The 57,213-nt window shown below is 45.7% G+C and overlaps 2 protein-coding genes across 5 annotated transcripts; one reads left to right on the top strand and one right to left on the bottom strand.

The window, feature by feature from the left end:
• Positions 1 to 40,865: 40,865 nt before the first annotated feature.
• On the top strand, positions 40,866 to 43,997 carry LOC111845714 (small EDRK-rich factor 2-like). The gene is made up of 3 exons (XM_023815318.2): positions 40,866 to 41,024; positions 41,691 to 41,799; positions 41,912 to 43,997. The coding sequence occupies exons 1-3, from the start codon at positions 41,018 to 41,020 to the stop codon at positions 41,976 to 41,978; spliced, it is 183 nt and encodes a 60-aa protein (XP_023671086.1). The 5' UTR covers positions 40,866 to 41,017; the 3' UTR covers positions 41,979 to 43,997.
• A 1,233-nt stretch (positions 43,998 to 45,230) lies between these two features.
• On the bottom strand, positions 45,231 to 55,880 carry rasef2 (RAS and EF-hand domain containing 2). Of its 4 annotated transcripts, none has more exons than XM_023815328.2 (17): positions 55,239 to 55,880; positions 52,750 to 52,899; positions 51,841 to 51,931; positions 50,668 to 50,763; positions 49,685 to 49,762; positions 49,469 to 49,584; positions 49,291 to 49,359; positions 49,085 to 49,166; positions 48,661 to 49,008; positions 48,478 to 48,579; positions 47,269 to 47,413; positions 47,107 to 47,188; positions 46,570 to 46,684; positions 46,169 to 46,282; positions 46,009 to 46,085; positions 45,798 to 45,912; positions 45,231 to 45,627 (listed from the first exon to the last, which is right to left on the bottom strand). In XM_023815328.2, exons 1-16 carry the CDS (start codon positions 55,562 to 55,564, stop codon positions 45,810 to 45,812), a joined length of 2,094 nt encoding a protein of 697 aa, XP_023671096.2. In that variant the 5' UTR covers positions 55,565 to 55,880; the 3' UTR covers positions 45,231 to 45,627; positions 45,798 to 45,809. The 4 variants fall into 4 exon arrangements, with proteins under 4 accessions (XP_023671096.2, XP_023671099.2, XP_023671095.2 ...); XM_023815331.2 differs by having other exon boundaries at positions 45,231 to 45,912; positions 48,661 to 48,856; positions 48,941 to 49,008; positions 55,239 to 55,879; XM_023815327.2 differs by having other exon boundaries at positions 45,231 to 45,912; positions 55,239 to 55,879.
• Between the last annotated feature and the right edge of the window lie 1,333 nt (positions 55,881 to 57,213).

Here is a 57,213-nt window from a genome sequence, read left to right as displayed (position 1 = left end):
TCATGATTCATAACTGATAACTTAGATAGCTGCTTGGGATTATAATGACTTCTCAATTTGCCAAGCTAACTAATGTAAATAGCTAATGTTCTAGCATTTGCATCTAGATAAAAAAAAAGCTATGTGAATGTGGTCAAGTTAAAAACAAAGGCATGATGCTTTTTTAATTTCAGTTCCTCGGAACATTCCCTTTTATTCTGGCCATCGGTTTATTCTTCAGCATTGTGGAAGGAAGACGCACAGCCTGGTATGCATTGTGATTTCCCGTAAGCAGCCCATCTCCGCGAGAGTTGGCCGTCCATCTCAGCGGCCGCCAGTGAGGCTCCGCCTCTGGCTGGGGCTCCAGCCACCTGGGCGGCCTTGGCAGTGATGGCCAAGCGACAGGGGGGTGCCGGGGATACAGATTCACTGGAAAACCACTGCACTACATTTTCCTGAATGTCACCACTGACACCTTTGATAATTTAACCCAATAAAAACTGCTAATTTAAAACCCCGCTGATATGTACTGTAAACCCCATGGTCTCCATTAAACGTCGCAATCAAATGAGATGCAGAAAGACTTTATCATCATCAAGACTGAACAAAGTACTTTTTGATCATTCTTTTTTGGTCACTGTCAGAATACTTAATTTCGTCTTGATAGGCGACTGCTGTTTACAGCATCAAGATGTCTTACATGAAGTGAAAATGTATGTCAACACAAACGCTAAGATGCTAATTTAACGTAATGTCGTCAGGGGTGGTGGGGCCTTGCCGTCACCGTCCCGGGTTGGGGGCTGGGTTGTTGGGGTCCTCTGGTGTTTCTCTTGGCTGAGGGCGCGTGGTCAGTGTCTCTGGGTGGCCGCTGGCCTGGCCTGGTGGGGGCGGTGCGGGGGGTGGGGGGGTTCTGCCCCCGCGGGGTGGGTGGCGCGCTGGGGGGGGATCGGGGGGTGGGGCCTCTGGGTTCCGCCTGGGCCGCTGCGCTGGGGTGCGTGGGTTTGGGGGCGTGGGCTCTATCTGCTGGGGCCGCTGCTCCGGCTCCCGGGCGGGTGGTCGCCCGCATGCTGGGGGGCCTGGTCTGCCCGGGCCCGTTGCCTGGTGGGGACGGGTCGTTGTCTGCCGTTGGCGATTCCGGCGCGGGGCCCTCGGGCGCTGTGGGGTGGTTTGGGGGGGGCGGTGGGGGGAGCCTCTGCCTCGCCTGGGGGGGGGCCTGGGGTGGCCGGGGGGTGGGGGTCACCCCGCCTGGCTGGTCCGGCTCCCCGTTTGCCGGGGGGGTCTGGGGTTGTCCCGTCCTTGGCCGCTAGCTGGGGTCTCATCGGGCGTGGTGGGGTGGGTCTCTCCCGGTCTGCGCCTGGGGGGGGGGGGGCGTTCCCTGCTGCTGGGCTGCCTGTGCCGCCCCTGAACACCTCGGTTGGCCGTCCCTGCCGGCTGTGCGGGGTCAGGGATGGGGACTAATCGGGGCCAGTCGGGGATCTGGCCCCGGTGCCGGGGGGGGCCCACTCCTGGCACGCCCTTATTGCTCCCCTGGGTCCAACACCACATTTCACACAACACTAGGGCCTTGAGGGGCGGTGGGGAGGTGCGCCGAGACACTGCCCCTCAATTTTTACTTACATGTTAGACACCACATGACACTAGGGCTGAGGAGGTGGGTTGAGGCAGGTGGGGCTCTGCCGTCTGCCAGCGGTGGGGTGCCCATGCCTCAACTGCTCGCCCACTTTTTGCACCTTAGTCATATACGCAGTCCATATTACATTAGGGCCTTGGGGGTGCGGGGAGGGGGATGGGGGACTCTGCCATCTGCCAGTGGTGGGGCCCTCATACCCGAACTGCACCCACTAATTTTAATGCATAGTAGACATAAACACACAACTCTCTCACACATGTACATGCACACTTCACACCAACATGGGTCAGGGAGGGGATGGGGGCTGAGGGGCCCCCCCTAACTCTCTGTCTCTGGCCCTGTGCTGGTGGGGTGGCCCGCCGGGGGGAAGACCCATCATGGGGGGGTTCGGGTGGCCCTGGCGGGTACGGGCGGCCTCCTCTCTTGGGCCGCGGGCCGGGTGGTGCTTGGCTCTGCTGCGCCGTGGTGGGGCCCTGGCGGGCGGTCCGGGGAATCTTGGGACGCTCTGGGCCCTGCTAGGCGGATTGGGGGGTTCGGTCTGGGCTGGGCGGGGTGTCTGCCGCTCCCCGGTCGCCGCGGGTCCGCTCCTGGGTGGGGGGGGGGCTCTTTGTATGGGCCCCCCTTGGATCATCCTGCAGTGTTGGGGGGGAGGCGTGCCGGGTCGCTGCGGTGGGCGGCGGCCCGTCCTCCCGGGGGACGGGCTGGGGGGGCTGGGGCTCCCCCGGTGTGTGGGGGGCCGTCCGCCGGGGGGTGGGGGGGGTGGTCCCGGTGGGTGGGGCCCTTCGGCCCTGGACCCGCCTGCCCCGGTGGGGTGGTTGCGGGTGGGGCTGGGGGGCTCGCCGCCCGTCCTCCCTCTGCGGGCCTCCCTGTGCGGGGGTTGGCGCCCCCTTAGTCCCTCGCGGGCTCCCTCTCGGGTTGGGCGGGTGGTTGTCTCTGGGATGCGTGGCTGTGGGCCCTTGTGCCGGGGGGGCAGTAGGGTGGCTTCGGTTGCCTGGTTCTCCTGCCTTCGCCTTGGGCCTGGGGGGGGGGGGGGTGCTGCCGCCTCCCCTGACGGCATTAAATGCCAGCACATCCAATGACAAATCAGGTCACACCTACACTTGCACATGCATACAAGACTGGTTGAGCGATCAATATCATTATTATTATTACTTTTTAGGGTATGTTATAGATTTAGGAATTGAAATATACATATATAACGGTACGATTACGTGTGTGTATGCTACATATATATAATACCGATTTGTATTAATTATTATTAGTATCACTGATGTTGTTATAATTCTTGTTGTTTGATGAGTGTTATGTTTCTTATGGTTGTTTGTATTCTGTATTCCCCTATACTTCATCTTTTTTCCATCCCGCCTACATTATTAGTGTTATTATTTCTGTATACCTTTTTTTTTTTTTTTTTTTCTTTTCTCTCTCCCCCTCTCCCCATGGTGATTGATGTCTGTTATTGTTACGCTGTTGTTTTTGTACCCCCCCTGTTTTTCTCCTTTTCCACGGTACTGGTGAGTTCGGAGCGGCCACAATCTTTACTCTTGAATGTAATGTAAAATAAAGTTGTCCTCCGAAGAGGGGGGGTGGTGGTGGGCAATAAAAAAAAAAAAAAAAAAAAAAAAAGATGCTAATTGAAGCAGGCAGCTCCCCGACAGGCCAAGAGGCAGCATGGGAAACCGGGCAGGAGCCGCAGCCATCCACAGACTCCTGGGAAAGAAGGTTCCGGCAGACACTCGACGTCACGCCACACCCGCTGCACTCGCTGCCGCTGAGGCCGCCTCTCTCATGCTCTCACCTGCTCTGCGGTCGTTTCCGCCGGTCTCAACCATTAACCGAGGCAGAGGTGGACAAACGCAGCGGCCCCGAAAAAGCCTTGTGGTACGTTCCTGGTAAAGAACAAAGCCCTTTGTACCTGGGGGGAGACAGGGGGCTGTGCAGCTAATGAAGCATACTCGAAGCATATGGCCGCCCCACCGGTTACTTAGCGATGGACAAATGCACAGGAGCGCGGCCCGGCGGTTTGTTTTTACAGATCGATCAAACGGACACTCGGCACAATGGCCTGAAAGGGACACGGCGAGTCTTTCCAGGCTGGCCCTTTAACACTCCCTTTTTGGTCTCAGAGGAGCCTGTGACTTCAACCACATTTCCCTTCAGTTTAATGATTCACCAAAACGATTGAGAATTGCTGCTTCAGTACGGCTCCTGGACAACCTGCAACCTTTCCACTACAGGCACACGTCTTCAACGCTACAATGCTACTATGCATTTCACCTAGTACAGCTTAGTTTTGTGTCACTCTTAGCCAGTGTGTGGTAGCAGTATCTTATACACAGTTGTTTTGAACTGACAGAATCCCCCTCCCCCCCAGCTGTGATGTCACAAACACAGGGTCAATATTAGCAGCACAGTCAGTAAAAACGTCCAGCACACCTTTCACTCAAAACTAATGGACAGTGTAATGTGATTTTTATGTCTGGAGCGTCATAGCACAGCTGGAAAGGTCACTGACTGTTTGACTTTCCATGGAGTCGGTTCCTCATATCGGAATGATGTTTTCCAGTCTTGTGCTATGACTTGTCACTGGATTGCCAGTTGTTTCAGCAGTGCACACTAGAAATTAAACCGCTGACAATCTCGGCCTGCTTTTCCCGCAGTGAAAAACAGCTATGAAAACATGCAGCTTGCCACGGATGAGAGAGCAGACAGTTGCTGGGGTCTATTTATCATTTCGGGTTTGTTTTGGCAAAGTGAGCTCCTACTAGAGACAGGAGTAGTTGGCACTTATGCTAATAAGCCGCCTCTGACTCATTCAGGCCAAAACGAATCAAATAATCCGAATGCGTCACTCAGCCCCCATCGCCGGCAGTGTTTTTTAGTCTCCCTTTGTTCTGGGCCGACGCTGGCAGGCTTAACGCCGTCCTCCATGCAGGCGGGAGCCTTGCACTGTTACCTCCCTGGGATTGTGGTCTCTGTTCCCCTGCTGCCAGGCCACGGCTGGTGCCTCTCTGCCTCTGCATTCGGGGTGGCTGTGCTTCTTTATAGTAGAAGTTAATCAGAGCCTCAGTCAGTGTTTAATTCACGCACAGCTACACCCAGTTAGAACATGACTTTATTGTGGGTCATTTTGAAAATGAAGCTTCAGCCTCCAGAGTGCCACAGGCAAAAATTCTTAAGAGGAAGCACGAGCCATACAGGACCCACTGCCAGTCCCTGTCACTCCCTATCTGTGGTATACTGTTAGAAGTAAGACACTCCCTGCCAGCAGTATGGCAGTCCCTGTCAGTAGTACACTGTGTCCTGTCAGCAGTATGGCAGTCCCTGTCAGTAGTACACTGTGTCCTGTCAGCAGAATGGCAGTCCCTGTCAGTAGTACACTGTGTCCTGCCAGCAGTATGGCAGTCCCTGTCAGTAGTACACTGTGTCCTGCCAGCAGTATGGCAGTCCCTGTCAGTAGTACACTGTGTCCTGCCAGCAGTATGGCAGTCCCTGTCAGTAGTACACTGTGTCCTGCCAGCAGTATGGCAGTCCCTGTCAGTAGTACACTGTGTCCTGTCAGCAGTATGGCAGTCCCTGTCAGTAGTACACTGTGTCCTGTCAGCAGAATGGCAGTCCCTGTCAGTAGTACACTGTGTCCTATCAGCAGTATGGCAGTCCCTGTCAGTAGTACACTGTGTCCTGTCAGCAGTATGGCAGTCCCTGTCAGTAGTACACTGTGTCCTGCCAGCAGTATGGCAGTCCCTGTCAGTAGTGCACTGTGTCCTGCCAGCAGTATGGCAGTCCCTGTCAGTAGTACACTGTGTCCTGTCAGCAGTATGGCAGTCCCTGTCAGTAGTACACTGTGTCCTGTCAGCAGTATGGCAGTCCCTGTCAGTAGTACACTGTGTCCTGCCAGCAGTATGGCAGTCCCTGTCAGTAGTACACTGCATCCAGTTTATACCAGCATGAGTATGTACATGCCCAGGACTACAGAGTGTGAGTCCAGGCACTGTTTATTTTTACCGCTATACTGCTATGTCACTGACCTAAATTTGCGCCCTTAGGGACAGCATTGTCCACAGTCTTTGACGGGAACTGGGAGCGTGCGGTAGCGTCGAGGGAGAACGCAGCCGGGTGTGTGTGGGGCTTTGCCCTGCCTTAATGCTCCCCCAGGAGGGAAGGCAGCTCACAGAAACACACAGGTGCTGGGCTAATGACTCTTTTGTTATAGCTGATTAGGGCCATGCAAGGTACAACCCAATATAGACCTTCACACAAGGGAATTCAGCCCTGAGGATGCTCAGCTCTGAGCCCTAGGATGGGCAACCTACTCTGCCCCCCCCCCCCTTCTAACATTGCGATAGTGGAACAGAACCTGACTGTCCAGCTCGGTTTCACTGAGTCTTTCCACTGAGTCATGTTCTGCCGCCATCCAAAACATGGGCCAAATTACTTGTCCAAGATTAACAACAAGTGCTCCAACTTCAGACTAGAAATCAAATCAAGCTGAAGTGAAACAAATCATTTGCAACCATGTTTTAGTCCTCCTTGTGGCATCCCTTTTGCCAAAACCTAGTCACTAAAAAGCGCAGAATTATGCTAAAAGAAAGGCTGTGAGTCATGCACAGCCCTTAGATGTTAGCCTGCTTATTGTGGCCCAGAGCAATGTCACCCTGTGACAGCGTTACCCATATCAGAAGCTCTCATTATATCCTGTCTCTCACTTTTGTATTCAGATCATTATTTGCCAGGTGGTAACAGAGCAAGTGGTGAAACGTCCCGTGTGCGAAACTCCCATGATTCTCTGGGTCTGTACCCCAGAACAGGGTGGCTTACCAAAGACGTAATTACAGAATGTCAGACTGTCAGGTTAAACAATTCAATGATCGCTATTTCATTTCAGGTGAATAGGCCATGTTGATTCCAAATAATTTTATGTTTTTATAGCATTTTTCTGCTTTTGAAAGCTCTTTTTGTTACTTTTCTGGTTCCCTGTCATCAACTATGCGTACTACAGGTGGAACACTCATTTTGAGAGATTTTAATATTCGCATTTACTGTCCTAACCCAGTGGTCTGCGATTTCACAGATTCTGGACTCTTTTAATCTAACTTTGTCTGTCAATAGTTCTACTCATTAAAACGAACATACACTAGATCTTATTCTATCATATGGTGTAGCAGTCAGCAATACTAACATTTTAGATGCTAACTTTTCATATCATAAGCCCATTATCTTCAGTTAATACCCGTTCACACTCCTGTCCCCCCATGCCCTCCCATTACACTCCAGTACCACGGATCTTTGTAGGGACGCCTTTTAAAACACCGTTTATACCATGAATGACTCGTATCAGCCATCTGTTGAAGAATTAGTAGCTCCTTTCAATCCCTCTTGCGAAGACTTTCTCGATACTACCAAAACTGATCTTGAGTTAAATCTCAGCCACGGTTAAATGATTTCATTAGGGCCCTTAGACGTGACTGCAAGAAAGCTGAATGGAAAACTATAAATTTCCTACAACATTGTAAAGAATTATCTGATTACTCTTCAAAGACCTGTAAAAACTGCCAAGTCGAAATATTTTTCTGTTGTATCTCCACCAGAATATTTTAATCTTAACTTCTCCGCTGAAATGTGAAGATTTTTTTTATTTTATTTTTACAAGATTGATGCTATTAGATCACACATTACTCCCACAGTTGGTCATATCTCGTGCAATGGCCGGCATAACATCCTTAACAGTTTGAACTCCTTTCCTTTTCTCTACTGAAGGAAATAATATCTAACACGAAGTCCTCAAACTCTCCTTTAGCTGTCATTCCCAATAGCCTTTTTAAATGTGTCTTTGATACCATTGGCCCTAGTGTGCTATCCAGTGTTAATGTCTGTCTTTTGTCAGGTACCGTACTCTCCTGATTCAAACATGCCGTTCTGCCCCTGTTCAAAAAGCCCAGTCTAGACTCGCTTGTTTTCCAGTTTTTAACCTATTCCAAGGTTGTCTATCCTTTCTAAAGCCCTAAATTGCATTGGAGGCTAAGCATGACAGTAAAGGTTTCTTCCAATATTTTAACTCCAAGAGAGCACTAAAAGCTGAAATCACTAATTTACAGGATAGTAAGGGCCTTATAATTGATAACGAAATTGATATGGTAAATGAGTTTAATGATTATTTTTCAAGGGTGTTCACAATAGAGAACACAAGTAACTTACCACCAATTAATACGAATACAGCATCGTCTATGACCAATATATGTATAACTGAGGTTGATGTGATACTAAGCCTAGCTAAACTCAAAATAAATAAATCACAGGGGCCTGATGGCATCTTACCTTTAGTCTTGAAAGAGATGAGGGATATTATTAGCCAACCTTTGACTTTAATATTCCAGAAATCGTTATCTGCGGGTGTGGTACCATCAGATTGGAAGCATGCTAATATAACACCCATATTCAAAAAAGGGGATAGAAGTAATCCGGCAAACTATAGGCCAATCAGTTTAACTAGCATTACTGGAAAAATAATGGAAGCTATAATTCAAGTGAAAATGGTAGATTACCTAGATGCAAATAACATTATAAAGGATAGCCAACATGGATTTAGGAGAGGTAGATCCTGCTTAACGAATCTGCTTGAGTTCTTTGAGGAAGCTACAAGTGAAATTGATCACAAAAAGGCCTATGATGTGATTTACTTAGATTTCCAGAAAGCCTTTGATGTTGTCCCCCACAAACGGCTCTTGTTAAAGCTTAAAGCTGCAGGAATTTTAGGAACTGTGGCAGCTTGGATCAAAAACTGGCTAACTGATAGGAAGCAGCGAGTAGTTATTAGAGGCACTATGTCACAGTGGGCCTCCGTTTATAGTGGGGTACCGCAGGGTTCAATTTTAGGACCACTATTGTTCCTAATTTACATTAATGATATTGACACGAATACATACAGTAAACTGGTTAAATTTGCAGACGACACTAAGGTGGGCGGGGTAGCAGATACTAATCTAGCAGCAGAGAGGCTCCAACGGGATCTGGATTTAATTAGCGAATGGGCTGATACTTGGCAGATGAAATTTAACACAGATAAATGTAAGGTAATCCATGCAGGGAGCAGAAATATACAGTACAGATATTTTATGGGTTCCACTGAAATAAAGGTAGCTGATTACGAGAAAGATCTCGGTATGTATGTTGATGCTTCCATGTCCCACTCTCGCCAATGTGGGGAAGCAATAAAAAAGGCGAACAGAATGTTGGGTTATATCTCTAGATGTGTGGAGTTTAAGTCAAGGGAGGTGATGTTACACTTATATAATTCCTTGGTAAGACCCCACCTAGAATACTGTGTGCAGGTTTGGTCACCATACCTCAAGAAGGACATTGCTGCCTTAGAAAAGGTGCAACGAAGAGCTACGAGAATGATTCCTGGTCTTAGAGGAATGTCTTACGAGGAGAGGTTAGCGGAACTGAATCTGTTCAGCCTTGAGCAAAGGAGGCTAAGGGGGGATATGATTCAGGTCTATAAGATTCTAACGGGTCTGGATGCCGTTCAGCCAAATGACTATTTCAATATTAGTCTAAATACTAGAACTCGTGGCCATAAGTGGAAATTAGCGGGAGAACATTTTAAAACAAATTTGAGGAAGCACTTCTTTACACAGCGTGTAGTCAGAGTATGGAATAGTCTTCCTGCTATTGTAGTGGAAGCTAAAACCATGGGTTCCTTTAAATCAGAGCTAGATAAGATTTTAACAACTCTGAGCTATTAGCTAAGTTCTCCCCAAACGAGCTTGATGGGCCGAATGGCCTCCTCTCGTTTGTAAATTTCTTATGTTCTTATGTTCTTAAAAACAGCAAATCCTCTCACAGCTTCTTCTTCTCTTCCTGCTAAGCAACAGCATCTTAGAAATATTTCAGTCGGGTTGTAATTCACTCCACAGCACCAAGTTTTGATTATTAAAGGTATTGAATGAGCTCCTACTTATTGTTGATGCTGGGGATTGTGCGATTTTAGTCCTGCTCAACTCGACTGCCACCTTTGACACAATTGACCACAGTAAACCCAGCGAGCGTTTGGTTAGCTTTGGCCTCTAAGGCGCAGTATTAGATTGGTTTACCTCTTACCTTAGCCAGTCAACCTTCTCCGTAAATATTGGAAATTTTCATTCCTCTGCCGCTCCTATCACATGTGGAATTCCTAAGAGCATCGCAGGGCACACTCACACACACACACACACACACATTCACACACTGTTGTGCAACACACCACACTGACAGGGGTTTCAGGGCAACCAGGTTTATTCCGTGAGACTACAGGGGAAGTCGAAAGCCGGGCAGGGGTCGATGTCGAGAGCCATCCAATCCGTGCGTCTAATGCCTTGCCGTATTCCGTGAGATAGGTCGAGAATCCAAGAGCCAGGGGTCTAGAAGCCGAGAGATCCGTCCGAGGACACAGACGAGCAACACTAGGGAACACACAAGGAACTTCACGGGAGGGATGGGTGGGCAGGAGGGCAGGCAGGAGGCGCGGGAGGCTCAGGGAGGGCAAGGAAGACCGAACGTAACTGTGGGGAGAACACAGACGTAAAGTATGTGCATAGCGAACGATACCTCACACCGACTGACTGCCGGTGCGAGGCTTAAATACCGTTCCTGCCAATTATCTGCCGGCGTTCCTGTGGTGGGCGTGACACACACACACACACCCAGAAAATTTCCATCCACTATAATTCTCTTTACATCAGTAAGTCATTGCAATCAAGCCTCCAGTTAGTACAGAACACGACAGTGAGGTTACTGACCAGGACGGAAAAGAGGGACGATATTACACTGTCCTGACTTCATTACACTGGCTTCCAATCCAATACAGGAAATACTTTTTGAAGCATTAAACAGGCCGGCTCCTTCCAAGCCACTGACTTGCTCCATCACCATTCTGTTCCCGGGCAGCTGAGGCCATCAGATAAACTCATACTATTTGTTCCAGGAGCCTCAGTAAAGCTGAAGCGTGACCGTGCTTTATCAGCAGACTGTACGCAGCTACTCTGTGGAACAACCACCCTGAAACATCAGATCCTCCCCTTCAGTTTCTGTTCATAAATCTCGACTGAAAACCCACTAGTTCAGACTGGCATTCAGTCCACATTCACGGTATTTTTCATTGTCTGTTGTCTTCATCTCTCTCATAGTTGTCATTGGACTGGCACTATTATGGTATGGCTCCGTCTTACGTTTGTGTTGTATTACTTATTATCTGTAAATATTGTGCAGCACTTTGGTTGATAAATAAAAATGACTTCTTGTTGGAATTGCTGATATCCGGGGCGGCCCAGTGGGCAGAGCCGGGGTCTCACTTCCTGTCGTGTGTTTGTGAGAGAGCAGACCGCATCTTCTCACACTTTCCTCCTGATGTCCAAAGACAGGGAGTTATAGGGACTGGTGTCTCTGTATTGACTGTAGTGTTTGACTCTGGGCTGTCGTCCTCTGCCGTGTGGCCCATGTTTCCCAGGATGGACTCCAGACTGCGTAAGGATTGGTAAAATGACCATTTATGTGCATCTATAAATAATATGTATGTATGTATTTATTTCCGACTGACATGCTTCATATACACTAGTGGCCAAAATTGGGGAACCACCTACACTAAAATATTTACCCTTTTCTCTAAGAGTGTAGCATTTCTGGCATTATACTTTAAAAATCAGTACACGATATTGGCGGTATTGTTTATAAACTGCAATCAGAAATTGTTAGAATTATCATACATTGATTGAAATAAATATTGGATCAAATAAATAACTAGAGTAACTGGAATAAAGTTCTATAATCTCAAAAAATTTGAAGCAAATTTTGGCCACTAGTGTAAATAAATAGTCATTAAAATGAAACACTGCTAAATAACAAGTCACTGTACATGCATCGGTCCAAAACGGAAGCGTGCAACCGCTAAGACTGCAGATACAGATGCGTCTGCAGACAGTGCGGCGCAACTCTCAGGAGCATGTGCTCCGCTATGACACAGGAACGCGTGTAGTATGCAAATATGTGGAGTAGCGTGCTTTAAACGCTACTTCTGGGTTATCTCTGGGGCCATCAAGGCGTGCAGGGAGCAGACAAGACCGGCTGACATTGCTAGTGCTTCCCATCTGGATAGCTGGCTGATTGTGGTGTTTTTGCGGATCTTCAGCTTAATGCTACGGTACATATAGCTGAGGTAGTGCCTTTAGCACAGTACGTAGCTGTTATTTACCAACACAGACGAAGCAGAAAAATCACAGTGTGCAAGAACAGCCAGCTTCAGCATGACAGTCATCCCATCCCTATAAGAGGAAGGGCTGTAATTACCCAGACATATAAAAGTCCAATATCACTTTTGATGTGTGTAGGATGGACAAACAGCCTCACAGAACTGCTGTGAGAAAACTGCTCAGAGAAAATCATTCAGACCCACATTAATCATGTATGTATCAGAATGAACTATCTGGGGGAGTTAAAACTTCAAACCAGCTTGATTAATATAGGAAGGGGTGTGTGAGGGTTTGCTCTGTGACAGACTGGCATCCTACCCAGCATGCCCCCTACCTTGTGCCCGCTGCTGCCTGGAATAGGCCCCATTGCACGGCCCAAGCGGCACCACAAGGCAGCGCATCGGAATACACTTCTCCTACCTACATCATGTGCCACATCAGCACCAGCAATGGGCCGGGCAGCCAGGCTCATTTGCCACCAAACCACGCTCTTCATCAACCAGACTCAAAAGAACCTGCCCACTGGGTCGAGATCAGTCCCGCACGGTGACTTCTAACCTTTCAGTTTTTTCTTTTGTATCACAAATGCATCATACTTACAAAAAAAGAAGCATGCACTAGCCCTTTAATGCAGCCCCCCCCCCCAACTTCAGCCCTCTCCCCTCTTCTGATTGGCCCTTTAACCAGCAGCACCAGTACTTAAGGTCCGGGCCACTATGAATCTTTTGAAATGACATGCATGAAAAACAAAGCAAAGAAACTGTGGCTGGTATCCATCGAAACATTCAAAATAAAAAAATGTAACCGCTACATACTGTAAGAATAATAATAATTGATACTTTTATTGATCCCCGTGGGAAATTGTCTTTACGCCTCCCTCAACTTGGTCTCTGTAGAGTAAGCTGTCCGCGAAGGGCAGCCGCCTGTAGCGGCGCCCAGGGAGCTGGGGGTTAAGGGCCTTGCTCAAGGACCCGCAGACGTGCTGAAGCTGGGTTTCAACTGCTGACCTTCTGATTACAGGCACACAGGCTTAGCCCACTGATGAAGGGATGTTCACACATGGACAGAGGCATCCCCGACACCCGCCAGTGAGGCACAACATCTGCCGTCCCCTTATTCAGAAGTCTCACCGTCGCAGGCCCACCACGTCTGGTCGGCGTGTTTTACCACCAGCCAGCACTAGAGTACATACAGGTATTGTAAAATGGAAAAAGGGTAGAATAATTTGTTCACTTTTTCACCCACAGTCCAGGCCTCTGAAAAATTGAATGGCAGTGAACTGGCCCTTTTGGGTAAGAAGTTTGAGGGACCCCCTCCCCTGCTCTAATGGCACTTTTAAATAAAGGGCGATTTATTCATCATTGTGATGATTATCTGGTTGTTTTTAGCCTTGGCGTCCTGCTGAAGCCGGCCCTGGGACAGCAGGAAAGTTGCAGCATCTCTAATTGACGCAGATAGACGGAAACACAAATCACAAAGGTGCACAATTCTCTGCTCCCCTGGAATGGGCTGAAGCAGTCATTTCAGGTCATAGCCCTGCCTAAGCTTCCGTGCCTCAACGTCTCAGCGAACAGCACATTTATTCTTCGACGCGTTAAGACCCTGCTGGATTATTTAAGTAGAGAAAGCTAAAAAATGGGTTTTCTTGAGGCGAAACCTTTCTCCGCGAGCAGCTGTTAGTAACTCCTGTGATTAGCGGTAATCGGTAACGCAAACAGACGTCAGAGCGCGATAACGAGCATAGAACAGCTGCGTGGAACAGGACTGCAGCGGTGAGGGGGATGCGAGATCGTGAGGGGAGCCCGATCTTCAGGTGGGCCACATCCACCATGGCCAATCGAATACACAACCCTCACATGTTCCCCGACCGGAACCAGCCCCCAAAATGGGCGTCTTGAAGGTCACTCAGTGTGAGTAAACAGACTGAGGGCGTTGCAGTGCGGTAAACCAGCACACTTTCTGCCAAAACCTACAGTCATGTGACACTGCAGTCATGTGACACTGCAGTCAGTGAAACATATCTCTCAAATAAAGAGAATCAACTGCACACTGAAATACAGATCACATGACTGAATTTCCTGGCTATATTTAATGCATGGAGGTTGATTAGCAGTACACAGCTGGATGCAGAGAGCTAGACTGTTCACTGAAACGGTGAAACTGTCCAGTCCATTTGGAAAGTAAGGTACATGCAAGAATATGTGGGAGACGTGATATTAACAGCACTTGGAGCCCTGAGACATCAAATGAACTTCAGTGAAACATTATTAATCACAATAAAATCAAGTTCATTGCACAAGATTCTTGGCAACCGCACAACAGCTGTCACTGTAATTGATGGCATGTTGTAAAGGTAAATGATTTAAAATTAATCAATGACAGTGAACCAAATGTGGAACTGACTGAACAAAGTGCTTTTAATGATCTATTGTGATTTTTAATACTGGCAGTTTCTGTCTTTCCAGTCATCTTGGATCCCGACTCCATACGGCGTCGATGTCCGGCCATGTTTGCCCAGGGTACTGAAGGGAGCGTGCTTTGTCTGCGCAGTGGAGGTCACGAAGGCGACCCCGTGCGTCGATCCCTGCGTATGTGTGCACGGCACAGGGCGTCTGTGAGAGCCCACTGCTTCTCTCACGGTTGCCATGGCACTGGCATGCGTCAGCAGTGAGCGAGGTGTCACAGGCCGTGGTGCCTGATCGATGTGTGACTCACTCTCTGTCGGGAACCTGAACGCGAGAAAGGGCCACGTCATGAGTTCATACATCATGCTGCATCATATCGTCACGGGGAAAGGGACTCCCTGGCATGTGAATACCCACGTATTTAAGACTCAGTTCCTCAAGGTTTGCTCTACTTGAAGAGCACATTCTATACTCTAACCATGACCTATTACTACACATTCTGAACTATACAATCCATGCCCATTTGCGTAACTGCATATACTGTATGTTTTTCAACTGTATTTTTTATTGTGTATTTCTGTCTGTCTTATGTCCATGTCTCAGTAAGTTGAGTTTAAATTGTCATATATTTAAATGTCTCTCACATCATTATTTTAACCCTGATTATCGCTGTTTTCCTTGCACTGTGACCAGCGAGATCATAATTTCCTCTCAGCATATAATCCATGGATCACACAGCTGAAGATGACAATAAATGCACTTCGACAGTTCTGACGAAGCATTGGTTTATTTTTTATAGGTCAGTAACCTTTTTGCACTGGTTGCTAACTAACCCTGTGCTGTAAATACATCTTCCAGGATCAGAGAGAGCCTGGAGCCTGTCCCAGGCAGGGGGGGCACAAGGCAGGGGAAACCCTGGATGGGATGCCAGTGCAGTGCAGGACACACGCACACACACACACACACACACACACACAAACACGCAACCCCAGATGAAATGGATCCCAGGAAATAGTGTTTGGGTGTCGTGTTGGTGGTAGGTTGGGTTTGGATTGGAGGGGGGGCCCGTCTGCAGGCCACAGGCACCAAGGCCATGGATAAGCACATGGCCATAGCGCTCCACTGCGTATGATGGACAAGCATGCCAGTCATCCAGTCACTGCCATCCTTTGACACCAGTCCTTCACCATGTAGGCGCGAGACCCCGACCTCATCGCCCTGCTATGCAGTAACCGGAGTGAGCCTCTGATGCTGATGCTTTCGCTACGGCGTATTACACTGGCTTGCCACTAAGCCTTCAGAGTGGTTAGCAGCTCCAGGACGTGCTGCGGATCTGCCCCGACCCCCTATCTGCCCCATGCATGTGCTCATTTAATCTGGCCCCCAAGTGTCCGCTCTTGAACACGCTTAACTCAGCCATAATGCCATATGCAAGCTCCTCAAGCTTGTGTGAGAGGATTCTCCGCAGATTCCAGGCTGAACCCCATAACGAAAACCAGGGAGATTAATTCCCGCCTTAAACCAGAGAAGGGATTCTGGTAACCGCAGACCTGTGGGGATGTATATTTTTTACAGGTTGTAAAACGATTTTGGTCTATATGAAATATTGCTAATATGAACAGACCTACTAACACTGTTGAGGTTCTACATGGTCTGTCCGTCAGGATAGTAGGGGGACTCTCTGAAAACACATTTTAAGCATCTGTTGTGCAGAAACCAGCTGTCACAGAGACAAGAGACTTGGAAGTAGGGATCCAGCCGCTTGATTTATTACCGATTACCGAATTGCAAAGCCAAAATCAGAGTGCAGAGTTGGGCAAAGGGGAATTAAGAGGCAACAGAGCAATGAGCACAATCTGAAATCGCGAGATGGGTAATCAGGCAAAAAGGTCATAATCGAGAGAATCCAGAATCACATCTGAAGCCTGTACCGCAACTCTTATCGTTACCTTTTATCTTTGGGATGAAACTTATGCTTTCATATCCTGTGTGCTGCTGGCATGTAGAGTCAGCGAGGCGCCCGCCAGCTCTTCTCACGCACAATGGGGGCTGATTGACTCCTTACCTGCAGGCTGTGGTTGGCTTTTACACTCCACCCTGTATCACAAGTATCATACTGTATAATGTAGCCGCTACGTCTTTCTGCGTGTCACGCACGTCACGGAACAGGCACAGGGTTACAACCCTTTCCTCAGCCTTTCACTGAGCAACACACCGTTTGTCATGCACAGCTGGAATAATACAGCAAATTCAAGACCTTCCACCGAGTGTCCAAAATTCAATTTCTGCATTATTTCTTCATTCCTGTTTTCGCTGTTTCATGTACCAATCTAATGTGATATTTATTAGTTACACCCACACTGATGCAACTGTGAAATAATGAGACACTGGCGACTTGCAAAATATCAAACTTAATTTATCTTTCATTATAATTAAAAGTATGTGGTATGATATACAGTAGTGGCTGTTAAAAATGGACTCCATGCTGCTGTCAGGCTCGGTGCCGTCCATCCCTGTCCCATGTGTTCGGTCCCCCTTTGGCCAGCAGGTGTTGCTGGCCATCCTGTTCCCTCTGTCTTTGTACTGGTCCCTAATATGCTTTCCTTCTTCCTTAGGCTGCCACATAACTCAGTGGCTTGAGTGTGTGGTACCAAGGCTGTGACCTTCCAGTCATGGGGTTGAGGCCACTCTCCCATGTTTTATTTGTTGGCTTTCTGTTTTCTAGCATTTTGGTTTTGTTTATCCTATTTATGTCCAGTTTAATCCTGTTCTGCTTGTGTTCGTGTTCCTAGTCCCTCCTAGTGTTACCTCTCAGTTGTGTGTCAAAATTCCCAGTGTTTATTTCCCAGTATGTAATGTTTCCCAGTTATGCTATTTATTCAAGTCCCCTAGTTTACTGTGTTAAGTTTCTCCAGCTGTGGCCTGTTTCCCTGTGCTGTGCTCTTTGGCTAATTTTATTGATTCACACCATCCTTTTGTTAATCCTCGTTGTTTGTGTATTTAAGTCTCTGCCTTTGTCCTGCTCCTCAGTCTGCTGTTGTGAATGCCATGGTGTGTTTGGTTCTCTGGTCCCCTGCCCAGTTCCATGGCCTGTGTTTTTGCTTAGTGTCTTAGTTGTGCTTTATTTCGTGGTTTTCACTTAATTCAGTATTTTTCCCTGTTTGATTTCTGACTCCTCGACATCCTTTTGTTTTGTAGTTTTACTCTGTGTGTCCAGTTTCTTTAATAAACCTTCTGTTTGTCTCAGACCGACGGGTGGATCGTCACCCTCCTTTCTCCACTATGCCCCGTGTCCATAACAGCTACAAAGCAACAAAACAGTCCATCCATCCCTTAAGCATTCGACTTTCCATTCCCAGGGGGTTACTGGGGCGCAGACAGCGTAGACTGCCACACGGCTGGGCGTGTGCTGGACAGAACGATAGCAACATAATAAAAACCATTATAATATACAGGCAGCTCGTAAAAACTGACTTAAGTACATCCGGAATTACGCAAAAAATATCTGCGACGCGTGGAAGCCAAAAGGCGACATACACCCGTAAGTAAATTTACACTTTGCCTTTTTAATTTATTTAATATGTGTTCTTTAATATGCATTAGCAGTATATTTTTAGCTTATGTGTCATGATTGATTTGTGTGTGTGTGTGTCTGTGTGTGTGTGTGTGTGTGTGTGTGTCTGTGTGTGTGTGTGGGTGGGGGGGATACATCCAACATGCATAAAATTTAACTTGTGTAAGGGTTGGTGGGACAGATTAATTATGTCAGTGTAGAATTGTCTGTATAGACAGCAAGGGTCCCACACGCAGTGGCTCTTACAGATGTTACAGATCACAGCTGATCGGTTCTCTCTGGATCCTGGGATTTTCCAGTGCTTGCATGTCCCTCCAGCGGGTACTGGGATTTTCCAGTGCCTGCATGTCCCTCCAGCGGGTGCTGGGATTTTCCAGTGCCTGCATGTCCCTCCAGCGGGTACTGGGATTTCCCAGTGCTTGCATGCCCCTTCAGCGGGTACTGGACCTAAAGCTGCCCCGTGTGAATGAGGCCCCTCCTACCCTCCAGCACCCTGTCCTCTTTGTACCCAGGAACGTACCCTGCGGTTCCTTGGATAACCGCCTGATCTCCGCAGCTGTGTCTGAATTAACTGAAAATGGATGTGTGTAGACAAGGTCAGGGCAGGTCAGGTGAGGTTGGGGAGCCTTCGCTGATGCCACACAGCGAAACTCCTCGCCAGCCGGCGACCCCCCCAGGCAGAAAAGGACATCCATCTGCCGCAGCCAGGTGTTACGTGGGCAAACTGGGATGTTTTTATATTTATCATGAAAAACTTAAACATAAACTTACATTTGGCATTTGGACTGAGAAATAACTTCTGAAGTATTTAGGGACTACTTAAAATGACTACAAAGGAGTTCAATTCACAGAATACCCATGAACTGAATGCAGCCCTGTAGTTATTAGCCAGTGCTACACAAAAAGCTAGTCTATTTACTCCTAAGGAAATGAACTTGCTGAAGTTGTGTGTTTGTCCTTTCATTGTGTTAGGTGGTGGGGGTGGTCTTGTTGCTGTCACTCTGCACGTACCTCCTCAGCTGAATGCAAAAACTGTAGGGGTCGGTAACCAGGCGGGGGTGGGGGGGGGGGGAGGGATGTTAAGAGGGAGGAGCTTACAGAAGGACACAAATTGAACAAGGCAGCAGCCGATAAGCCGGTGGAGGCCGGGATCTGTGTCTGCAGGGAGATACAGGCACCCTGACCCACAGAGTGACGTCACAGTACAGCTCACACTTTTATCACAAGTCTTGTCTTAACATAGATCTGTACTTTGTTCCAGAAAGGATATGAAATTCATTTGTCATGTAGATTTTGAATGCTAATGCACAGTAGGGCTAAACTTGCAGGTGCTAGCAGGATATCTGCACTCTAACAGGCTGCCTTTCTTTGGGGGTCTTATCTGGAAACAAGGAGCTGCTCAGATAATAAGTGACTTTATGTTTTTTCTGTTTCACACGCCGTTGTGGGAATGAGACGTGTCTCCCGTGCCTCCGTCTGCACTATTACACGCACTGACATGTGTTTCCTGCAGACAGCTGTTCTGGTGAAAGCGATGAACTGAGACTCTCTTCAGGGGGCTGTGGGTCGCCGGAGCCCCACAATCTGCCCCGGCTGGTATGTGGGCACAAGATTGGCACGGTGAAGCCACCCCCACGGAGCTCAGCACACAAGGTCAGCCCTGCGCCAGCCTCCATTTCAGTGGCGGGCTCCGTACCGCTGGAGCTGGGCGGGGGTGACTCGCCAGCATCCCCTCCCCCCCAAAGCAGTGATTCAGCAGGTGGTCAGAGTGCCGGTAGCAGGCGTGACTGACCTGGGGCCTGCAGGCCGTGCTCATGTGCAGATGGCAGCGTCTGTGACCTCAGCGACTTCGCCCAGGTCCATGCCAGCCCCGCTACAGGTGACTGCCACCATCACGCTGATGCCAGGCCGGACCATAATGCTGTTCCTCAGCCGCTCAGTTTGACCGGTTATCATCAGACACGAGTTACTGATTTTAATATCATTCAAAGCATGACTCTGAAAACCCGGCAGCTTTACACCCTGACTTTGTTCCGCAGTCGCTGAAGATGACGCTGCTGAATTCGCAGCCCGTTTAAGCCGTTTGCTTGCTCAACACTTAACCTGCCACGCCCAGCGTTTTAAGCTGGGTCACCATGAGTCCGCAGTCCTGACGGAGCCATGGGGGGGGGGGGGCGGGTGTGCGGTGAAGTCACACCCAGATGATTTAAGCCCCACGAGACGCCCTGCTGTCATCCCCCTGGGAATCGAAGCAGCTTAAATGTTCCCTTAATGAGGATGGGGGGGAGGCAGCCTGGGGGCACCTCCTACAGCACGCAGACTGGGGGGATGGCAAAACAGCAAGGGATGGAGTCGATAATTGCTGGGCTTAGCGCGCCAGCCAGCTAGCCACAGCCCCCACCACAAATTTCATGAGATGTGGATTGCACTAATTTTGTAATCTGTGCACCAATTATTCCGTGTGATAAGCACCCCCCCCCCCCCCCATCCCCGTCACAGTGGACCCTGGCTGCAGTACAGTAAGTGAGTTCACTGTGCATCCCGGGAATTCTAAACCTTACACTCTGTGTTACCTGGAATGGGGTCACCATAGCCCTCTGTGGACAAGCAGATGGATGGATGGATGGATGGATGGATGGATGGATTATGCACTTTAGTTCTAGTTTGTGTATAATAGTATTTTCTTCTTTCATCTTCTTTCATCTTAATGCAATCATTTGTGCGGAATGACATCTCCTGCTTTGTGAAGGACTAAAATCACACATCCTCGAAATATCTACTTCAATCAACATGACAGTGACGTCACTACTGGGGATATGATTGATTCATTTAGTTGGTTTGGGGAATTCTGTATGATGTCACTCTTTATGCTTATTGCCTAGATTTGGGGTTTAACCCCTTCATGCATGAATTATTAAAAACATATCGAGATTTTTTTAGATATCTAATATTCTTCGGAACTGCAAACAAAATCCATCTGAAGTGCCATGATCAGCCTGGAGTCTCAGCCTTAGGAACACTGCTGTGAAAGTGACTACAGACTGAATAATCAGCTACTCATTTACTGGTCCATCAGGGAATCAATTCCTGCTTTAACATGTGGTTCATCAACAGTGACCAAAAGAACTAAATGTCTCTCTTTTCAAATGTTGGTTCACCTGTATCCAGTATGGCGGTGAACCTGAACCCTATCACAGAAACCACTGGCCACTGTAATATTTGTGTATAATAGTATTTTCTTTACAGACAGAGTGAGCTGAAGTCTTCATGTCTGAACAGACTCACAATTATAATGAATTACACTGCCCTCCAGGAAAGGATGAATCATCTTCTTTCATCTTAATGCAATCATTTGTGCGGAATGACATCTCCTGCTTTGTGAAGGACTAAAATCACACATCCTCTAAATGTCTACTTCAATCAAGCTCATAGTAACAGATATATTAATACCAAGTTCTGGTTTACGCTGCATTATATGCTCTTTGGGGAATGAATGTAGTGTGGTCTTCGTATAGTATGCTTTGTGAATGTCTTTATTATGTGTCTGTTCTTGAAACGATCATCCCAAAATGGAAAGGAGGGGATTATTTATATCCAAAGCAAATTTATATGCATGAGTGTAAGTATAAAACACTTCTTCAGAGATGTGTTACAACAGGAGTAATAAAACGCCGGTGCGCATATCAATGTTTTAGTGACACATCACTGAGACTCCATTTAGCAAGAAAATATTATTTATTCCTGGATCTGACATTGAATCGTAAATTCATACAAATCGTAAATACTGAGCCTTTGCACGCAGAAAGCTGTGTCTTTCTAGAGATTAATAATAAACTGCGAGTACTGTTCCCAGAACAGCCGAGAGTGGATTTTATCGGAAGGGTCGCTGCAGGCTCTGTGCCTCCAGCTTACATTGATTTAACGAGATGTAAAAAGTATGGGGGGGCGGGTCCGCTTGACTTAACGTAAATGTGAGCTATGGCCGCGGAATAACAGAAGCTGACACTGCGACTTAGCTGTGATTCTGCTCCATTGCACAGGAGGTTTTTAAATGTCCAGTTTCTTTTTTAGCAACCTTAGCTAAGTTATGGAGTCATTTTAATAAAATTAAACCATCATAATTCATGATAATGCCTCACACCTAGAGGGTTTGCAGTTCCTGCCCCCCTCCCAGATAACATTTTTTTTTTCTAGTGAACGTTTACCGAACGTTATGATTAAGATACGTAAACGTTCAGAGTGTCCAGTTTTCCTGATGTTCCCAGAACATTATTCCTCTACTACAACTAGGAATCCGGGCCTCCAGACCCATAGAGGGCGCACTAGGGCAGGGGACAGCACTGTGGCTTTACACTGCTGAGGTCATGGGTCAGTGGTGGTTCTAGACCAGTGGTGGTTCTGTCCCACTTGGCTTCTGATGAGCCACACCTGTTCCTGGTATTTACCTGAGAACAGGTGTGGTTCATCAGAAGCCGGGTAGGATAGGAAACCCCTGTTCTAGACCATTTCAACTGGGGGGGCAGACTGGGGCCAGTTGTTCTGTTAAGGGGGGGGGGGGGGCAGATACAATTGACCTTAATGTCCTCCAACTATTACTTACACTAGTTTGCCAGCACTAAGACGCAAAAGACAATTTTGAAAACTGATAAGTTATTTATTCAATGCTTTGCCGATGCTGTACATTTTACAGTTTTCACAACTATGCAGCTCACTCTGATTTCTTGATTAGACTGTCTTGCTTCCACAAGCTTGATCATTTTTTCTGTCACTAACTTGGCTTTTCACCAGCTGAAGTGACTCAGCCACCCGGCACCCTCGTGTTAAGGGCCTGTAGTGAAAATGTGCTCACGTTTCTGTTTGGCCTGTTCCCAGCGCACAGAATTTTAGCCCACATATATAAATGTAAATAACAATAATAGTCATAAAAATACATTTATTTCAGACCCAAGTAGTATACGTATTTACGGGGGGCATGCATGTTGTCACAGGGGCACTAGCCCCCCAGCGTCCGTCCCCCCCAACCGCCCCTGTCATGAGTTCAAGGCTATACAGCGTACTTGCAATGTACACATGTAGCACTACAAAAGGAACTATATATTTATTATTAAACAATTTTTTTCATTACGTTAAATGGATGTTCAGGTAATATGTTATCGTGATAATACCAACAGAATTTTTGTTAAAATGTAAGACGTCGAAATAACATTAGATTAATATTACAGTAAGTAATGTTATTTAAAAATAATCTGAAAACTTAAAATGCCAAAAATCTTGTATTTTGTTTGGTTACTTATGCTTAAGGTTAGACCTGGATAGGGGTTAAGGTCGTCATTGTTGAGATTAGGGTTCTGCCCATAGAAATGAATGGAGAGTCCCCACAAAGATATAGATACAAACGTGTTTGTCTCCAGTGATGAACTGCCTTCCAGTGCGCTGTGCTTCCTGGGATGGGCTCCAGCCACATTGTGACCCTGTACAGAATAAGCAGTTATAGAAATTGGATGGACGTTAGACTAAGAAAAAAAATGCAGAATTTGCCACATGTCACAGAAATATGTTTCCATGTGTGATGGTCTTAATGTGTTTGTTATACATCAATAATGACTTGCCAAAAGTCTCCAGTGCAGAGTGAGTGGTGGCATTGTCTCCTCGGTTGTTTCAGAGCAGAGCCCTGGATGGTCGCCTCCACATCTCACGAAGGCCAGGCACCAGCGTGGCCCTCCCCTCCCTGAGCCCAGCCCTGGGGTCCCGGGGCCCCATCATCACCCGCCCTGCTGTCTCCCACGACATGATAAACTGAAAGAACAAGTAACGAGCGGCTGTAGGCACTGGTGCACAATGGGGACACGCTCCCCCGGCAGGCAAATACTGCGGATGGCTGAATTTAGGCCATCAGCTAAAATAACGAACCATGCAGAAGATTGGCGGGCCAGACTGTGTGTGTGGGGGAGCAGAGGCAATGGGGTCCTACTGGTCACATGAGCTCATCATCATGCCGCCACACATCAGACAGGCTCCTCGTCTCCATAGCGACTGCTGCATGCTGTGGTACACATTCTCGAGGGCGCCTGTCCTTTGATTATGTGACTCCGAGTGGTGAAGAGGTGACATCACATGTGGCTTTTCTGTGCCCGGGAAAAAAAATGAAACAGGCAGATGCTTTTGTGGGGACATTACGAAAATATTGACATTGTCAGGCAGAGTAATAAAACTGGCATTAAAAATCATTATGGAGTTTTTATGTCTGAGCTAAATGGATCCAGCCACTCCTACCAAGGGAACATTCTTCCTGTTTTTCTGTGTTTGTTATTAAATATGAACCTACTACATACACAGTAATAAATTACAGAAGCGTATTACTGCCACGACATAATAAAAAAAAAAATCTCACTATCACATTTTAACATGAAAATATTACATCATAACGTGAAAACATCACGTTAAAACGAGAAATCGTATCACGTTATAATGTGAAAATCTATCTATTTTCCAAACCGCTCATCCTACTGGGTAGTAGGGATAACGTGAAAATATCACGCTAAAATGTGATACTATTACGGAAGCGTATTTCTGCCACGACATAAAAAAAAGATTCTCACTATCATGTTATAACATGAAAACATCATGTTAAAATGAGAAATCGTATCACGTTATGACGTGAAAACGTGATAGTGAGAATATACTTTTTATGTTGATGGCAGTAACACGCTTCCGTAATAAATAATGAATACTAATAATAAAAAATAAGTATGTGCTCAGTCTAGCTGTCGGTGGTGGACCTGCGCTTGTCTCCAGAAAGTCGTGGGTTCAAATCCTCAAACTAGCCCTTAATCCCTGGTTCACCCTGCTCTCTGATTCCAGGCTTTTCTCATTTGTTCATCGCTTTGGCCACAAATGTCTGCTAGATAAATGTAAGATTCAAGACCCTTGTTTTATTCATTCAAAACACAGTCTAATATCTCAGACGACCAAGGCAGAACAGAACAACATCTCCAGTGTAACCACAGAGGGATCTGGTTACCGTCTGCGAGAGACATATCAAAATCAAAGGCTTCATTTTCAAGCTTGAGTGGAGCCCATTACTGAATTCGCTGTTGTTTTATTGGTCTGCCGGTGTGGTCGGCTTTCACTGCCCTGTCATCTGTATTTACGTATAAACTCCCTTTGGGACTCGAGGCTCTGGCTTCTCCGCACGTACCGCGGCCGATCCAGCTTTAGGTTTACCAGCTGAGCATTAAAAGCGTAAACATACGCGCACCTACGCTAGTATGTTCTGCTAACTTGGGGATGGCACCACGCCAAACGCCGTGCTTCCTGTTTGGTCAGTCAGGCCATCTTTGAAGTGGATGTACCCTGGTTAAAATTAAACATGCCTTCCTGCTTGCTTGCTTGTTTTGTTTTTTTTTCTTTGTTTTTGCGGGGAATAGCATGGACGGCGATGGCAGACAGGCTGGGGAAACTCACAGGTCACGTGTTCGGCCTGACCGCCATGCTCTCTGTATGTGTGGGGGTGAGGGGCACCTTTCAGTATTATACAGGGTGGCCCAGATTGCTTCATCAGAATGTCCTAGGAGGGATCCTTAATAAAGACCCCCGTGCCACACCCCCCCCCCCCACTCTTTTAAACCCTGGCATGTTCTCAAATTGACACCAGTAAGTCCAGCTGCTGAAACCGGTGGGGTAACGTGGAGGTGAAGGCGTGATTTCAGGATTCATCCTGGGTGGCGACACAGGCTGCTATGCTGTCGCTGACGGCGATCATGTGACGCTGCACTTCTCACTTTCCCAGCAGAGGCTGTGACAAGCCAGAACAGCCCCACAGGCCTGGCGTGCCGCAACCTGCCAGCTCCCTGTTCCCAGGGTGCGGACACACCCCAGCAGTGCGTCCTGAACCCCCTCGTCCATACTCTCTCTCTCTCTCTCTCTCGCACAGACACACACACACGCACATACCCACGTACATATCTAAATGGGCACTGTCCATTCATTTCTATGGGAAAAACCCTAATCCCAATCACGACACCCTTAACCCCTACCCAGCCATAAGTAACCAACCAAAATACAAGACTTTTGGAATTTTTACTTTTATGATTGCATTCACAGATTTTTTTTAATAATTGAGGTTATCCAAATGGGGACCTGAAAAAATGTCCCCAAAAGTAAGGAAGTTTCAGGTTTTACCACACTTTGGGGACATTTTGGTTCCCAAATGTGATCTATGCAAACCCCCCCCCCCACACAGACACACCCCCCGCCAGCATAGCATCAGTCACACTAACCCTGACTCCCCGACAAACACCTGCATGCGGACGGCAGCCCCACCCACCAGCAGGCCCCCTTCAGACCCCCTTCATGCCCCCTGCCACTCACGCAGCCCAGCCTGGCAGCCCTGCTCCAGCTCTCTCTCCCTCCCAAGGTCACCCCGTTCCACTGAGTGATCGTCGCTGTAGCTGCGGTGCCAACATAACAGGGGAAACAGGAACGTTGCATAATTATCCTGTTTTTGTCTGGAGAGAGTGATTAGCAGCCTACCTGCACAGAATGTATCATTTATAAAGCCGTCAATGGAAATAATGATCAGGAACAAACACTAATACAGCTCGCGGTCTCCACAGGCTTCTAAATCCCAGAATGCATTTCAGTCCCACTGTTCATCAGAAGATCTGTCATACTGTAAGTATAGTTTTTATCAGGCTTTGGCACATGTACTAATAACATTATTTAATTATGGAATGATTCTATTAATCAAAATCAATACCCCACTTTTTTATTCCCGCAGTAACTGATTACTTTTTTGTTTTGGTTGGTTTATAAACAATAAGCCAGCCTTTGAATTCTTCTGTTTGAGAGATATCAGGCGTACTGCTGCTCTGTGACACACCCAATTACGTCACTGCTGTGTGATCCGTTCTGATCCTGCGCTAAGTGTTTCTGTCGAAAGAAAATCGTTACTGATCCAACACAAGTGCACCTAATCTAAGGGGCGATGGGAGTATGCAGAGGCACAGTGACAGGATGGGCAGGGCAGACAACGGCCTGGGGCTCCCCAGCTGATTACGGAGTACATTGCAACGACAAATCTACTTTATTTGTCTATTCTGTGAAAATAAAGGTCTCATGTTTATTAAATTCTCTTTGTTGATATTATAAATTTACACTTTGAAGTAAAATAAAGGTAATGCATTTTAGCATGCTGGGGGGGCTGGGGGTCCCTTTGTCTAGGGCGCCCAGAAGGCTAGAATCGCTTCTGCATGTATGTGTGTGTTCTTATGTGTGTGCCTGTATGTGCATGTGTGTGTGCTTGTGTATATATTGATGTGTGTGTACATGGGTTTGTATTTACCACATTGTGGGGACTAAATGTCCCCACAATATGGTAAAACCTGTTTTAGTCCCCATGATATAAACCTCAATTTTATAAAAATCTGTGACTGCAATCAGAAAACTAAACATGCCTCAAGTCTTTTATTTTGTTTGGTTGCTTATGGTTAAAGTTGTCATTGCTGGAATTAGGGTTTTGGCTATATAAATGAATGGACGGTCCCCACAAAGACATAGATAGCTAATCTGTGTGTATGTGTGTGTGTGTGTGTGTGTGTGTGCATGCTCCATTTCTGCCATGACAGCATTCCCATCCTGCGAGGCTGTGGGCGACCGGCTGTCAGCCTCGACCCGCTGATGAGTCACTCTGGGGGAGCAGCGAGTCACACAGAATTCAGCACCTTGAGCCCCGATGCTGACGGGACGGAGGGCCGCTGTGACTCACCACCACCACTGAGTCACCCTGCTGTGACTGAGCTGACTCTTTGTTGGGGAAAAAAAGCATTTTAACACAGAGGGAAATCGCTGAAAAATGACGAAAGAATGATTTTCTAGTGAAACTAAATAAAAGCAAAATTACTACAGGTATGTTTTTAGGTTTGTTTATGAAAGTAATATTTTTTGAATGTTTCAGTGTGTGGAGAGGTAACTGATCGGGCACCCTTCTGCATAGACAGATAAGGGGCTGTTTGGCTCTTCTGGGGGCGTTTTTAGGATGGAGAAAGGGCTTGTCTGCCACTCAACCATAGCTCCGCCCCACTCATGCACCCCCACCCTCATAAACTGCCCCAGGAAAGGCAGGATGAACCCAGTGATCTGGCACTGCTGACATGTTTAGAATGTCAAACGTCTCATAACAGCACAGACGCAATCTGTCTGTAAATCGGACTGGAAGTGCTGGGCGGGGGGGGTGACAGTGAGAGAGAGGGAGTGTGTTAGTTACTGTGCATGTAAGATAGTGAGAGTGTGTTAGTGACAGTGTAAGACAGTGATCTAACCTCTGATCTCATTCATACAACAGCTGTTTCATTCAAATGTGTGTAAAACAGCTGCCAAAATGATTGACTACCAATTAGTTGTTACCTGCCTGCAATGAGATTTTTGTCTCAGGATTGGCTGAAAAAATAGCATGATTGGACCAATCCCTTTGCATGTGGCTGCTCTCTAGCACCAAGACTCCTCCCCCACTCACCCTCCACTCATTAACTTGTGAGGATTATAACCAACTTCTCCCATGCATTTGAATTTTAAAATGTTTTAAAGCCATTAATTTTATATATAAGAAACAGAATGTAGTATGCATTTAATTAAATGAATGCAGAATGAAATGCATATTAAAGTAAAACTTCTTGTACATTATTAATAAACATCTCAAGATTATAATCTCGTAACAATGTGTTCAATGACCCACAAATGATTTTAAATGGTTTTCTTTGGGCAGCATAATAAAGTGATGAGGTCATAAAGTAACGTATCTGGATAAAGGGCAGCTTTAAACATAAATTGAAGAAGGCTATGAGTTCACAGAGGAGTCGGGAAGTCTTTCATTGAAAAGCAACACCGTTTGGCAGGATAGTTACCCTGCTCACACAGCTGCTGATTGGCTGCAGCCCGGCTCGAAGCAAGCGACTTTATTGGCTGAGATGTTTCACTTCTATAACACTGGAGCCTTTTTTCTTTGGGATTCCCACAGGGCCTGTGACACACAGCACTGTGCCACGTTTTATACGGCTGGGATCTGGTTTAACGGCGGCCTTTAGCCTGCGGGGGCTCCTTTGTGGAGACTCGCAAAGCAGCGGAAGGTTTATTATCATTTGGAGTAGAGTGCCAGGGAGAGTCTTAAAGTCAACATCCCCCAGCAGGCATTGATATTAAATGTCTGCCAGCAGATTGCCATAAATGTTTCAAAAAGTGTCCATTGACAGCAAAGCCCTGAATCAAGTCATTTACGATACATTGAACAAAAGGAGGACATTTCTGCTTAATTATCTGTGTTCTAGGCCAGAGTTTCCCAATCCGGTCCTCAGGGACCCACAGTCAGTCCACATTTTTGCTCCCTCCCAGCTCCCTGCCAGACAATCCACATTTTTGCTCCCTCCCAGCTCCCTGCCAGACAATCCACATTTTTGCTCCCTCCCAGCTCCCTGCCAGACAATCCACATTTTTGCTCCCTCCCAAGTCCCGGAGCAAAAATGTGGACTGAATGTGGGTCCCCGAGGACCGGATTGGAAAACACTGTTCTAGACCACTTTAGCAAACAGGAGCGGATATTCTTATAAACTGCTTCAATGCACGTGACTGGGGGACATTGCTGTGAGCCGGTGACCATGTGGGTACTGGAGGAGACTCGCCAGGAGCGGGCCACTTCATTTATTAAAGAGTCCCTCTGTGGGCTTTAGCGGCTCTTTAACACAGCGGGCTAATTGGTTGCCATCTTCTAGATGCTTGAGGACAGTTTGGCACCTTGAGTATTGTGATGATTATCCATCTCAGCTTGGGCTGTTGAGGTTTTCACAGGGTAGAGATACAGTATGGCTCCTGTTGAGTGTCCAGACTGAGTGCAAGTCTTTCAGTTTATTCACTTGTTCATCCCTGAAATACCCCTGTCAGGTGTGGCGGTGATTGACAAAGGTTTGAGATCTGAATAGATCTCTTACATTTGCTCATAATAAAATTCACTTCCTCTTCCATTGATGTGATCTCATTTGTCAGTCGCTGTCACTCGGCTAATTCTCAGGTTCCACGTCTGGCCACTGGTGCTTGATTACGGAGCTTCCAGCCTGCAGTGAGAGACTGATTGTCTCACGTCAGTCAGAACACTGCGAGCAAGACCGCTAGCGGGGGCGCCATTTACGCTGACTGTTGTCTGACGACGGAATAATGACCCATCCAGGCCAGACAGAAAACATCGCTTGTTACCGAACAAAACATTAAATTACGATGTCGACAGAAGCTTCATACAATGCTACCCGGTGCCTTTGATGGAGATTTCCGAAGAAAGCACAGTTAATGGCCGTGTGTGTTTACTGTGTTGGGAACATACAGCGCTTATGTTCCCAGTCCAACCAGACAGTCATGGTGCAGCTTCTCATCCTTTACTGGGCTTATTCTATTTCATTCATTTTTTTTGCATCCGGTTGCATCGATAAAACGGTACGTATATTACATCACCTTAGACAGATAGCTAGTGGGCTGCCCTCGTCTGCTGTGATGACAATGCGGCATTACTGACTAAAAAGCAGTGCGTAATTAGCGCCGGATCCTGCCAGACCGCACTCCTGAACCACTCTGGTTCTGACTGTCTGTGGTCTGGCACCTATTTGCACAGTTCCGGCAGCTCTCTGGTTAAAAAAACCGAAACAATTACAAAATAAAATGAAATAAGATAAGTATTTATTTTCATTTACAGGTAAATTTTCATCAAATTTTACATCCTTTATTAGTTTAGATTTTTCACTGAATTTTTAGATATTCACGAGAATAAAAGGCATGTTTTCAGCACCATGCTTTGCAGGTGTATCGGGGACGTGCGCCCACCTCGTTACCCTCCGTCTCTCATACGCCCTTCGCGTTCCAGCACCGTCTGATTCACAAATTAAGCACTGCATAAAGGCACTGCATAAAAGCACTGCATAAAGGCACATAGAAAGTCTTTCGTTTTCAGGTTCCCATGTTAATTTCAAGTGAGGCTTACAGATGTGAGACCAAAGCCTGGGGTCTGAGCAGTATTCGGGGGGGGGGGGTAAAGGCCCGATGGTGATGCGTCTATACAGCCCAACGCAGGATTTGACCAGGCAACCATCCAGTCACAGGTACAACCCACAGAGATGCACATCACCCCCACACATGCCCTGCAGTGAACTGGCATCCATCTGGCTTCTGCTTCCTGGGGGAGGGTCCAGGCTGTGTGTAGCCCTCTGCAACTGGATAAGCAGTACAGAAGATGTATGTATGGATGGAACGATGGATGGACGGACAGACGGATGGAGCAGTTTAATGTGAGTAGCTTCATTCATTTTGAATGTGCATTTTTTCCAAAAAACAAGAGAGAGTAAGGAGTGATGGTACAGGATGTTGAAATGTTTCTTTAAGAAGCTGAACATGCTGGTTGACAGAAAAAAAAAACCAGGACCTCATACAGAAGATGTTAAAACTGAGAACAGAAAAACACAGAGAGAAGAGTACACTTACAGAGCCTTAATGCTTCCGATGGCTTGCGGATTGCAGCTGATGCCACGTCTGAGGGCAAAAATTCTGTGAAGGTCTTCCCATTCTCTTCATAACGTGCAGGGCAGTGAAGTTTTAAAGGACTCCTTTCAACGTGAGCTGCAGCAGAGCCAAGGAAAAAGTCTCCCCATGTCTAACTCTATAAAAATTAAATGAGACATTTTCACACAAGGATAAAAACAGTAGCAGCGTTTCCTGGCCCCCACACCTTAACTTGGGTTAACTGGGGGGGGCAGTTCAGCTGTTTTCCAGCTTTTCAGATTCATTTCTGCAGACATCGGGTAACGTTGCCCATTAACACAGAAATTCAGGGCAATAAAATGTTTTTGCACTTAACAACTGCTTGGCTGGAATTACCTTGACTTTGCTTGGCTTAGCCTGATGTGCATTCTCACAAACACACACACACACACACACACACAACCCCTAATCACAACATGATGACCTTAACCACAAGTAACCAAACAAAATACGAAACTTTTGGCATTTTCACTTTTTTGATTGCATTCACAGATCTTTGTGGGGACCTGAATTATGGTCTGGGATTCCCAGGGAAACCATCCCAAAGAGGAACGATGCCAGGTTACTCCATGGCAGAAGGACCCCGGGGTCACGGCTGTATAGATGCAGATCAGATTCCTATTTTCGGAAAAGCAGCAGCTTCGGAGAAACCCTCCATGCCTCGTGTGAGGGCTGAGAGTCACTGCAGCTGGATATCATTATTTACACTTATACTGTACAAGCATAGTCTATGTATACTATAATGTCTCACAACTTGACATTTTATAGAACTTCTAAATAAACTGCATCTCTTGCTATGGGATAAGATATCTAAATCACGAGTGTGCAGGTGAGTGAGGGAAATGAATATCGTTCTGTTTCCATACTGAGGTCTTGTCAGTATTGCTCCAAACGTACCGTATCCAGTGACCCAGTTTTACGGCCGACAGAACACGCTGATCTGAGAGCAGCTTTAATTGCTAGCAGACAGAATGCCGGTAATTGTTCCGGTTAGCTCCTGGTCACGGGGGCGCTGTGGTCCGCACCCTTCAGTAGGGGGCGCTTGGTCACTTTTTCTCATCACAATACTTAAGGTGCCGAACTGTCCTCAATCTGTGTGCAGTGTGTTCAGATAGCCAGTGCTATTTTTGGCAAACACAATCCAACAACCCAAAATACATCAAAACAGCTTTCAAATGTCCACGGTAAACAACTGTCCACGGATGGAAATAAACAATAAACAAGAATAGCTGTAAGAATAGGTTTAAAGTGCTCTGTCAGCTGGAACCCACATAAATCACAGCCAGATGAGTGTCGTGTGAAATGCTGCGATGTATTAAGTGCAGTGATGTTACTCTTCAAGCTGTTTGCCCGCTAACAGGCCAAGCTAACGTGCAGGTGCCGTAAACCCCAACCTGCGTCCGCAGAGCGCCCGGGGTCCTGGTTTTTGCTGAAACCCAGAATGGTGCTTGGAACTCAGAATTTTTCATTGCTCTTCTTTGATACATTTTAGTACAAAATAAGATGCTAATATGATTTATTTTGATAGAAATTCTCATGATATCTATGTAATTTTTATGCAAATGTTTTTGTTATAAGAAATATGCATTTTTCTCTCATTTAACCATGCAGTACAGAAGTCCCAAAATCCATGATTTAACCTATAGGACTGGAGTGCAATCGAAAATAGTATAAAATGTTTAAAAAACTTGCTGTCTCTCGGGTTGGGTGAGGTGGCATTGGGACCCGCTCACCCATCTGTACCTAAGGGAGCTCCTGCTGGGACAGTCATGACCTGTGTGGTCATAAAACCAGTTCCCACCCACCACCTTTCTGCTTCTGGGGTAGGGGGGCTCTACAGCCAGCACCGTCTACAGTGCCCACTCCCATCTTGGATACACCCCCCCCCCCCCAACAGGGTCCACTGAACACCAAGTGGGGGTGCAGTGCCCGTTTCCAAGAGGGCTGCAATCAAATTTAGCCATATGCTCCATTTCCTCCTTCGCTTTGAAGTGATACATGGTGACAACACTGGCAACTTCTGCACTATATAGCAAAACAAAGTTATAATTACCTAAGATCACACCTATACACAGAAGACTATGATTGTGATGCAGTCAGTGTAATGCCAGGCAAGAATTCCCATCTGTAAGTTACAGCTACATGAATCATCATACATCTGGCTCACGGCGTTCAGCGTTAAGTAGCATCGGTAGCGAAAGGCGTCGTGGCTAAATTAGCGGCTATACAGGGAATAGGCGACCAGGCTTTGCTCGAGGCTACGGTTCAGGTCACTGGGCAGGGAGCTTCAGCCGAACTGATTAGTCAAAGATAATCAAGCTTGGGGAATTAGGATTCTCAGTAAGATCACCGCCGCCTACCTTTCTTTGAAAAGGCTTTTAAAGGAATCAGATAATCACTTATAGAGAAACTGTTATACATGATCTTAACTCTGACTTTTCTAAGGGCTAAGATTCTGGGATCTAGAGAAACGTAACTTCCAGTGTAGACTCTGATTGCGTACCTCATAGGGTCGGGAAGCCTTGTGTACCAGTATACTAGAGGTGGCTAGTTCAGGTCCAGAAAGTGAAAATCCAGAAGACTTTGTTTCAACCAACCAGTTGAGTATAAATAGTGACAGTCACAGAGTACTCAGCTGGTTATTTGAAACAAAATCTCGGTCTGAACTTTCACTTTCCATACCTGAACTATCCTCTTCTGCAATATAATCTTGGCACAGTCCCCACAGGAAGTGCGACTTTGGGTGTGACGCGCAGATGCTGAAGATGGGCTGCCCCTCTCCTGTTCTGTGCCTCTCTGCTCTTCGCACAGCTTAATGGCTCCCGCAGCTGCTTTGCCAGCCAGGCAATGGTATTCCCAAAGAAAACGGAAAACCGAGGACCATGACATAGTTCTGTGTTAGTGACACCAAGTGAAATGTGCTGGGTTAGAGTCAAAACAAACGACAGAGACTGACAAAAACAGAAAGGTGCCATTTCCGCTACCGATAACATCATTTAGGGTTATCCATTCTCTCTGCAAGTCCTGGCAGACATAACTAATCATTTCATCACGATGCACAGACATGGCAAAACGATGCAGTACTAATTTATTATGCAGTTTAATGACATGCTGATCATGCTGAAGTAATCAGGCATAATAAATCAGCTTATTATACCCTGTGCTCATAATCGCCGTAATTACGGAAGAAGCAGGTCCGGCCTGAGAGAGAAATTCAACAGGAATGAGAAGATGGAGTGGATGTGGTGAGGTCACTCCTCGGGAATGAGTAATGCTGCTGTCACAGGTGCTGCCGTGTGGCTTTGGCTCCGACTGTCCCTTCATCATTTTAGAAGGCCCTGGCCCAAAAGCCTGGCACGCTTGGGCCGTGAAGCCAAGCCAAGAAGCTCCAGGGGATGTGGGGAGATCCGGTCTGAAATTCAAATGTGGTTCAACAAAAACCTTTCAGATGCAGTAAAATATACATATAAAAGCAGATTAACAGCAGGACCTCACAGGAGGTGAGGAGAAGAATGGAAGAGAGCTCTTGAGAAACACATGGGGCACGGTGCCGTTTCGGGGAGAGGCAAAGCACCAGCAGATGTGGGGAGCGAGCCCTGCTCCAGCCCCGTCAAAGCCTGCCACATCTGCCCTGACTGTCTGTGCTCTCCCCCTCTCCTGGGCACGCTCAGAGGCCCTGTTCCCTGTGCTGTCCCTTTCAGAGGCCCTGTCCCTGTGCTCTCCCTCTCAGAGGCTCTGTTCCCTGTGCTCTCCCTCTCGGAGGCCCTGTTCCCTGTGCTCTCCCTCTCGGAGGCCCTGTTCCCTGTGTTCTCCCTCTCAGAGGCTCTGTTCCCTGTGCTCTCCCTCTCGGAGGCCCTGTTCCCTGTGCTCTCCCTCTCGGAGGCTCTGTTCCCTGTGCTCTCCCTCTCGGAGGCCCTGTTCCCTGTGCTCTCCCTCTCGGAGGCCCTGCTCCCTGTGCTCTCCCTCTCGGAGGCCCTGTTCCCTGTGCTCTCCCTCTCGGAGGCCCTGTTCCCTGTGCTCTCCCTCTCGGAGGCCCTGTTCCCTGTGCTCTCCCTCTCGGAGGCCCTGCTCCCTGTGCTCTCCCTCTCGGAGGCCCTGTTCCCTGTGCTCTCCCTCTCGGAGGCCCTGTTCCCTGTGCTCTCCCTCTCGGAGGCCCTGCTCCCTGTGCTCTCCCTCTCGGAGGCCCTGTTCCCTGTGCTCTCCCTCTCGGAGGCCCTGCTCCCTGTGCTCTCCCTCTCGGAGGCCCTGTTCCCTGTGCTCTCCCTCTCGGAGGCCCGGCTCCCTGTGCTCTCCCTGTCTCCCATTACTGAGTCGGGTCCATTCTGCTGCAGAACTGGAGGAATGGATTCAGCAGCAGGTCTGCTTGCCGTTGAGGCTCATGGAGGTGTGTGTCAGGAAGCATCGGCGGGCAAATTCAGCTGATGTTGTGTCTGAGACTTTTTGGTGTGACTGAATGGAGGTGAAAAGGCTCCCTCAACCTGATGGCCTCCTGTCCCTTAGTTATGAAACTTTGACTGTCAGCTGGAGGCACAGAGTGAACAGTAGTGGGCGCCACATGACCCTGTAAGGTACACAAAATGAGCCTTCACCTCTCCATGGGACACACAGAGGGGTGACAGCAAGTTTTAGGGGGTGACAGCACAGGGTCAGCCAGCGTCGACGTTGGAGCTGGGGGTTAAGGGCCTTGTTCAGGGGCCCAAGGATGCAATCAGCCTACAAGCACTAGGATTCAAACCCGTGACCTTCTGATCACAGATGCAGACACCAAATCCACTGAGGGACATGCTGCTTTTTAAGCAGACTGCTCCACCTTCCTGCTGCAGGCTTTCCAGGCCCAGCCTGTGACAGCCGCCTCCAGTCTTACCTAAGATGGAACCCGTGTGAGGCGGGAGCCTGACCACAAGCACGCCTCTGATTACCCTGCGGTCGAGCTGCCCAAATGCATGGCTTTGTTGACATCGCTTTCTGAAGGCTTTCAAAAATAAAGAATGTTTGTCTTATCCGAAGCACGCCTGGGCGTTATATTTAACCGGAGCGTAATTGGAGCTTATTAGATTTTTCTTTCCTCAAAAATGTATCATCGCTAAAAATAAAACAGCAGCGAAGAACAGAATGTTGACTGGCAATGTTTTTGCCCCTCAATTAATCCCGATGCTTTTAAAATATTATGTTATGGAATATCCTTGGCCACAAAAAACAATTACATTTTTTAGTCTTTATTACATACTTTGGTGGAATAAATGGAAAATTCTACATGATAAGTGCAACCATGTGTTTCCTGAAACCTCGTTAAATTAAGACTGTAGAGTCTCATAACTCACGTCAGATTTTCCTGGGTGGGTGGGTGGGTGGGGGGGGTCAGATCGATTGAACAAAACGTCACATTACGCAGTAATGCTGTTACAATACTGACGAGAGAGTCAACAACTGAAAAGCAGCATCTGATGCAGGATCACCGGATTACACAAGCCATCTCATCTGGATTACTATGGTTTAACCGTTTGTTCACGACTCCAAGGGTAAATGAAAATGGCCCATTATTTTCCCAACCCCCCAGGGAGTCACGGTCCTTAGAAAGGCCCCCTGTCCTGCTGCTTGTGCCGAGTGTTTGAAGGGTCCAGGCTTCACCCTCATCCTCACCTCACCGTCAGCTGGCAGTCTGGCGACTGACTGGCTTTGTCTAGTCTAGACTAGAATATCTACGGCCACAGAGCCGAAACCAGGGCTGAAGAAAAAAAGCCCTGTTACGCCAGAAAGTTATAAGGACATAAATAACAACCAAAGCTGAATGCTTTTTTTTTTTGTCTTAACATAACATGGACCCTCGCAAACCATTAATATATTATTCCGTTATTATGGCGAAAGAGCCTTTCCAACATTAAGCAGACTGATTTGTTAAAATTCTCCGGGGAACATAGTGCTTTATTTTGCACACACATCTGAGTCGGGTAAAAAGTCAGAAGCAATTACTGTAGGCTGAATGCACACTGACCCCACATCGTTCACAACATCTCATTTTCTCTCTCCCTAGCAAAACTGCACATCGGCAATGCTTCTCTCACAGTCCGTAAACTTGTAAAATCTGCCGTCTGCGTCTTCAGTTTCTTTTTTAGGGCAATGCGCTGCATCTCCATAGCATAACACACGCTAGCCAGGAATAGCTGGATCATACAGAGGTATAATTATTGTGTTGCTATTTAGTGTACAATGATAGTATTTAGGATATGCTCTATAATTTAATATGGTACTGTATATATGTAAGTACTGGCACGCTGCCGGTATTTCTCTAAATGACAGAATTTACAGATCTCGCTGGCACGCTTCCAACCTGCGTGTCTTTAACGCTAAAGAAAAGCCTTTGGTGGCAGAAAGCTGTCCGAGGGCCGAAATGACAGCACACTCAAGGCTAAAAATCACACCCATCATCTACGCCATTTTCAGACTCCAAAACAAAACCAAAAGTACTGAATCAGCTATATTTAAAATGCATAAAAAAGAGTATAGCACAATCCAAGTTTTATTGTCATTAGACAAAAATCTTACTTATTTGAAAATACAACAGTGGTATGGCAACAGTAGAAAAGCCAGAAGATCTGGCTAAATGTTTTACATGGCATAATGAAAATAGCTTTTGCTAGTGGGCATTTTATGTCTTAAAGAATCAAATTGATTCCCAAGTCCCCCTACTATATTTAGACTGATGCACTCCACCAAAAGCAAACTACTGAAATAATAATAATAATAATAATAATAATAATAATAATTATTATTATTATTATTATTATTGTTGTTGTTGTATAAGATCTGCACATGGTTCATGTCAAACATACGCTGGCTCTAATGGAGTAATAGAAATGTAAATGTATTGAACAGACATCTTTTTTTACAGAAACAGACCCAGGTGTACATATGACCTGACAAATGATCGTGTTACAGTCCCTGACTGCGTTCCCTGGGCAGTCCGGCGCTGCTACAAAGCCCTGCTTAAATGGAGATCAGCTTGTTGACTCAGGAGACCGAATAGCAGAGCAAACACGTGAGATCAGGCAAGTGGAAAGTTCTCTGGAATGGACAGATTGTACGGTATGTCGGAGTACGACGGGGCTGGTCCGGCTCAGTCAGGTCTGAAGGCAAAGCGATAAACAGAAAATGGGTCAAAACAACGCCTGCAAAGTAAACAATAATAAGAAGCACGTGGGAGGCAGTTCACTAACAACGCAGCAGACACACTATGTGCAGGGTATCTGTAATATCTGTAACACTTTTGTAATGATGCTAAGAAGACACGCAAAAGAATTCACATATGATGCACAGCGGCCTTTTTAATGACGTTTGTACGCAAGGCAGCCTATCTGAATAATCATCCAGCAGCTTATCTGAATGAATCTGTAACTGATTGAATATTACTTGTGCGGGCATTACAGCATGTCACGATACTGTGTAGTGTCCATGCATCCACCTGTTCACGCGTTTACGTAGTATGGCGCCACCGAACCGTACTGTGGTACACATAAGATTTAAAAATATAATATTAATAATAATAAAAAAGTTTTATTAATGAGTTATTAACATACACTTACTGTGAACGGAAAATTTAGCTATGAGTATGGTACGTGTTATATTCAAGAATTAAACTATCCAATAAACGAAAATACATAATGAGTTTCAAAGCCTATTCATATTTAAAAAGTTGAAAAATTGACAAGATAAGTGCAGTCGTGCAAATCCTACAGGTCATTCGATAAAAGCAAAACATTCACTTTTATTAATTTTCTTACAATCTTTTTGAGGACAGGTGTTTATTTTGCTTATCGAAGCTCAAATTATTTATTTGATTTCATGTATTAATTGTAACATGAGAATAGCTGGTGGAGTACCAGCTCCGCCTATAGTCGTCTAACTTTCAGGCTGAAACTCTGACCTACAGCATTTATAATAACAAAGCTGAGTCGGACCGAGAAAAGTTTCGCAATAAAACTGCAAAAAAAGAAAAGAAAAACTGCTGCACATTGTGCAACAAAGCATATAAGCTAGCTGCATGCGTACGTGTTAGCGAGCATGCCTGTGTGGAACAAGTGGGAGTGGTGAGGCGGTGTTACAATGACAGATAATTAAACGCCATGAAGAATTGTGGATGTTTTGTATGGTCTACACTGCCTCCAAGTGGTCATGATAATCAATGACTTTGCAATGATTGACTACAGTCGTACACTAAAATATTTCTTGACGGAACTGTTCTACCGCGACGTAGTAATTAAGAGTGCCGTTTTTTTTTTGTATTTTTATTATTGTGGTGAACGTGGAACTGTCACGACTGGTGCTTAAAAACTGTATTACCTGTTATTCTGCAGAATAGTTTGGTCCATTCCTGACAGCTTCCACAGAAACAGGACTGCAAAGGTATTTGTTGTTTCATGATGGGAATTCTTTGTTTGTTTTCACTGTGTTCAAGAGGGAATTTTGCAGACTTGCAGGTTGGGCAATTGGCAATTACCAATTTTGGGTCTATGAAACTCAGTGATAATGATTAGAAGTTTGTAATAGTATTTGTTGCCACACAGGGCTGTAGCTGGAAATTGATAGAATTTAGAAGATCAGTGGTCATTGTTGACACACCACAGCACGGAGTGCACAACAACGAAATGTGTCCTCTGCATTTAACGCATAAAACACTGTGCCACCGTGCTACTGTGAATATATTTAAATATATCGAATGGATATATTTCACTACATAAATATACAAAATATAATATTTTGAAAAACTATAATAATGCACAATGGGGGTGGCTCAGTGGGCAGTGCATGCCCCCATGAGTGGGCACTATAACCTGTAGTGAAACTTACGATGCCAGCCAACTTTCCATGCCAGTGTCTCCCATGTGCGTCTCTCTGTATCAGGTGGTTTAATGTAAGTGGTTTACTCTCGCAGCCTACAGACAGACATTAGGCATGCATATTTGCCTCTAAATGACATCACTTTAGTGAATGAGTGTATCTTTTGTCTGCGCTGGACTGGCATTCCTGCTCAGGGCATTCTCCAGGACTCAGCTCAGGATACACTGTTGGTAGATAGATGCTGTCCTTTACTCCATTTTAGGGGGATAGGGAATTCAGGGCTGATTTGGTTCCTAGGAGTGTTGAAACCAAACATGCACCATTGTAAACAAATGTGCAAATTATACACGTGCATGTTGTGCTGTCTACAGAAGTAAAACTCTATGCAGATAAAAACTGGGCCCGCAAGTTCTTGAATTTCGCTTTGAAATTGAGTTGAGGTAAATACAATATCATCCGGACAATCTGAACCGCAGCCAGGTATGGGGGAGTAGTACATAAACAATGTCAGACAGAGTAACCAATAAGACGAGGAAAACGGCTATACGTGTTGAATGACATTCAGAGAGACCAATGGATTTAGGGGCAAGGGCGGGACACTGTCAGAATTACCAATGAGAGGACGAATAACTGTAGGCTATTTTGAATGCCATACAAACCATGTTCCGCCATAAAGGCGCTGGGATTACGGCCCGCATCATCCGTGTGTAACGTGGTGCGCAGCGGTGTCACTGCAATCCGGTGTTTGAAGCAGCCCTTCGCGTGAGTTTACCTGGTGTCGGGAGCCATCGCATCACAAAAAATGACAAGTGGGTATTAAAGGGTTTACAAGCAGTTAACATAAATACTGCTGCTCAAATTATCGACTTTGCTACTCGGTGGAGCCAGAGGTTTAGAGATCCGCTAATCGATCTACTTAGAACATCGTTTTGCTAAAAAATTGAACTATTTCGAAGAATTAGTTTTGCGATTGCACGTGAAACTGCACATCCTGTCTATAACCTCCGATTAAAAAGGTTCACTGATATTGTTACAATCGGTTTCCCATGCATTGGGAAATAGGTCCATTGTTGCTTATCGTTTGATATGCACATTTTGTTTTCTTTTATTTTTCTAATTGCTGGTTTAATTATGATGGGTGCACTTCAGTGCCTGTCAGTCCTGCGCCGCGTTATACGGGACATCAGTCACCAGAGCCGATGGGGACTTTGCTTCTTTCCGTCTTACTTCCTCCATCGGTCGACTTGATCGCGGACGAAGATGAAGCGAGCACGTTTCTCCAGGGCGGTGGTGTTGTTGTGGTCATGCTGGCGGCATGTCGGGCTCTGCAGCGCCCCCTTGCCACGTAGACTGGCTGCACCCCGTATGGTCTTCAGCGGCTACTCCCAGCCGAGACTTAATGCGTGCGTGTAAATCCGCGATCTAAGCAGAAATGGCAGGACATGTGGCCAGGTGACGACTTAACTGTGTTGTAGGGGGCAACCAGCGAGATCTTGCTCGCCAGAAAAATGCCAAAAAACAGATGGACCAAACCAAGGGTAAGAGAGGCGAGGACGGGCTGTCAGCTGCCGCCAGGAAGCAAAGGTACTCCTGAAGTAGTTGTTTTTTGCTCCTTTTTGCCCATTTTTTTTTCTTCTTTAAACTAAACAATGCTAGTTTTTGCTTGAGCCTTGTTCTGTGCCCTGGTGTTTTTCAGGGATGCGGAGATAATGCAGCAGAAGCAGAAGAAGGCAAACGAGAAAGTCGACACTAAACCAAAATAACCACGGAACGTAATGAGTTTTTATTGAAGTATGACTATCACTAATGTCACTAATATTGCGAGAACTGAGCTGTCGATTAGTTTTTTAGGATGTAGATGCGTTGTATTCGTGTACCTAATTTTCTGTGGGGGGAGGTTAAAATCGTTTGGTTCTGGAAAGTGTTATTTTGCTATGAAAGTATGTCTTGACAGCTGACATCTAATTGCCTCCAGTTGTACAGATTCCTAACTTCTAAAGTGCATTAAGTGCAGACACGGTGCAGCCTACCTGTGCTGGTGTTATTTTTGTATCCTGAAGCCCCACTTTAAGTTAATAAAAGGTAGCTTTTTAATTGCCACTGGTTTGTCTTGAGCATAGAGTTTCACAAGCTGTCTGTGGAGGTTGCTATCAATTACATGTCTGTCTTGTAACACCGTCCGTAGCAGAGTGATGAGCATAATGATTAAATGAAATGTATTAAGATAATGTAGACGAGACTTCCTTTTGTGTGCAAAGTACTCCTTTTAATGTGTTTTTTTCACATAGCACCTATTCAGCAGGATTAGGAAGCTTTCTACGGTTCTATTGTTCTGCATAAGCACCCAGTGCTGTTGAGAGAGACTTGACTAGCAATGAACAGTAAATTGAAGCAGAAAAGGCATTTCTGCTATCTTACTAAATGGTTCACGCTGAGAAACTAATCATTTGACTTAAAAGAATTATTTTTTTTCCGGAATAATATGCAGGAATAATTACAAGTCTTGTTTATGTATTCACACTTTCTGTGCCTCCAGAATGCAGGCCAGCTGTTTATCCAGGGATAACTGCTAAGTAAGGACTGGGCCACAGATGGGCCTCAATATTGTACTGACCCCATTATAAGAGCTCAGAACAGATTCCTGTGTAACATCACCTGAGGTACAGTTCTATGCTAGTTCTTGTGAGCTTCAACGTGGGTTTTGTAGTAAAGAGGTCATAACAGGACGAGGGACCTAGGTTAGGTACAATGGTGTCGTAGTGTTTGACTGCACGTTTGCTCTGAAATGGTTCACTGGTGATTTTCACACAATGACTGATTAACAGGAAGGAAAGTGTCCCAAAATGAAAACAGCTGTAAGGTGGAATCTAGAAAAATGTGTGGGTGAGGAGGGGGGAATCTTAAGTGATCTACTTTGCAATTTGTGGTGGGAGAAAGTTTTCTAACACTAAATGAAAGTTTCCAAGCCTACACCCACCCACATGCAGATCGCCACCTCAGCAACAAAACAAGCAAGCAGGACTGAATTCAGGCACTAACACGGATATTCATTTCAGTTTCCCCCATCTTACTTGGTAGCACATGATCCAACCAAAACCACAGCAGCTTGTGTTTCAAACCTGATTCAATCTCATTCACATGCATCATCTTTTTGATCCAATATTTTTGCAGCCATTACAGCAAACAAACCTGTGTTGAAGGCTGTCAGCTGTGGTTATTAGGCAAATGCAGTATCATAATTTATAATTTCATACATACAATAGAATCAGTCAAAAGTTTGAGACACCCACTCATAGAAAGGTTTATTTGTACAATTTTCTACGGTTTACAGTAATTATAAAAAACTTAACTATAAAATAACATGTATGGAATTATGCACTAACCAAAGAAGTATTATACAAAAAAAAATAATTAATTGGGAAGGCAGCTCTGTGGGTTGGGACCCAAGAGGTTGTCGGTTCAAATCCCATGGCCAGCAGAGTGGTGTCTATTGGGCTGTTGAGCAAGACCCCTAATCCCAATTGCTCCCAGGACTGGCTGACTCTACTTTCTCCTCTGCACCAGTTTCACGAGGTGGCCTCCTGGGATGCTTCTCCAGCTGTCCTGAGGGAGGCCCCACGTTTGCTGAGCTCTCATTGGCCACTTTTCCTTCACTCTGGTCAAACTCCTCCAAGGCCATTTCTGTTGTGTTTAGGTCAGGCGGTCAGGTCATGTTATGTGACAGTATCACCCTCCTTTGTATATATATATTATACTGCATAATAAAAATCTATCATCTTTAAGTCATATTGTTTGGTGTTTTAAACCATTTTATCACCTTTTTATCACCATTTAAGCTGCTAGCACACAGAGATATGAATGTATACTGTACAGCCTGAGCATGAGATGAATGCGCTTCTCGCGGGGATACCGGCAGTCAGGGCAGAGACTGTCATAGACCCAGGCGAGGCAACTCGCACCGTTGTGGTCACATATCGGCGGTCTTGGAGCGGTCGTAAAGTCGATCGAGCATAGGTCATAATTGGACGACAACCTGTAGTATTTATTTATTTTTTTACGATGTATCGTTTTGCCATGTTACATCACTATTTCACAAAAATAGTTACTGAAAAAGCTACAGTGTTTTAAGAGTAGCTGTGCTACTGATAAGCTAAGGAGCAGAGTAGTTAAGTTAGTAGCGTCGCTAATTGTTGTTAGCTACTACCCAACACTGCATCGACACATCACTACCGAGTGCTATAGGAGAGTGTGTAATTTTTTTACATGACATAAAAATATGCAAGATTACTAACATTGTTGCAACTGTGTAACAGCCAGTGGTCGCAAAATGACTAGAGTAGCATGAGAGGAGACATATTTCAGAACACAAAAGAGAAAAACAAAATAAAAGAAACAGTGACTCAGATGTTGTATAATGTTGGAGGGGATTATTGGTAGGTCTACATAAAATGTAAAAATTTCCTAAATTTGTGTACTTATTTGTATGTACGTTTATTTTAAAGGTTAGTTTATCGTTTGTCCATTTCTCTGCCATTCCTTTTTGTGGCTTGCAAACCTTAAAAAAAAAAGTAGAAAAATTTCAACACAAAAATTAATAAGAGATTGTGTACAAAATACAGCCTGTTTTAGTAGGGGTTTAATCATATGTACGTGTTTAATCTTTTATTGGAGCAGTTTGTGATTTATGTTGTTACAGTGCATTGTATTCAGTTAAAAGGACGAATTAAAGCAAAATCTCAATTATATACTACTGCTATTTAGGGGTGGGTAACATTTGTGTTAATCATGTTATAAAAAAAGAAAAAAACTAATTTAACATACACTGTTCTCAAACGGCCTAGGCAGAGAAGGAAAAATTTTTCATCCCTGCATTGAACAGGGCATTATTTTAAATATCAGGCTCCTTTTCATTTAAGGTAATTCCACCCCAATAACTTACAGGTAGGGCCCATCAACTTTGTTTAAAAACCGATTCCAATAAAAGGTTTTAAAGAAATTACGCTGAAGAACTCAGGTTTAAAGGACAGAGACACATTTTTATTTATAAAATTAAAATAACTTTCTCTGCAGGACAACGGAAAATCTGCACAACATACACAGAATTTACATACAATATACTGAAAATCGATTCTAAAAAGTTACTTAAACATTCTTCATGCAGTTCTGTTTTTACAATTGGTTTCAAATCTCCTTGCAACACTTGTGACATTCTTGGAACAATCCTCCAGAAACATTTTTTAACAGCAGTTTAGAGTTTAAAATGGTAAAATAATAATAATAATAATAATAATAATTATAATAATAATAATAAAATTACTTGGGGATTAAAAAGTATAGCAATTGAATTGAAAACTTCCTTACACAGAAACAACAATGCTGTAATTCTTCAACTGGAGGAATGGCAGTGATGGCCAAATGAAGCTTCCTGAACCATTTGCTGTATTCTTTTAACCCCACTAGATGGTGCTCTTGGGTTGATTTGGGACATGCTTTGAACCCTTTTTGGGACAAAGCACCATCTAGTGGGGTCAGAAAATACAGCAAGGGGTTCATTCAGCTTCACCTGGCCATCACTAGATGGCGTCAGCGTCCATCTACACACTGCAGCAATTGCCGACTGCCCTCTTCCCATCTGCTATGCTAAGCTTCACCTTGGGCTCAGACTTCCGCCTCATCCTCTCATTCTTTTTCACTTCCCTGTGGGGGTAGGGGTACCGCGTTAAAGAATCATTAACCTTCCCGTCAATATGTGCAGCCCAACATGTGTGCAGAACATTCTGGAACATTACCAACCTGGCGAGATGAAGGACGGCCTCGACCACGTTGGTGCCCTCCTTGGCACTCGTCTCACAGAAGAGGGCACTGTACGCCTGCAGTTGGCAGGGCAGTTGATCACTGCACACCTCTGCTGAATGTTCATCATTCAGGTCCGAGATAAGGGAGGGTGACTCACCATAGCTAGCTTCTCTCCATTCACTCTGCTAACACTGGCACCGGCTGGTTGCTCAACCCTGAGGTCCACCTTGTTTCCAACTATACACAAGGGCAGCAGCTCACCTGTGGCATCCTGAGATGAGAGAACAGGCCATCATTGATCTGGCACTCACCGAGTTAGTGGTTGTAAGGTCACATCCCCTGCTGGATGATACCTAAAACCAAAGCTGTACAATTCATTTTTACCAACTAAATTTTGTAAAAGCACATGTACCCCAAAACCAACAGCATTATGATGACTTAAACATGAAAGTTTTAGAAGTTATAGTGATATCTCTGTACAAACTGGAATTTCTCTTTAATATTAGCTATGATTTTCAAAAATTAATTGCAACCTTTAAGGGTCTCCTGAAAACGTACGCGAATTTGATCCACCCACTCCCGGATGTGGAGGAAGCTGGACTCTGATGTAACGTCATACAGCAGGAGAACTCCATGAGCTTTGCGGAAGTACGACCGTGCAATACTGCGAAACCTACCGATGGAGAGCAGAGAATTAATTACTTTGACACTCTCACTGGTCCAATCCAGTCATGCATATGATTCTTGCCCACCATGGCTCTGAGACTAGGGAGCTGTGCTGCCAATCAGAAGGTTGCCAGTTCAAATCCCATGAATGCCATGAGTGATCCTACTCCATTGGGCCCTTGAGCAAGACCCTTAACCTGCAACTGCTTCATCCTGGGTATGATGTTAATCTACATCTGGCCCTCCAAGGAGGACCTCCAACTTATAGGGAAAATTTGGGGGTTGGTGGCTGGATCTGCACTCCAACCACCACCCGCCGCAGGGATGCACTCGGGTTCTCATCCCTGAAGTGGTTCGTCGTGTGGTGGGTACGGCAACATGCTGTATCAGCAAGCGCTCCTCACCTCCTCTTCTCCTTACACCACGCACCTCTCTTGTCCAGCAGTGTCCCAGATCTGCAGAGTAGTCTTCTCCCCATCAACCAGCATCCTCTTCATTTGGAAATCTACTCCTAAGACCAGAGGATCACTCTGCTTGGTAAGGAAACTAAACATTAGGTTTGCTGGATAAGTGTGTGGATCCGGATCTCACCTAGTGTGGTTTGAATGTCTCCTCTGAATTCATTCTTGCACAGCCTCAGTAAGAAGCTGGACTTCCCAGACCCGGCATCCCCAGCCAGGACCACTCTGTACATAGGGCCTGTCACCTCACCATCGGGGACGTCTTTCTCTGCGTGCTGTCAACACAAATACTGCTCACTTGCAGCAAATGCAAAAATCCCACACAAATATCTCCCCCAGTATCCAGTCTCACAAAACTACAGGAGCATAATCAACCAGATATAATACAAGACCACAGCTTATCCGTGCAGTTAGTTATGTTGATGCTTATCGCCATGCCAACAACTAGGGCTATATTCATGGTCAGAGTATATAGGTATTATAGGAACAAATAATGCAGAAGCTTCATAAATAAATATAAAACGTTATAAACCGGGGGTGCTGAACCTGATCCATGGAGAGCCGCTGTGGGGGCGGGTTTTTGGCATGACAGGGGGTCTCCAGCACTGGAGTTGAGAAACACTGCTTTATCACTGGCTGATTGAGAGGTCATCCCAAAGACCTGCACCCACAGTGGCTCTCAGTGGGTCAGTTTTGCCACCCCTTTTAGAAACAGTTAAAACAAAAATCTAAAAAGAGCCTTTGGCTTGATTACTTAAAAACTCTTTGAAAGAGTCTATAAAATGGTAATGCCGGCTAAGGGCAGTAAAAGGAGGAAAATACAATAAAACACACTTAAAGATTTAAAGTACAGCAATTTAAAAACACAAAGAATCATCCTAAAACCTGGAACAATAATACTGGTTTATTGCTTCAGTACATTTAAATAATTATCTGAATTACTTAATATTCAATAGATCAGTGGTTCTCAACTCAGCCCCCAGCAAGGACATAATTTGTTCGGTATAGAACCACCTGCATACCTCAGCCAGGTAATCAAGGACTGAGAAGAGGAACCAGGTAAGTGAAATGGAACAAAAACATGGAGTGGCTGAGGAGCACCTAAAGGCTGGGTTCAGAACCAAGGAACTCGTAGAATTATGTTCAAGTGTCTTGGACAGTAGCACTACAGTGGGGAGGACCATTCCTGGGATTCACGACCCAGATGCCACCTGTCCATGCCTTTAGCAGCTAAGGTTCATGTGGGCCCCTTATACCTAGAACCAGCCGACTGGAAGGGAGTATTGAGGTATGTTGGTACTGGAGTGTAGGGTCACTACTGCTGCGAGGACTTTCTTACCCGCGCGGGGAAGGCAGAAAGGCGCCTACGAATGGATGAGGCGATGGAGCCACACCGGCTGACTGCTGCCGAAATCCCCATCTCTGACTTCAATTCAGACACCTACAGCGAGGGGTAGAGCACCTTAAACCTGGCTGTACGTTCATGTGAGCATCTGGGCACATGGGCTGGGTGGGGAAATACCTCAGCATCTGAGAACGCGCAGGAATAGCTGTGGTGCACCGTCTCCACGGACTGCCGGCTGTCGTCACTGTCGTACGAGCTGGCTGCCGTCTCCGTGGTGATGGACACGCCACTGTCCAGGTATTTATCCGCCCAGGAGGCCACATGGGAGTACCTGCCCTTGCTGGGGTCACTATCCATGCTCTCATCTACAGAACTTGGGAAGCAAGTGCGCATGACTGACCGGAGAACCACATCACAACAGGAAAGGAACAGGAAAGCAGAAAGTGAAAATCGCCACCTGATGCGTTTCAGCGTACTCTGTCGAATAGGCTTCAGCCTTCTGGTTGAGCTCTCTTTCCTGGAAGGCTGAAGAACACTCATTTAGAAGTAGCACTGGTAGAAAACGAAAAATAGCAGTGTTTCCAGTGACAGAGAACCATACCTTCCTATTATTTACAAGTATGTTCTGGGCCAAGGCAGAGCGCAAGCCATCATTGCTGTCGTACAACTTCTTATTCATTTCCCTCAAAGAGAAAGAAGCATAAAATTAGGGCAGAGATTATTGTTTAAATTGCCAACAATGACTGCCACCCCCACCCCACCGGAAAAAAAAATCCTTTACACTTAATAAACAGAGTGGTGACTCACTGGAGAACAGCTATGTGACTGGAATAGGACTGACACTCCATCAACATGGCTTTCAAGTGCTCCGTCTCCCTGTGGGGGAGAGCGTAGCGTTACTGCCTCGGGCTCACAAAGCCTGGCGGGGGGGAGCTGCCAGGCAGGGGGGGGCACGCGGCCAACGCATTACGCTGCTCAGCCTCACCGCTCGTGCTGCAACCTTTCGTCCGAACTCTCATTCTTCAGTCTGTCCAGCTCGGCTTGCAGGACGGAAACTGTAGTCTGGGTTTGGTTGAGTGAGCTCCGCAGACACTCATTTTCCTTAAGAACAAAAACAAAACCCCTTCAGGGCAACGATCCAGGAAGCAAAAGGAACCGGTCCCCTCCACACGACCCGGTGGGATGTGAATCCACGCTGTACCGCTGTCATCTCCCGGATCTGGCCCCTCAGGCGCTGGACCTCCACGCTGGGACTGAGCTGCTGGGAGTCATCCTGGAGCTGGAAGAGTTTCAGGATGTGCTACTAGGCAATCCACTCAAATATACATTTCATAAACATTACAAACTGCTTTGGCAGCATGAGCCCGGTCTTGTGTGCATAAGGACTCCTTGACAAACAGTGAGTAATAGGTGCCCGATTGTAAGGCATGATGCCTTTAAGGAATGTGGTTTTCATTAAAGGACTGGACCTGCTGTTGGGTGCTTGGGCAGCTTATCAGTCCTACATCTACAGTGAATCATAGACCTGAGAATTACAGCTTCTAGAATTAATCATATTAAAACTGACAGGAGAAATTTAACAGATTATTGCTTAGTTCCGTGAGGATCAGAGAGCATGATCAGTATGTGTCCATGCAACAAACCTTACTCAAGGCCCCAACAGGAAAACCATTCTGCCAAGCACAGGATTCTAACCGATGGGTGAGCTTCCAGTGACTGGCACAGAACCACACATCGCCCAATTACCTCATGCTCTCTTTACCCAACCCTAATCCTAATCCTAACCCTAATCCTAACCCTAATCCTGGACCGACACCAGCAACAGGCTAGCAACTTAAACTTCATACCACAGCCAGGCTCAAGAGCTGCTACGGATGGAGAATATATTGGTGTCATGCATTCAGCTAAAATTAACTCTGGACTTCCAGGCCCTGCCAGATGTTGGCAAATGGAGGGACTTTTATTATGAAGCATTCAGCAGTGACGCATTGTCAAAGGTCGGCTGTAGTATCTAAATGTGCAGACCGCAGATTGATGCCCTGGAGATAAACAAGGGCAGAAGGCAGTGTGCTTTTGACATTCAGGTTCCTCCCTAAGAAAACAGTGCAGTAGCGCGACAGCCTCTCACGCTGCCGTGCTGGGGAGCTTCTACAGAGGGGCCCGCTGCCACCCGTCAGCCGTTACCTTTCTCAGCTTGTCGACAGCAGCCTGCACGTCTGCCACTTCGCTCTCGTGTTTCTTCTGCATCGCCTCGACAGCCGTCTCCAGTTTCAGGTGCTCCTGTTACCATGGCATCCAAATGTAAGGCTTTATTCAGTCAACTCCCAAGGAGGCCTTTAAAAAAGATACTTAAGGCTGCCAGGTCAAATCACTCTGGAGCCTGGATTGCCACGCGTGGAACCCAGGGAACAGGGACAAATCACACCTGGAACGTGGCAGCCGGGAGTTCCCACGATATCCCCTCCCAACCTCGACATGTATTCCGAGCTCTGATTCAGCTGAGATTTTCAAATCATTCAAGTCACTCTCGTACGTGGTCCTAGATTGGATACACATCTGACGCGAATGGTCAGATCGGAATTCATGTGTTTTTTGTTGTTGGAGATGCAACTGACTCCTGCAGAAACGTATCAATAAGCACAAGAGTGCTGTGAGAGATGTGTTCACATTATAGTTAGACACAGTATACCTGTAATTATGAATGTGAACCATAGACAGGCAAATCCAGTCTGAGCAAAAAATTGGAATTGGACAATGAGGCTTGTAATGTGAACGTAGCCTTTCATGTCTGGTCCTAGATCAGATTCTTATCTGATTTCTGGCCATGCAACATGAATGAGAATGGTTTTTTGCCTATATGCATGCGCTGAGTGTTCAATCTTATCCGTAAAAGGGCTGGACTGTGTGCATGTTTTTGGGACAACCTTTAGGTCAGCTGGTCAAACCCAGGTGTAAGGATTCTATCAGCCAATCAGTCCTGTAATGAGTAATCTAATTAGGGAGTTGCAGCGAAAGCCAGCATATACAATGGCCCTTTTTGGAATAGAGTACCCACCCCTGATCTAAGGACTTCCACGACATCCCATTACACCAAAATAAACCATGACGCATGCATTCATAACGTCGGTTCATTTGGTCACCTGTGAAAATAACGTGACACTCATTCTGCAGGTTAATCCCAAGTCCCTGGCCAGGAGGGTTATTGCTGAGAAGCAGCGGCAGGGAGACACCATGACTTTATGGCAGCGCTAACGAAGCAGACTGCTGACACATTTGGCAAAGGTGCGAGTTACACGGTGTCTCACATCGGATGCCGAGAGCAGCATAACAGTATGGAGGCTCCCTCCTGCTCCTCACCTCCTCACGCACCCTCTGCTCGAGCAGGACAAGCTGCTGCTGCAGGTCTTCTTCTAGCTCAGCCAGCTGGCGCGCCGTCGCCTCCTCCGTCCTGCGGGCAGCAAAGTACCTCAGTACTTGTGTCATAGAAGTGTTTCTCAACCCAGTCTTTGGGGAGCCCCAGACAGTCCACGTTTTCGCTCCCTCCCAGCTGTGGGAGGGAGCAAAAATGTGGACTAATGGGAGGGGGGGGGTGGAAAGAGAAATGTGGATTGTCTGGTAGGGAGTTGGGAGGGAACAAAACTGTGGACTGTCTGTCTGTCGCCACCCCCCCCGAGGACCAGATTGGGAAATACTGTGTCACAGTACAAAACACCATGCCTGATTGTCAACTGAAAATACACCATCAATTCCACTCCTAGGCATTGAAAAGCTTGTGCACGTCCATAACTTAAACTATGCATTAAGGCCTCACACGAGCACCCGAGCCATATGCAGCTGACAAATCATAGCCCATCACCTCACCGCCATAAGACACCTTAGTATTCAATAAATCCTGTGTAATCTCAGCAAAATAATTCTTGAATTCTCATGTGGAATATGTACTGTCCTCCCTAGCAACCAACAACGAATCAAAAACAGTTTAGAAAACAAACATTCTTGTATGAGGGCAGACTAAACAGACAATGGACTGAAAAAGTCACTGATGTTTAACCCAGTTTCACAGAACAGGCCCGATACCCAGTGGTGGGTAATGCCACACAATCAGACTCATTCATGCCCACATAAAAACAGCCTTTGAATGTGAGAAGGTATACAGTGGCTGTTATGCTGTGACAGAGTTTCAGCCCTTTAATGGAGAGCCTCAGTATCTCAATCTCAGCCCCCAGCCCTTCTGCCAGGACACCACACAGCAGCCCCCTTCCTCACCGTCTCAGGCTGCTCTCCAGTTGCTGGTTCTCCAGCTGGTGCTCCCTGTTCTCACCCACAAGCACCCTGACCAGCTCCTCATACTGCTGGAGCAGGGAGGGATCCAAGCTGCAGATCTGCTGATACAGTTCCACTACAGGGTCCCGGGTCCTGGGGGAGGCAAAAGGTTTGGGAAAGATTACCAATGCATCCAAGAATACACTGGTACCGTATTACAAAGCATGAGTCCCTGTCATCTCAAGACAAATGCAGGATGAATTTGGGCACCTTCGGGGAGAGATGAGAGTTCTAGGGCTTGCTGCGCAGAGATCACAGATTCTGTTACAGCCGAGGCTCTTGTCGGCCACATGTTCTCAAGTTTAAGTCTTACATCAACTTATTTCAGGCCCAAGATTCAGGGGTGCAACTGCCTGGTATTAAATTCGAGGAAATCCATTGGTATAAAATACAGGAGATAACCCACTACAGACCAACCTTTTCGACATGCCGCTTTCTATAGAACTCCTCTAAAAAGCAGTTGTTTTCAGCCCAATAAATTTCACATCAAGTTATGCTACATTACTAGAAAAAAAAAAGTTCTCATGATCATACTGGACCTGTATCCATTAATATGGAGTATAATTGCGTTACAGTGTATTTGAAAGCTAAGGCGTGCTTTCTCAGAGTAGACAGCCAGCAGGCCACGGGGGAATGAGAACCTACATGAAAATAAGGACATGGTGGTGCTGCCCTTAAACCATAGGACCCAGTCTGCCAGTTTGTTCAGAATAAATAGGCTTATGTAGGGTCTGTATTAAATTACCCCCCCACCACCACTACTTAAACCGTGCCTTTTGACTGCACGTGTGCAAGGAAATTTACTACTAGGTAGCAGCACTGACTGGCCAGCGAAGAGAGAGAGAGTAGTTTTTGCTGTACAAAGTACGGCCATACCACATCTGATTTTTCTTTCTGCCCAGACATTATCCCACGGTTTACGATGCATTCAAAATATTCTGGCATTTTGAAATCTTGCCGTGGTCCCAGCTAATTTTCAAGTATTCAGGAAGTACATAAAGCGACATCATAATAAAATAAAGGAACAGGGATGTTCCTGGGAATGTCGCACAGATTTCAAAATGCCACAAACTCCTGTATCACCTCAATATCGCTCAAGTCAGACTTAAAACTGTTAATAAAAAGTTTACCCATTTTGTTGCACATGCGTCAAACATCTGCCCTCTCCTGTGGCCTGGATCATGAAACAGGATTTTTTAGCCAGGCGGATAAATTGTTGGATTTAAGGTAGTCTGGGATAAATGTAAGTGAACGCAGATAAAGTCCATTGAAACTGGTGTACCTTAAATCTGACAAGTTATCCGGCTAAGAACAAAATCCTGCTTCAAGATATAGGGCCCTGGTCTGCAGGAATCTAGTGGTGGGTGGATAATAATGTTGGTATTGATATTGATCAATACCAGTTTAATGAGATCGATATTTTAGTTTCAATTTCTCTCCTGAATGCACTGCGGCTGTCTGTGTAAGCTGAGAGGATTTTTTCAAAGGCAGGACAGTTACTACTGTATGTACCAGGCGAAGTGCAATAAAATCGAAAAAAGTGAACATGAAACTGTTCCTGAACAAAAACCTTTAATCTGTTCTGCACAGGGGGTGGGGAGATATTTGAGCTTACAATAAAAAAAATACAATCATGTGTACTTTGTTTATTGTATTTTCACTATTTTTTCCCCCAAAGCACTTAAAGAAAAAGAAAAAAAAAACATTTTCTGTTGCTTGTGCTTCACACTTAAAGGTAATGAAAATGAATGGACTTTAGCAATTTGATGATGCATCCACCTTAATTATTAAAAACTATCGATACCAAATCTTGTAGTATCGCACACCACTACTGAAATCATTACTGTACGCAGGCGCCGAACGCGGCCATCCGCGTTTGCAGACAAATGCGGACACAATCGTCCGCGCACACGACAGCCCGCGAACGCGGAGAAGTTAAGGCTGAGCTGTCCGGACACACGGACGAGCGTCCGCAATAATTAATGCCCGTTCATTATGCTGGAAGTGCTCGGGAGTTACACTACATGCCTACACCTTAGAACGCAAATTAACAAGGTGTTCTAGCCAATTATAACTAGGCCCGAGTAATTAGGGTTTTAAATACACATAAGCCTATGCAACATTAAACATTGTCAATGTTTAACTTTAAATTTAAACTACGGAAATGTTTACTGTTTTACTGACGATTTCACAATTATTTGTACGTTTTAAACCGCTTAAAACTAGGTTTGGACATGTATGGGACGTTTATTTTAAAGTCAGACATAACACAAACGCAAGACCAGTTTCTAGTAAAACAACTATTACGGAAATTCAGTGTCATTTTTACGTCCGAATTATAGCCTAGATTTTAAAGGAGAGGTTTAATGTGGCGATTTTTGCACCTGCAGAGGAAAATACACGATCAGTCTAGCATTTCAGCCGGGACTTACCTTCCCAAATAGACTATCCCACCATCCAGCTTTTCCTCAAATTCCTCCCAAGCGCTTCTCGTGGGCTGCCCCAGTGAGGCGATATCCAGAGTTTCGGAAACCTCATTGTATCTGGACGAAAAGTCGCCAAAGTTAATGTATCCGTCTCCGTCCACATCAAACTTCTTAAACAAAGCGCTGATCTCTGCGTTGGGAACACTGAGCTCCTTGCAAACGACTGCGAAGTCTTCGTACTCGATCCTGCCCGATTTATTAATGTCGCAGGTTGAAAAGAGCCTTTGGAGAGCAGCGACGTCCATCTCTGTCGACTTGGAATTCATGTGCATCAACTTCTTTTTAGGATGTGGGACCCCGCAATTCCTCTTTAAGTGCTTATAAATTATAAATTAAATTAAAACTGTGCGTAAATAAGACAGTAACTCTGGAATAGAGACGTGTTTTAATTGCGTGATCCCCTTTTTTTGTTTTAACTGAAGTTATCCACCCATAAATAGTTATAATTTATAATTCCGTAACACATCAAAATACAAAACCAAAAAAATAAAATAAAAATGCCAACAACGCACCCCCTTTAACTCGTTATTCTGCCTTATTCACGTGAGCAAACCCTCATATGAACTTGAATTTCGTAGAATAGGCGTGTCGATCAACCCACCTGTTCTCGTACATTCCTACGGATAGGCTGTGATCACTGAAATGGGAAGATATTCATGGACGGAGATTAAGAATGTATCAAATGAGTGAATCCTAATTTAAATCAAAATAACTAAATTATTAACTTCTTTTTAAAGTGTTAGACAAGCGTATTTAAATAATATGTATACATATGTTCTTTACATATGTAAATATCCGGGTACCCCGTCGAGGATGCATCTTTGTTGTGTAGTCTTGACAGTTTAAGACATATTTATCTGAAAGTAATTACCACCACATCTAATACACGAATATGTTTAATTTATCATTATGAGTTTGTATTGTGTACCACTCCATTGCTTCCGCAGTTATATGGAGTATTCTCCAAAGTTTCACACAGTAGTTTTTTTCTACAAAGTTTGGCCTAGGGCAAAATTGGTGACAAAATGTACTTGTATAAATGCGTGACCTAAGGTCGTTGAAGCAGCTTAAAAATGCATTTTCCTATTTTTTGTAATATATTTACAAGTGGACCACTATTTTATTGCCCGGTACAATGAACAATTAAATATTATCATCAGCGGCAATGACTGCAATCCTGCTTTCTTTGAACCCACAACCATTTTACACGTTTGCATGCAGCATTCCAGTAAATTAACTCCACCCAGCGTCTCTATACGATACATAGCGCAACCGCTATTTTTCCCGTATTATTAACGAATCCGTAAAAAGAATGATTGGCATGTTCCTTTAATGTTCTGTGTATTTAAATGTTGATGTGGCAGACCTCGTAAATAACCGTACGTTGCAACAAAATGGCCTGTATGGCCGAATTCACTGTGTTTGCAAAAGGTGTTCAGCCTGTCACAGGTATTTGTGGGTGTAGCGATCACACAGGGAGACTGTGTAAAAAGTACTTAAACGTACATCTTAGCTGTTTTTATCGCTATTCGGCGTGAGTCACGGGACAAAAATACTCTGCCTGAGTGACTTGTGTTTGCTGAATGAGATGGAGTAGGAAACGCAAAGGGGCATTCCCTTAAGAAGGAATGCAAACGGTGTGTGAAAAAGCAGAAGGAGTGAGCAAATATAAACGCAGTATTTATGATCGAGGGGGGATTTTTATTTAAAACTTTTACATTTGTATTGTCTTCTTTCCTTTGCTGTAAATGAGTGAAACCGTCATTTATTTTGTATCTTAATGTTATTTGATTTGGTTTTGAAACCTGTAGAAGTCTATCTGATTCCAGTATTTTTGTACTTTTCTTATGGTTTCTTTTAGTCATAAGGTATTAATTATACACTGAACATGATATAGTACAGCTGGAAATACGTAATAGAT

The sequence above is a fragment of the Paramormyrops kingsleyae genome, chromosome 13 (assembly GCF_048594095.1).
Source record: "Paramormyrops kingsleyae isolate MSU_618 chromosome 13, PKINGS_0.4, whole genome shotgun sequence".
Taxonomy (NCBI): Eukaryota; Metazoa; Chordata; class Actinopteri; order Osteoglossiformes; family Mormyridae; genus Paramormyrops; species Paramormyrops kingsleyae.
Note: the sequence above shows the minus strand (reverse complement) of the source record. Positions and strands in the feature narration are given on the sequence as shown.

What these genes read in the sequence shown, in the direction of transcription:
- LOC111845714 (XM_023815318.2), top strand. An exon ending in GCTGCCGCCAGGAAGCAAAG is followed by an intron (nt 41,800 to 41,911) that starts GTACTCCTGAAG and finishes GGTGTTTTTCAG; the next exon opens with GGATGCGGAGATAATGCAGC.
- rasef2 (XM_023815328.2), bottom strand. Translation starts at nt 55,564, where the DNA reads ATGCACATGAATTCCAAGTCGACAGAGATGGACGTCGCTGCTCTCCAA. An exon ending in AGATCCGGGAGATGACAGCG is followed by an intron (nt 49,585 to 49,684) that starts GTACAGCGTGGA and finishes TTTGTTCTTAAG; the next exon opens with GAAAATGAGTGTCTGCGGAG. An exon ending in GCCGTCCTTCATCTCGCCAG is followed by an intron (nt 45,913 to 46,008) that starts GTTGGTAATGTT and finishes CTACCCCCACAG; the next exon opens with GGAAGTGAAAAAGAATGAGA.